The following is a 72,089-nucleotide window of genomic DNA, read 5'->3' as shown; positions in this document are numbered from 1 at the left end:
TGTAATTGGCAACTTACCAAAGCTTAAAAAGGTAATTAACAATACGACATGCTTCCTTTTCAGTGTATGCAGTTTGGATTGCTCCCTCAAACAGGGCAAGATGATGTACAAGTTGAATAGCCTCTTCTTCCAGGAGTAAATTAGTATCAGCATCTAGATTTAAAGACACACCACTCTTTCTACAAATACTAAAGTAAGATATTGTAAATCAAAACGAACATTTGTAAAAAATACACAGTAGAAATGAAATGATAAATTTGTTTAGAACCTCTTTGATTTTGTGTTAGAAGGTCTGATCATGTGACATACCTACTGATCATTAGACATAGTTACTGATCATGAGACATACATACTGATCATGAGACATAGTTACTGATCATGAGACATAGTTACTGATCATGTGACATACATACTGATCATGAGACATACATACTGATCATGAGACATATTTACTGATCATGAGACATACATACTGATCATGAGACATAGTTACTGATCATGAGACATACATACTGATCATGAGACATAGTTACTGATCATGAGACATACATACTGATCATGTGACATAGTTACTGATCATGAGACATACATACTGATCATGAGACATAGTTACTGATCATGAGACATACATACTGATCATGTGAAATACCTACACTGATCATGTGACATACCTATTGATCATCATGTGACATACCTGCTTAGTCTTGCGCGAGTATAGTGCAGAAACACCAGTGCTTGTAATGCTCTATCCCATTCAAACCTACATGCCTACTGATCATGTGACATACCTGCTTAGTCTAGCGTGAGTATACTGCAGAAACACACCAGTGTTTCCATTGTCTTGTAAGGCTCTATCCCATTCAAACCTGTAATCTGACGTCAATTTAAATTTAAAATCTTGAACTATAATAGCAGAAACGCCGAGTGTTTCAGCAACGTGTTCCTCATCAACTTCACTTTCAAATTTCTTTGTGTCTAAAATATTAAATAAATTGTTTACTAATCCTACTGTTGAGAATGATTACATGTTCAGAAAGAAAGTTCAGTACAAATTATAAACTTTTTTGTTTTGAGTAAACATTGAAAATTAATTTATAAAATGTTTCATTTCTTACTTTTAGAGGCTCTCATGTTTTGTAGCATATGTAACTTAGCCTCTTCTATAATATCTTCCAAAAAAACCACATTGCCTTTCCGAGTGCTCATGCCGAGGACGCGTCCAAATGATAGATGATGACACCTTCCAAAAGAAAAAAAAATTCTTATTGTTGTTACAGTTACTGTTCTTGTAGTCGTCTTCTACTGAAGTCACATGACCGTCATTGACGGATACTTCTCTGCTGGTGTACTCGAGATCTACCATGCTATACATATAATTTACAATTGATTTTATTGCAAATATTAAATCAGTGCTGTATTAAATACTTCAATTGGGGAGCATCTTAGAACACATGTTCAGCTTTTGTGATTACATTTTATTATATACCCTGACCAAAATCTGATACGTTACCATACCTATCTGACCAATCATGGCCAATCTTACTAAGCGTCTGGAACAACCCAGAAAAATGATCTGCCTGGCTTTTATCTACAACATAATACATGTTGTCAAACTCGTAACGCTTGAATCGCTCAATGGCTGCAGCTAGGTCACGAGTAATGTACAGAGATGTGCCATCACTACGAGCAAGGGTCACGAACTTTGACATGGATCCATCAGGTGAAAGGTCAATTATGTCGGTTCCATTTCTGTTATTAAAAGAAAGATAACTATTTGTAATTTCTTGCATTCATTTTGCAAACAAACCAACCAAACTCTGTGCTGTACTTACATAGCTTTTTGAAGTATATTTGTTTCTTTGAGTTGATTCGTAAGATCTTGAGCTGATTGTCTGTACTTAGATTCCCCAGAATATTCATCAAATTTTATTCCTAAACGCTTTAAAAGAAAAAAACAAAAACAATTATTTAATTTAAAATTCATAGAAAAAAGGTATACGGTAGTTATAAAATATTCATCATTTGTTTTCATTTTTACCTTGTATGTGTGTGAGTAATCAGAAACACTTTGATCACGAATTTCACGCCACAAACTTAATATTTCTTCATCGCCATCTTCCATTTTTCTAAAGATTTCTCTTGCTTTTATTTTGAACTGCGCATTTACTTCAGCTTCGCTGTTAGCTGCTACATAAACGTCAAATAAAGATCTTGTTGAAAAGACAGTTTGGTTTTGTTTCTTCAATCCTGCTGCTAAAATACCAAACTGGGTTCCCCAGTCACCTAGGTAATTGATACTGGTCACCTGGTGTCCAAGCAATTTATGCAAATTTGTTAAAAATTGACCTATAACTGTTGACCGCAGATGACCAGCATGAAAAGGTTTTGCAATATTTGGAGAACTGAAAGGAATAAAAAATTTCACTTAAAAATTATGTTTAATAATAAACTAAATTAGTATTCAATTGAAAGAAAATTAATAAAAGAAACGCACCAACCTGTATTCAATTATAACTTTTTTCTTTGGCTCATTTGATCTTGGAATGCCATACTGTTGGCCAGCTGAGTTTATTTCTCCTAAAACATACTAAAAACAAATAAAAAAAGAAAAAAGTAAATCATGGAATTTGTCTATTTATGAATTTCCCCGGAGTTTGCTGGGGATAATAAAGTTTTATTGAATTGAATTTATAAGTTGAGTAGTTAGGAGATGAGAAGCAAAATATAAGCTCTTTTTTTCTTACCTCAACAAATCTGGATGGTTTTATCTTAAAACTAATGTGAGTTGAGTCTATAGCAATATTCTCAATGTACTTTCCGGGATGCGTTATCTAAAAAATAAATTACAATTATTTTATCTGATTTGTTTTGGTCTTTGAAATAAAAGCAAATTCAAATTTAAGTTGTTACCTTAGCAGCAACCTTTCCAGCATATTTTATGAGTTCAGAGTCTGAGAGTACTTGACCCGGATTCTGAATATGATTTAGGGACTTGACAGACACACTTAATTCACCTCCACATCTAACAACAAAATTAAGTAAACCAAAAATGAAATTATTAATTATTTAGTATTAAAGTTACATATGCACAGTAGAACTACTATTTAGGGGATCAAGTGTCCCCTTATGAAAAGGATTTGATATTTAATTTTCAACTGATTAATGCTATTTTGTAACATTACCTTTTATTTAACATAAGTTGAGAAAAATTAATCAGTGGTAGAATTTGCTCTTCTGTCAAACCTATTGCCATAGAAACCTGCAAATACAATTTCAACATAAAATAAACAATTTAATAAAAATATAATTAATATAAAATGTTACCATTTAATCCAAATTACATATACAAAATGTATCGCAAATTAGGTACCGGTAGAATCAATTCTCCTAGGCTACCACTGGATATCCTCGCAGAGATGGTTGTAAACCGAGGAAAATATGCCTTGTACTGTGGTCAAAATATTATCACGCTTCATTGTATTGATCTTGTATTTTTAATGCACATGGGCCTAGGCCTAGCCTTTAACTTGCTTGAAAACGACTGTGTTCTTACCTGCTTTGCTACAATTTCTCGTAATTTTTTAGTCGCCATACTATAATATTTAACAATATATCGATTACTTCAAAATCAACTACAAATTATAATTTCTATCGTCATTTTATCGGAACGAAGGATTCAATCCGAGATTTCTGGAAGGAAATCTCCCTACTACTCCAATCCAGGAGTTCTTCTACGCATGTGTAGATATCTACTACGTCATCATATATATATCGTATTTTATTTGCGGTCCGGCCATGTAGTATCCTATATGAGCTATATATCCAATACCAAATTGGCGAGTAAATCATGTTTTACTTTAAATTAAATTTATACGCTCTTCCACAAGGTCAATTGTTAGTTATACATACAGACTATATTAAAACAATGATTTTGAACACGTAGGGCATTTCTTTGAATTCTTTCCTATTGTCGTTTTGTGGTAATTTACAGCTTTTTATATGTTTAACAAACGTACATAATCAATTGCGTCTGCATCATGCTAGACTACAGCTTCCGGTAGTGACGTAATCAGCATATTTTTGGTAATAAAACTTTTTCACTAAGCTAGGGAATCTTCTGATATCAATATTCATTAGACCGTACTTTAGTTAGCCAATCAAAATAAACGTATAAACAATTTTGCGGCGATGTTGTTGAGGTAAAATATACTGTGTTTTACAATAACCAATTTGGTTAGAGTAAAACACAATGATAAAGAATAGGAAACATTTAATAATATGATAAATGTCATTTACATAGCAATTTAGCACTGTGTTTTACTATAACCAATTTGGTTAAAGTAAAGCAGAATGATAAAGAATAGGAATTTAATAATATGATATATGACATTTACATAGCAATTTAGCACTGTGTTTTACTATAACCAATTTGGTTAGAGTAAAACACAATGATAAAGAATAGGAAATATTTAATAATATGATAAATGACATTTACATAGCAATTTAGCACTGTGTTTTACTATAACCAATTTGGTTAAAGTAAAGCAGAATGATAAAGAATAGGAATTTAATAATATGATATATGACATTTACATAGCAATTTAGCACTGTGTTTTACTATAACCAATTTGGTTAGAGTAAAACACAATGATAAAGAATAGGAAATATTTAATAATAATGATTATTTACATAGCAATTTAGCACTGTGTTTTACTATAACCAATTTGGTTATAGTAAAACACAATGATATAGAATAGGAAACATTTAATAATATGATAAATGACATTTACATAGCAATTTATCACTGTGTTTTACTATAACCAATTTGGTTAGAGTAAAACACAATGATAAAGAATATGAAACATTTAATAATAATGATTATTTACATAGCAATTTAGCACTGTGTTTTACTATAACCAATTTGGTTATAGTAAAACACAATGATAAAGAATAGGAAACATTTAATAATATGATATATGACATTCACATAGCAATTTAGCACTGTGTTTTACTATAACCAATTTGGTTAGAGTAAAACACAATGATATAGAATAGGAAACATTTAATAATTTGATAAATGACATTTACATAGCAATTTAGCACTGTGTTTTACTATAACCAATTTGGTTAAAGTAAAACACAATGATAAAGAATAGGAAACACTTAATAATATGATAAATGACATTTACATAGCAATTTAGCACTGTGTTTTACTATAACCAATTTGGTTAAAGTAAAGCAGAATGATAAAGAATAGGAATTTAATAATATGATATATGACATTTACATAGCAATTTAGCACTGTGTTTTACTATAACCAATTTGGTTAGAGTAAAACACAATGATAAAGAATAGGAAATATTTAATAATAATGATTATTTACATAGCAATTTAGCACTGTGATTTACTATAACCAATTTGGTTAGAGTAAAACACAATGATAAAGAATAGGAAACATTTAATAATATGATAAATGACATTTACATAGCAATTTATCACTGTGTTTTACTATAACCAATTTGGTTATGGTAAAGCACAATGATATAGAATAGGAAACATTTAATAATATGATAAATGACATTTACATAGCAATTTAGCACTGTGTTTTACTATAACCAATTTGGTTAAAGTAAAACATAATGATAAAGAATAGGAAACATTTAATAATATGATAAATGACATTTACATAGCAATTTATCACTGTGTTTTACTATAACCAATTTGGTTATGGTAAAGCACAATGATATAGAATAGGAAACATTTAATAATAATGATTATTTACATAGCAATTTAGCACCATGTTTTAATATAACCAATTTGGTTATGGTAAAGCACAATGATATAGAATAGGAAACATTTAATAATATTATAAATGTCATTACATAGCAATTTAGCACTGTGTTTTACTATAACCAATTTGGTTAGAGTAAAACACAATGACAAAGAATAGGAAACATTTAATAATAATGATTATTTACATAGCTAGCAATTTAGCACAATGTTTTACTATAACCAATTTGGTTATGGTAAAGCACAATGATATAGAATAGGAAACATTTAATAATATGATAAATGTCATTACATAGCAATTTAGCATTGTGTTTTACTATAACCAATTTGGTTAGAGTAAAACACAATGATAAAGAATAGGAAACATTTAATAACATGATAAATGACATTCACATATAAATTTAGCACTGTGTTTTACTATAACCAATTTGATTAGAGTAAAGCACAATGATAAAGAATATGAAACATTTAATAATATGATAAATGACATTTACATAGTAATTTATCACTGTGTTTTACTATAACCAATTTGGTTAGAGTAAAACATTTTAACTATGATAAATGATATTTAGCACTGTGCTGGATACAGTAAAACACAAATTAAGAATAGGAAACATATAATAATATGATACATTTACATACAAATTTAGTATTGTGTTTTACTATAGCCAATTTGGTTACAGTAAAACACAATGATAATGAAACATTTATTATATGATATTATTTACATAGCAAAATATTATATTAAACATATCTTATTATCTAAACGTTATGAAAAGAATAGGATACATATAATGTAATAATATAATAAATACAAGTTACATAGTTTATCATCTTGTTTTACAGAACCAATTTGGTGACACAGTTAAACACAGTGATAAAGAATAGATACTGTTTTAGGTTATATAACCCTAACCCTAGTTTGAAGCGACATAATAAATTCATCGCGAAAAAGTACGTATCGTATTTAGAAACTTTTGAAATTTGTTAGATATGTTTAATAGGTTCTTACGTCTATAAAACAAACAAAAAATATAAATTTCACAAAAAATTCGTGATTTTAATAATTTGCATTTCTAAAAATGTACACTTATGAAATACCACACATTTTCCAACACATTTTTACTTCATTGATGATTCCCAGAAATCAAAATAAAACAAATTATGATATTTCTTTTACATTATAGATGTAAGAACCTATATTGAACATGTACCAAATTTCAAACGTTTTTTAAGACGATACGTATTTTTATCGATGAATTAAGTATGTGATCGCTTCAAACTAGGGTTAGGGTTAAATAACCTAACAGTTCATTCTTTAACACTGTGTTTAACTTTTAACCAAATTGGGTTTAGTACAACACAATGATAAACTATGTACATTTTATTTTTCATATTACATTATAGGATGCATATAATGTAATAATAATAAATACAAGTTACATAGTTTATCATCTTGTTTTACAGAACCAATTTGGTTACACAGTTAAACACAATGATAAAGAATAGACACTGTTTTAGGTTATAATAACTCTAACCCTAGTTTGAAGCGATCACATACTTAATTCATCGCGAAAAAATACGTATCGTATTCAGAAACATTTGAAATTTGGTAAATATGTTCAATAGGTTCTTACGTCTATAAAACAAACAAAAAATAAAAGTTTCAAGACAAATTCGTGATTTTAATAATTTGCATTTCTAAACATTTACACTTATGAAAGACAATACATTTCCAACACATTTTTACTTCATTGATGATTCTCAGAAATCAAAATAAAACTATTAGGATATTTCTTTTGCATTATAGATGTAAGAACCTATATTGAACATATCTACCAAATATCAAACGTTTTTCAAGACGATACGTATTTTTAGCGATGAATATTAAATATGTGATCGCTTCAAACTAGGGTTAGGGTTAAATAAACTAAAACAGTTCTATTCTTTATCACTCACTGTGTTTAACTTTTAACCAAAATGGTTAAAGTAAAACACAATGATAAACTTATATGTCAATTTTATTTTTCATAACATAAAATGTTTGATATTCTTTATAATATTTAATATTATATTTTAGGCCTACTATTAATGACATATAAATGCACACTACATCTGAAATAACTTTCTACTTCATTGGCGATTCTTACCAAAAAAAAGAACTAATTTTGTTATGTATATAGAGCAACCTATTATAACATGTCTTGTATGATTTTTATCTCGTTTCAATGACATTTTATACTACAATTCAAATGAAAAAGCATCACAAAAAAATACGTCTGGTATTCAAAAAGTTTCTAAACTCGGTACACAGAAAAAAGGAAATGTTGAAAATGTATGGTCTTTCATAAGTGTGAATTTTTTGAAATGCAAATAATGGAAATCATCGATTTGTCTTGAAATTTATAATTTGTTTTGTCTTATTGAACATATCTATACAAAATGTCAAACGTTTCTGAATACGATACGTTTTTTTTCTCGATGAATTTATAATGTCGCTTCAAACTAGAGGGTAGGGTAGTAACCTAACAAGTATCTATTCTTTATCACTATGTTTAACTGTGTAACCATATTGGTTCTAATAAAAAACAATGATAAACTATGTAAATTGTATGTTTCATATATTACATTTTTGCCAAAAAAAATTATTGGGAATGTCAAATTTCTTTTTCATGACATATATCTACAAATTTCAGAAGCTTTTGAGTACGAGTATTTTACGCGATGTTTTTTTATCCTCATTTTAATATTTTGGTAATGTAATTCACATAAAGTTTTGTATCCAAAAATTGTTTATTCTTGGGTAGAAATGAGGAAATAAATAGTATTCCTGTATAATATAATAATCAATAATAAAGTATAAAAAAAAGTGTTGTGTAAACGAACGTTTTTTACGCTTCGAATTTTCTGTTACATTATGTTTGAATTGAAGCTACAGATATTGAATCATGGACCTATAAATTAGTAATTTATAGGTCCATGATTGAACATATCGTCACTCACCACACATTTTTTGTTTTGTATTTCGAAAGTATTTATTCTAAAGAACAATTGATGCAAACATCAACTGCGTATCTTATTTCATTAATTAATTATATTAATTATAATTTGGCGATTATTCGTCACACGAAGAGTCGAATATCGATTCGTCTCGTCATGGGAAGAAAACGTGCATTGCGCACACTGTTTACGCGCCTCAACAATAAACGGCGAATATGCGATTCGTCACTTATGGAACGCCGTTTTACACAAGTTTTTGGCGATGATAAAAATTGCGTCGATAATGAAATTGCGTCGATGAAAATTGCATCGACGCAATGTAGATTGCGTCGATGCAATGTAGATTGCGTCGAGGCAATTTACATTGCGTCGATGAAAATTGCATCGATGAAAATTGCGTCGATGAAAATTGCGTCGATGAAAACTGCATCGATGAAAATTGCGTCGATGAAAACTGCATCGATGAAAATTGATGTGATGAATTTAATTGATTATGAAAATTCCAAATGGTTTTAATTCAATCAATGATGAAAATGACTACTAGTAAAGTAAATGATGATGTTAATAATGATGTTAATAATGTTATTATGTTGCTAAAAATTGACGGTTTCTGAATATTTTGATATGATAAACATGTTTACCGCTTGCGCTAGCGCGCGTTATAGACAAGCGCACAGTGATCGCGCACTAAAACAATGTTGAAATATATGCACTGATTAACATTTTAGTGATTTATTGTCAACACATTTTAGCAATGGATCCATTATTGTCCTTTCGGACACATTATATCTTCTAGCTAATTGCTTCCGTTAATCCACCAGTTCAGTACATAAAATCCAGATGTCCAGCATCCATGACATCATATTCAAATCATACCGGCAGGGAGATCGCAATTTTCATCGATGAAAACTGCATCGATGAAAATTATTTTTTTTTTCATCGATGCAGTTTTCATCGATGCAGTTTTCATCGACGCAATTTTCATCGACGCAATTTTCATCACATTAACGCAATTTTCATTACATCGACGCAATTTTCATCGACGCAATGTTCATCACATCATTACATCAATACTATATTCATCGACACAATTTTCATCACATCGACGCAATTTTCATTGCATCATCGACGCGATTTTATCATCGCCTAAACTGGCATTCCATACTAATTGCGTGTGATCTGATTGGTGTATTATAAATAAATTCATCGCGATGAATTTTTCAGTAGATGTAATGAGACAGTTCAGTAGATGTAATGACAGTTAATTTAATTGTTCTGCTCTTTTTGTACAAATCTATATTACTTTATATTATGGATTTTGTAGTACTGTTAAAATTATTAAATCTCTGGAAGTGTGTTTTACGAGTATGTCCGCAAATTTATGCGTTTACGGTTTTAAAATGTGAGTTTTAAATAGCGAACATGATCTTGTTAGGTGCACTACGCACGCAGTATTCCAAAATGTCTTACTAATTGGGAGAAAATCATATTGTATCATATCATATTATATCCATTCTTTAAATTCATATTCTTTATCCAAAACTAAATTGGTATAGTAAAACACAGTGCTAGCAATTTATTTATCATATTATTAAATGTTTCATATTCTTTATCATTGTGTTTTACTCTAATCAAATTGGTATAGTAAAACACAGTGCTAAATTGCTATGTGAATGTCATTTATCATATTTTTAAATGTTTCCTATTCTTTATCATTGTGCTTTACCATAACCAAATTGGTTATAGTAAAACACAGTGCTAAATTGCTATGTAAATGTTATTATCATATTATTAAATTCCTATTCTTTATCATTGTGTTTTACTCTAACCAAATTGGTTATAGTAAAACACAGTGATAAATTGCTATGTAAATGTAATTTATCATATTATTAAATGTTTCCTATTCTTTATCATTGTGTTTTACTCTAACCAAATTGGTTATAGTAAAACACAGTGATAAATTGCTATGTAAATGTAATTTATCATGTTATTAAATGTTTCCTATTCTTTATCGTTGAGTTTTACTCTAATCAAATTGGTTATAGTAAAACACAGTGCTAAATTGCTATGTAAATGTTATATATCATATTATTAAATGTTTCCTATTCTTTATCATTGTGTTTTACTCTAATCTGATTGGTTATAGTAAAACACAGTGCTAAATTGCTATGTGAATGTCATTTATCATGTTATTAAATGTTTCCTATTCTTTATCATTGTGCTTTACTCTAACCAAATTGGTTATAGTAAAACACAGTGCTAAATTGCTATGTAAATGTCATTTATCATGTTATTAAATGTTTCTTATTCTTTATCATTGTGTTTTACTCTAACCAAATTGGTTATAGTAAAACACAGTGATAAATTGCTATGTAAATGTAATTTATCATGTTATTAAATGTTTCCTATTCTTTATCGTTGTGTTTTACTCTAATCAAATTGGTTATAGTAAAACACAGTGCTAAATTGCTATGTAAATGTTATATATCATATTATTAAATGTTTCCTATTCTTTATCATTGTGTTTTACTCTAATCTGATTGGTTATAGTAAAACACAGTGCTAAATTGCTATGTGAATGTCATTTATCATGTTATTAAATGTTTCCTATTCTTTATCATTGTGCTTTACTCTAACCAAATTGGTTATAGTAAAACACAGTGCTAAATTGCTAAATGTCATTTATCATGTTATTAAATGTTTCTTATTCTTTATCATTGTGTTTTACTCTAACCAAATTGTTACTCCATGGTTATAGTAAAACACAGTGCTAAATTGCTATGTAAATGTAATTTATCATATTATTAAATGTTTCCTATTCTTTATCATTGTGTTTTACTCTAACCAAATTGGTTATAATTTATTTAATTTCATTTCAAAAGACATTTACCTAAATTGCTATTTAATTATAGTAAAACACTGTGCTAAATTGCTATTGTATTAAGGACGAGTTCCGAGAAGATGTATTCAAAGCTACAACCAATCAGAACAGTGTTAATCAATATAGTCCATGGCTACAGCCAATCAGAAACGTCCAAATCGCAATAACCCCTAGGCTAATAGAAATTATTGGTCCGAGTAGCCTTTTCAACCAGACGTTGCGAGGTTTAAAAAGTAAAACATGATTTACTCGCCAGTTTGGTATAGTTTATATACCTGCCTATATTACTCGCACATCGCTATTTTATACCGTGATTACCAAAGAATTCTTTGGTATTACTTAAATATATATCGCTTTCTCATACCACAGCCATAGGCTATAATACACATGAAATGAAAGTGTACCAAACATTTGCAGCAGTTGAAAAAGATAGTACTGTATATAATCGGGTTATGTTTATGCTGTAGGAAAAAGGAGAATCATTCCATTCAACAAATAGAAAACAAATTTAATTTTAAGAAAAATGTTAAATCACATTTCTGTTCAACCAAAAATAACTTTATAAGTCAATCGTCTTTAATTTAACTTGTTGTTTATATTATTGTTTTTGTTATATTTACGTGTTTAATGCTATAGGCCTACTTTGTAATGTTTATATTTTTTATTTTAGATTGTAAAAGGATCCCAATGGAAATATAAGCTGAAGCTTTTTGGGCTATCCTGGAAAATCTTTTAAAATGTATTATTATTTGTAATGTCCGTAATTTATGTTATTGTAACGGTTGTATTTTAGTGTATCCGTTACTATACCATATAGTCTCAGTGGCAGGATTTCACACAGTCACAAAATGTACCAACAGCAAATATGGTTTATGGTCAGATACAGCTTTATTTAAATATGCAATGTAATACAGTCTGTTCTGGCTATATTACATACCTTTTCTTCTCTCTATTATAAATGTTTTATTCTACCAAGCTCTTTTCCTTCTCTCCTCTCCTCTTACCAGTACATCCATATTTTAAGGAACGGTCCTAATTAATATGCATGTACTGGGAGGGGACTATTTAGTAAAGGGAACATTCCATGATGATGAGGAAACAGTAATTGATTAAGGATGTGGGTTATAGGAGAGTGAACAAAGAGTACCTAGGGATAGGAAGAAACCACTAGGAATGTTAATAGATGGAGTAGGGAGAAATAGTGAAAAAAGGGTTGTTGACCTGATGGTCAGAGTGTTACATTATCACTTTGTATGTATTTTTTTATGATGATTTTCCAAATAAATTCAAATCAAATCAAATCAAATCAAACTAATCATGCCTACTATTCCGGAATCCACTGTATAGCCGTATACCTGCCCTGACGTATGACAAATAATAAATATATTATTCATTTTGTCATCCGTCAGGGCAGGATTGTATGATTCCACTGGACTGTAGGCTACATAGCCGTCGTATACCTGCCCTGACGTATGACAAATAATAAATATTTGTCATCCTTCAGGGCAGGTATTGTATGATTCCACCCTGTACATAGCCGTATACCTGCCCTGACGTATGACAAATAAGACTTATTATTTGTCAGCCGTCAGGGCAGGTATTGTATGATTCCACTGTACATACCGTATACCTGCCTTGACGGCTCTTTCAGGGCAGGTATTGTGTGATTCCACTGTACATAGCCATACCTGCCCTGACGGCTGACAAATAAGATATTTATTATTTGTCATCTTTCAGGGCAAGTATTGTGTGACTGTGATTCCACTGTACATAGCCATATACCTGCCCTGACGTATGACAAATAAGACATTTATTATTTGTCATCCGTCAGGGCAGGTATACGGCTATGTACAGTGGAATCGTACAATACCTGCCCTGAAGGATGACAAATATTAAATGTCTTATTTGTCAGCCATCAGGGCAGGTATACGGCTATGTACAGTGGAATCATACAATACCTGCCCTGAAGGATGACAAATAATATGTTTATTATTTGTCATCCGTCAGGGCAGGTATACGGCTATGTACAGTGGAATCATACAATACCTGCCCTGAAGGATGACAAATAATAAATATCTTATTTGTCAGCCGTCAGGGCAGGTATACGGTATGTACAGTGGAATCATACACCTGCCCTGAAGGATGACAAATAATAAATGTCTTATTTGTCAGCCGTCAGGGCAGATATAGGGCTATGTACAGTGGAATCATACACCTGCCCTGAAGGATGACAAATAATACCAGTATCGAGGGGCCATTCCTATGAAGGGACCACTTAGATCATAGAGGTATAACATTAGATTTTGTACCTCCGTGCTTGTGCTTGGATTGTGAGTGTCTCGTTAATAGAGGTTCTACAAAGATAGATGATGATGCGGCTGTTTTTTACAAAACTATAATGTGTAAATTAAGTTATTATTTTTATACCATGATGTTATATATTACATTGATTATGGGACCTTAAGTACGAAAATCTAATAGAAAGAGATAACATTATAGATTTTATTGAATCATTGAATGAGTTTGTAACTAAAGCTTTGTCTACACCATCAAACTTTATGCGACAAAAAATGTAATGTGCCCATATATGGACATGGTGATGTCATATCACTACCATATTTGTGTACATCACACTATATTTTGTGTAGTGTAGACAGAGCTTAAGATGTACAGTAATACAGTACATGATATTTATTAACAAATCAAGATATATACTTTTAGAGACTATGTATATGTTAAGGAAATGTTTACTTTAAGTTACAAACCAATGTATAAAATATTGTAATTTTTGTGTGTAGTATTGCATTGTTGTATTGAGCTGCACTAAATAAATCAATGGCTAATAATAATAATATTTATTTGTTTATATACTCTAGTAGCTAGATCAACTTTCGTATGCACTTTGAGGTCCAGAGAATTTGACTTCAGAAATTGGTTTAGGGTGGTCAAACAATCATTTTTGGCTTGGTTACACATTTTGAAAATGTGGCGAAAGGTCAAAAGGTCAGGGTCAAATGTTAGAAGATCAAACACCATTATGTCCTTAAATCTCGACAACCACTGGTCACAGCGAGGTAATTTTGGTCTCAAATTGATCAGAAGGTATACATTCATATTCAGTCTAATGAAACATTTTAGTCGAAAATGACCGGAAATGCCATTTCTGACCTTTGACCCATAAACCAGGGCATGTCTGTATCTCCGTAACTATTGGCCGTAGAGACTTTAATTTGGGCTCAAATTGTTCGAAATATACATTTAGTTATTTGTTACACATTTTGAACAATGTTACAAAAGGTCAAAAGGTCAAGGCCAGGGGTTATATGAATAAACACAAATAGGTATTTGTATCTCGGCAACCACTGGTCACAGCGAGTAAATTTTGGTCTCAAAATGTTCAGAAGCTATACATTCATATTCAGTCTAATGAAACATTTTAGTAAAAAATGAACAGAAATGACATTTCTGACCTTTGACATACATACCAGGGCATCTTTTTATCTCTGTAAGTACAGGTCGTAGAAACTTAAATTTAGTATCAAATTGTTAGAAATACACATATTTACATTCATGATGATGAAGAAATACTATTAATTACTAATCTTTTAAATGAAAAACATATCTACCCAACTTATCATTAGACAGTAATGTTATGCAATAATTGATGCTTAATGATTTCATTATACTGTAGGAATTAAAACAAATCCTTTACTGTTTGTAATAATTGTACTTTTGCTTATAATAATGCTAGAAAGTATTGTTGACCCCCGAACATTCAAACATTTTGAGAATGCTAGAAGTAATTTACTGTAGTTACCCGAATAAAAGCCTCGGGTATTTATTTATTCAGGGAAGGCGTTTATTTTGTTGGGTGTAATAATGGTAACATGTATAATCAAATATACACCCCAGATATATATATATAAAAAATTATATATATAATAAGAATAATAACGGGATTAAACCTCATTCTATCCTGGTGGAAGTACAATCATGTAATAAAAGGTATCGGAGACCACAATAATAGATCAAGTCATTGTCATTATTACGTATTACACTGTTGCATAATAGTTTTGAATGTCAACGACAAAACTTACACATATACACGTCTGTTCCCAGTGTAGATAATAAAACAATATATATTTCTGGAGATTTATTATCAATACCACTAGAAACGTTGACATGTTTTAGGTACTGAATGCATTGACAATAAAAGCATCAGAAGTTTATCATGATAAAATCATACTACCACACTGTACTACAGTACACAAGGGTGTTTTCAGGAAAGCTGGACATATTGTACAATAGTAATGAAACTATGTATTGGCATTTAAAACTATGCAAAAGATTGTTGTCAAATTGTAGTTACAAACAAATAGATGATAGAATGAAGATCCATTATGAGTGCAATCGTGTCAGGATAATGATGTGTCATTGTTTTACTGGCACCTGGAGGAGAAGATCCATTTAATGGAATCAGGGAGTTCTAATAACAACTCCCTGCGTCAACACATTTCATTAACTACCATAATCTACAATTTACCAAGCATTTTGACATAATTTTATCACTTTTTGATATTAATTGTGCAGTATTTTTTTACATCTAGGTGGTATTTATTTGATTATACATGTTACCATATTATACCCCAAATAAAGATGCCTCCTTTCCCCCTAAAAACCCTTTTGAACAATAAATGCCTGGGGCGTTTAATTGGATACATATGGCAAGTTACTTCTAGCATTCTGAAAAGAACTGTTGAGCTTAACGTTTCTATCAAAATGTCCTCGGGGACAGCAATAACTAGTACTTGAAATTAAAACAATTTAAAGTATCAGTTATTGCATAACATTACTGTCTAAGGATAAGTTGTGTAGATATGTTTTTTGTTTGAAACATTGGTAATAGTATTTCTGTTCATCTTTTAACCACATTTTCTATTACATTGAATGTAAATATGTATATTTTGAACAATTTGATACCAAATTTAAGTTTCTACGACCTGTACTTACAGAGATTAGTGTAGGCCAGTATGTAATTTCGTGTCATTTTTTTGTTAAAAGCAAAATTCCAGCTGATTTAGTGTCTTTAGGATGTAAAGTAATGAAAAAAATATGTTGCCATTTTTTTTAAAAAGCTTAAGGGTGTCAAATCCAAGATGGCCGCCAATATGTAAAATATCCAATAAATGTACCATATTGGACAAAGTAACACCCATTATGAATAATATTTTAAGTTCATATGGGTTCTCTGCTATATAAGAATTATTATAAACCTATATTCATTAGTATTCTGACATTTTGAATTTCAAAATGGCCGCCATTTTTAAAAAATTGATTAAATTTCTTATTAAAACATGTGCAAGTTATGACGTTGATTGAAATCACATAAAATGATAGGCCTATGACAACAACATTGGTGATTAACACAAAATGGCGGCCATTTTGAATTTTAAAATGGCCGCAATTTTTTTTAAATGGGTTAAATTTCTTATTAAAACTTGTATAAGTTAAATAAAATTAGATTGAAATATACAAAATGATATGCTTATGACAACAACATGGTGATTAACACAAAATGTTGACCATCAGGAGGTCTACAGTACTGACAGTACACTTCTTCATATTAAAACATCTCATAAACTTCTTCAGTTAAATGACAACTAACTCTGCCAAAGTCCTTCAATGAAATATTTCTAATCTTGGATGCGATACAGTAAGTTGACCTTCCTTCGTTCTCTACTGCTGTATCCATCAAACTTCCACAGACCTTGTTCAGAAACAAATTGGCAAAATAACTGTAAAATACCTCATTTCACCGGCAAATAATCTCTATAGGAGTCTTCTTTTACTTTGATAAGTTTGTCACCTGTATTCACCGTCATATATATTTTTTGCCAATATTCGTCGTTTTATAGACAGTTTGCCTTCTACAAGACTTTTACCAATGCCTCAAACATTTTCTGTCCAATTTCATCATGCCATGGATAACAAACACCTTTGTGCGAATTGCAGCATTCTTCATTAATCGGGATATCATCTCTCTTTAAATGTAAACTAAATTTGCCAGCTCTGATGAAATCATTAATTTGTGTTATTCCAATGATACCACGCTCAATGACCCTGATCAATTGATGTAAATCCAGCAAGTCTCACACATACATGTCCTCTCATATACATACCATACTGTATATAGGGATATAGTTTAACCACATCATTTAGATTTCGTCGACTCTCTGTATTCAAGTTAATATCTTTATGATCAGCCTCTTTCAAACAAAATGATACTTAACTTAGAATCTCTTTCTCCGTCTGCATTTGTAGAAGCAAGTTGTAGAGAGAAAGCAGAATTAGTGTTCTTTTGTCCTTTACAGATGTTTTCCATTTAAGATATTTTTGTCCCGATTTGTGTCACTAGTTGTATAGGTAATACAAGTTCAGTTTCAACAAAAGCACTTGCCTCAACACTATTTTCACAATGCTACATGTCCAACCAAAAGCCATATAGTTCACCGGGTCGACATAATAATTGCTTTTTGATGTCATCTCTGTCCACCTCCACTCATCTCGGGTAAGAGTCATCACCAGGCATTCTTGTCTTTCCCTAGTACATGGGTTTTTATACCACAACCATGTGCACTCATCAACCCAGTGTATAATGTTGGTCTGTCTGTAGGGGGTACATATCTAATGAAATTGGTTGAGATTGTAGAAGATGAGAAGTAGGAGTTCATTCATTTACAAGGTTATTTATAGGCAGAGCTTTATCTGTATTTCCTTCAAGCTTCTGCCAAAAGTTGATAGGTTGAAACTTACCAACCATACTGGTGACTATGGCTCTGAAGGTTCAGACATTGAATTACATAGCAATAACGCATTTATTATTTAACATATTTATACAGGATTTCACAATAAGGTATAAATGCACTTGTTTTATATTGTGGTCCTGTCTCCTGTCAACTGTTTCAGTTTCAGTTTCATGAAAAGAAATGAGATCTGTAATTTAGAATCTATATATAAATTATGGTTAATTCTGACATAGGCGAGCACAATGGAAAAACTTTGGAACAAATTTCTGCCTTGGATACCTACCTGAACTATCTCAGGTGTACCGCGAAATGTAAAACAGTTTTCACTATTACGATATTGTTCCATATTTCTATCTTAGGAATATATTATAAAGAGTTTTAAAACAAAATTTCTGATTCATCGGTAGATTTTCAACTCAATTTCAATTGTACGCGGTCAAAGTAATTTCCGGGTTCACGATGAGTTCACAGGTTCACCTTGCAACTACCTGGTTTCAGTAAAGTTGGTCGTTAGTGGCTATTAGCTATTTTAGTTTTTTGTTTATTTTCGGATTGAACCACGCGTGTGAAGGTACAGTAGTTAAAATATAAAATCCCGATAGCCGAGTTTTATTGAGTAAGCTGGCAGGAATAACTGTAGGCTATCTGTGTCCCATTAGGGCCCATATTGCAAGCCGTCTAAAACATCTTCCTTCTTGGGCCGAAACGGCCTACACTGTCGCGGAAGTTAGTTTCAAAAGATGTTTAAATTAAATAATGTATTATGATGGTATTTATTTGAATAAACGCCTCCCCAATAAAACACTTTGAATAATAATCGCCTACACCCCCTCCCCCCACCTACCCAACTATCTAATAAACGCCCATCCACATTAATTATACACACAATATTGTATATACTATTTATAATAGAATTCATTACACTGTTAACTATAATTTACCAAGCATTTGTTATAATTTTTTACCACTTTTCATATCTATTAGAGGATTTTATTTGATTATAAATGTTACGATATTATTAAGACTAAAAAATCCCTCGAATAAGCAACTCCCTCAAATGAACTCTGCCTCCCCACATCCCTATAAAACAATAAACACTATACTTTAAAATGTTATTAATCATCTAAGACACTGTGAAACAGAGTAGGTTTAGTTTTTCGAATGTCAAGCATTTTCAATAATGGTAACCGACAGAAAACGTACAAGGAGAACGTCCTTCTAAAACCTTTTTACCCGAGTCATTATCCTTCCGAGAACCTTAGTTTACACTTCCTAGAGGGGAGCGAGCGAACTAGATGTCTAACCCTCTAGTTAGACGTAATTGTTGTTGAATATTTGATATAAATTGTTAATTTGTTCCATACTTTTGCAACTCCAACTTTGAACGATTATTTAATTTTATAGTCATAGTGGGGTATTATATATCTGTTATAGAGGACATTGACAACTTTAGCCTTATATTTACAATTTACAATCCTGTGAGAAGTGACAATTTTAGAACATTGTGTACAAACAACAATTTATGCACACATATTTAAAAAAAATTATTTAAAGAATTTAATTTTTAGTGGCGGCCATTTTGAAATCCAAGATGGCCGACAGATTATCGCTTTACATAGTTAGGATTGTATAATGGGTACAGTAATACCATCAAAACGGACTTGTTCCACATTTATAATTTGTATTATTGATGATATTCTGATTTTTAATAGGGTTATTTGAATGTTGGCGGCCATCTTGAATTTGGTCCTTTAAATGTCTTTTGAAAAAATGGCAACATATTTTTTTTCATTCCTTATATTATCAAGATATGAAATAAAGTCAAAGTTTGCTTTTAACAAAAAATATACACGACATTCATATAAACGACATACCAGCCTATACTAGATATGAAGATGCCCTGGTATGTGGGTCAAAGGTCAGAAATGGCATTTCTGATCATTTTTGACTAAAATGCCCCATTAGATGGAATAGAAATGCATGCCTTCTGAACATTTTGAGACCAACATTGACGTGCTGCAACCAGTGGTTGCCGAGATACAAGTACCTTTTTTTATTTGTTCAAATAACCCTTGACCTTGACCCTTTGACCTTTTGTAACATTTTTCAAAATGTGTAACAAATAACAAAACATATATTTCGAACAATTTAAAACAAAAATCAAGTGTCTACGACCAGTAGTTACGGAGATACATACATGCCCTGGGTTGTGGGTCAAAGGTCATAAATGGCATTTCCGGTCATTTTCAAAATGTGTAACCAAGCCAAATATGATTGTTTGACCACCCTAAACCAATTTCTGAAGTCAAATTCTCTGGACCTCAAAGTGCATACGAAAGTTAATCTAGCTACTAGAGTAATAAGCATATTTCAATAACTATTTCCATAATTACATAGTTAAGCACTAACATCGTGTAAGTAAAATAATGTTGGTTGTTAATGGAGTTATACCTCCATGGTTGGTTGAATAAGAGATATATATTATCTATATACTGTATGTCTCTGGTTGGTTGTATGGTATATTGCTACATCTTGTTGAGTGGTTTTAAACCGAGTACTTTCATACCGGTACTAAGAATGTCCTGAGAATGGTTGAAGAGGAGCAACCTAACCTAGCCTGTAAAAGAAAATTATAGAAAAATCATGTTTATGGAAACAATGATCACGAAGTCTTTAATTTCAAAATCGTATAATATTTATTTAGGTTATTTCATAATAGAAAACATATGCTGCTGTAACACGTACAGTGTTTGCACTGTATTGTCCCTTACCTCTGCAAGGTCCTGGGGCGGATCCAGACATTTTTGAGAGGGGGGGGGGGGGGGGTCCGCCGATAAAAAGGGCACATCAGATATTGAGTATTTGAGCCACAGCCCCCCTCCCCCCATGGTGGGGGTTGTGGCGAAGCGAATTTTGTTACAGGACACACTTAGATGGCCGGAAATGGCACTCTCGCACGCAAAATCCATGATAAATGGCACCTTTTAGTCTAATATTTTTTTTAAAAGTGAATATTTTCAGTAACTAATAAATCAACTGGTTACATGCACTTTAAATTACCACCATATTCTAAACAACAAGTACGGTAGTGCCAAATTACATGTTCTAATGAATGCCTAACTACATGAAGAAGATTCCGGGTTTAAATCCTTTTCAAATATAGTTCAAATGTTAATAACCATACAATAGGCCATTATTGGACAAAATGTGTCATTGGACTCTATAGAAACATGTATGTTCTGAACAATTTGACACTAAAAATAATTTCATATGTACAATATTTTCAAAGTTATGCGATTTTATGTAGTGTAAAGTTCAAAGGTCAATAATGTTAGAATCGGCCATTTTTTGCAAAAACATGCCATTAGACTAAATATAAATGTGTAGTTTCTGAACATTTTGAGCCATATTTTGTGTCTCTCCTATTAGTGGTTGCTAAGATATGATAACTCAAGGTCAAAGGTCAATAATGTTAGAAATAGCACTTCCATTCATTTTTGGACAAACTTTTTCAATAAAGTGAATATAAAAACATATATTTTAACGATTTTGACACCATAATTAAGTATCTGTGACTAGCGGTTTCCAAGATACAGAGTACGTTATTAAAAATGGCGGCCATTTTTAATTATGCAAATTCGAAAAATGTCCTAACGTTGATAAATTTCATCAAAAAAACCTTTTCTTGCAATTTGTCTGAGAAAAGGGTAATTTTTTAGCTAAATCCCATGGACTATATCTTTGATAATACACAAAACGTTTTCCACGTGGTGTACGTGGTTGCAACTGAGCTTCGTAGCCAGATTGGTGCCGAATAATCAATGTTTTGTTGTTTTAAATTACTATTAAGCATAATCAGATAGTAATACGTTTCGAACAGCCAAGACAAGGTAATTCTCAACCCCGTACGTTTTTGAGAAAGGGTTTACTTATTAGAGTCTAAGTAAGCCTACTAGGTAGGCTCTCTATATCTAGGCCTATCTGTCTGTGTGTATGTGGATCATAGTCCATACACTGCCAGTAACAGCGTTATGAAGATTATTGGAGATAATCCTCTGGGGCCTAGCTAGGTTAGGTCATGGAGTTTTACTCCATGGTTTAGGCAGGCCTATCTCAAATCCATACCGCCGTGTAATTAAGTGTACTGTACCTACTACAGTATAATAATATAATATATTCTCTTTTAAAGTGTTTCAGAAATAATTATTAAATAATATTTAAATTAAATAGGGAACTTTTTTTACAAGAGAACTCGGAAGAAAGAAATAACTTTTCAACAATCAGAAATCTTGTACATTATGGTCTACTTCTTGTTGACTGAATTATTGTCTTATGTAGGCTTACATAAATTCATTACTACATTAGTTTAGTCTATATAGTATAATGTATGTCTACTTTCTGAATCCAAAAGTTTGGTTTAAATGCTTAGTAGGCCTAGTCTGTAAAGTATGACAATAATTGTGATGGGGTGTCACGAAACCTAAGATCATGAAAGCTAAGTAAGACCCAAGGACAAGGTTACAAATATTTATCTTTCGCACCTGCCTTGTATTTTAACTCCCAACATTTATTCTGAATACCACACCTTAGAATTGGCACTTTCATGAAAAAGAATCACATAAAAAGTAACAAATACATTTTTAAATTGATGATTTTACAGACGTTTTTCTCGCACACAAAATGACTAGCCTACAGCACACTAGAAGTAGGCTTACCCCATGTTCAATGTTTTTGTTTCTATGCGTCAAAAGAGCAAAAATTATATAGAGGGCTGAAAACTCTGTGGAGTCCATCTACAGTGTGGATGGAACAATGTAAAATTAAAATTGTAATGATAATAGTATAATCATGCAAGTACGAAGAACTAAATGCTGGCAAATAAATTTTAACTTTTTTAAAGTAAATAAATTTGTTTTGTTTCGTTTTCTTTCTGTTTTTATACTTGTACTATTATTGTTGCTCTTTTGGCGCTCCATAGAAACAAAAACATTGAGCATGGGGAGCTCGAGGAATTACATTACAGTATACAAAGAAACACGTCTTTAAAATCAGGATGGGAAAGGATTTATTTATTTGTTATTATTGTTTCTCCTTCTGAAAGTACTTATAAGTCCTAATTTTAAAGTGTGGTATTCAGGATAAAGTTAGTCAACAAATTTGGAGTCAAAATACAAGAAAGGCAGGTGCGTAAGAAAAACATCCTCTGAACCAACACATTGGAGTAAATATATACCAACAAACAACCTGTCAAGTTTGTTTGTTGTAAAGAAAAAATATACATTTACTCAACGGGCGAAAATAATGTGAGTTTATCTATGTTTTGCGGTATCCGGTAGTATTAAATTATATTTATGGTAATAAATGAAATCTACTGTGTTTAAAATTATGTATGGATAAACAAGTATTGTTTTTAAGCTGTAGTATATCTTAGAATTTGTAATCTTAGGTCTTGGGTCTTAGCTTTCGTGATCTTAGGGGGTCTTAGGTTTCGTGGTTTGTGATGTGATAGTATCCTTTTTTTTTCTCTTTTGTGGTTAACCACCACCTTTATTCATTCTTTCATACATATTTCGTTCACATTTCATTTTCATACATTAAATTTCCGTTTTCTACTTTTTTCGTTATTTTCTGATTTTTACTCTTTTAACCTTTATACATATAGTGGTTTGATTATATGCATACAAAAACTGTACATTTTAAAATACAAATATGGATGCCACTTATACGTTACAACATGATAGTATTCTTTTATTGCATTTAATAGGCCTATTGGAAAATATGATATTACCATAAAGATGGGAGACTTAAAGAAGAAAAAGAAAAGAAGCAACAATAAAACAGTAGACAATGCAGTTACAAAAGAGTATGTTGATGAAAGTGTTGAAGAAAGTAAGACTAAGGAAAAACACAAGAAAAGGTCTCCTAGTGACAGATTAGAAAATATTGATGACTTTGACTCCAATGAACTTGTTATTGACTCTCACTGTGTTTCACTCAAAAGAAAAAAGAAAAAGAAGCACAGTCACTTAGTTAATGATTCTGACCATTCCACTAATACTAAAGAAGATAGATCAAAGCAAAAGCATGCAAAAGAGACCATTAAAGATAACATTGGATCTCCAACTAATTTAGAGATGGAAAGACAAAAGGAAGAAGAGTTTTCTTTTTCACCAAAGAGAGAAAAGAAAAAGAAGAAGCACAACTTAGATGATAGATGTGAAGATTCCTTCACCTCAGTTGATGATGATTCTGACATTCATACTCAGACTGGAGTGAGTTCAAGACAGGTCCACTCTAGCAATGATACAAAAGAGATTTCTCTTTCACCAAAGAAGAAGAAAAAGAAGCACAATGATAGATGTGAAGATTCCTTGGCAGTTGATGATTCTGACATTCATACTCAGACTGGAGTGAGTTCAAGGCAGGTCCACTCTAGCAATAATACAAAAGAGATTTCTCTTTCACCAATGAAGAAGAAGCACAACTTAGATGGTAAAAGTGAAGATTCCTTGGCAGTTGATAATTCTGACAATCATACACAGACTGCAGAGAGTTCAAGGCAGGTCCACTCTAGTAATAATACAAAAGAGATTTCTCTTTCACCAAAGAAGAAGAAAAAGAAGAAGCACAACTTAGATGATAGATGTGAAGATTCTTTTACCTCAATTGATGATTCTGCCAATCATAATCAGACTGGAGAGAGTTCAAGGCAGGTCCACTCTAGCAATGATACAAAAGAGATTTCTCTTTCACCAAAGAAGAAAAAGAAGAAGCACAACTTAGATGAAAGATGTGAAGATTCCTTCACCTCATTTGATGATTCTGACAATCATAATCAGACTGGAGAGAGTTCAAGGCAGGTCCACTCTAGTAACAATACAATACAAAGAGAAGTGAAAGAAGAGATGTCTCTTTCTTCAAAGAAGAAGAAGAGAAAAAAGAAACACAGCCTAGATAAAGACGATAGACAAGAAGATTCGTTGAACCCAGTTGATGATCCTAACATTCATACTCTGTCTGACGAGGGTCATTCAAAAGAAATCTTCACAGATAGTTCAGATAAAACTTTGCCAAGGAAAAAAAGAAAGAAAAGGAAAGATGTTGAAGACATTTCGCTTTCTCAAAAGAAAAGGACAAAATTCAAGAAAGTTTCTGATAATGAACAAACAAATAATCATTCCTCAATTGGCAACTCTACTGATAATTTCACAGGTTATGCGAAATTGTCTTTGGATCTATTTCTTGAAAAAGGTTTTGAAACGTTTCCATCAGCCAAATTGCATGATTTTGGTATGACACCCACATCAAGAGAACAAGTCAACAAACTTCGAGCAATGGGTAATACATTTTGTTTATATTACCTTAATACAAATAAGAGGCATTATTAAAATTATTGCACATGTTATCAATAAGAAAACTTAATTAATAATATAAAAGAATTTAATTTAATTAAAACTAATTTATACTTATTCACTATCTGATCTTAATTGATTTTCTGATTATTACAGTACAGTATGTACAATATTTTATTTTCCACAAAAATGTCATTCTTATCATCTTATTTGTTTTGCAAAAGCTCTACACTATCAAACTAGTTTGACAAAAAATATGTGGTGTGCCCAAATATGGTAGTGATATGCTCAAATATGGTAGTGATCTGATGTCATTGTGTCCATATATGGGCACATCACATTTGTTTGATAGAGTAGGGCAGGGCTTAATACTGTTATAATATATTATTATTAATATACATTGCAGCTCTCTTTCAGATACAGAACAAAAATACATTTTAAAAAAAAACTTTATAGTCTCTATCCTATAAATTATAGACATTATTAGCAATAGGCATTTTAGTTATAATATATCAATATTAGGTATCTTGCACTATAAGAACAGTTTTATGTCTCATTTTGTTTCAAGCTGTTTGTGTTTGTCGTTTAGTAATATGGATCAAATGGTTATTCATTTCTTTTCCATTGTTTTTTTTTAACCTAGGAATGAAAGTAATGAAGGGGATGTGGAAGAAATGGGAGGATGAAATTCTTAAAATTAATATGAGCAACTTCTGTCAGGTAAAGATATCTACTGTAAGGCGTCATTCACACTCTAATGACAAATTGTAATAAAAACTACAGTGCACAGTTTTAGTGAGTGAGATTTGCTCATGAAGCTATTAACAATGCAACCAGTATTTTAACCCAATTCTCTTTTGCAGGAAGTTGAAGTTTATGATTGTGATAAATTAATATTTCCAAAGCTGTATGAAGAAGAGGGTAATTACTCGCATCTCACCAGAGAAAAAGAAATGTATCATAAATTAGGTGCGTACCTTTAAATACATTTTCCCTGCAATTTTCGACATTTTGTAAAAAATAATGCATACTTTAAAAACATTAAAGCAGGTCATTTCTTGGTATTAAAAAGAGAAAAACAATGCACTACCAAAGTAGCTAGCTTATTATTTGGACTTAGTAGGCCTACCTGGTAAACAGCGTTGTAATTTGTGCAGTAATTGTTTGCCTTTCAATTCATTTAATATTATATTGTTTTGTCTAGGTAACGGTATAGATCGGCCACTCCTAAATGTTTACTATCGTTGCAGAAAAATTTTTGATAAAAACAACTATAAGGGAAGGTAAGTAAAGGTTTTGAAGGTTATCATTTGCACATACAAAGTGGATCCCAAAATATAATTACAGTATAACAATTTCAGAAATATTCTTATTTCTCATTTGTCATGTTCAAAGCTGTCTTCCTAATGATACTATACAGCTGTAATGCACTATACGACCCCCGGCGGGAGAGGTGCGTCATTTGTCCAATGTGTGTCGTACCTTATGAATACCACTATGACACCCATTGCATAAAAAAAATTTACGAACATTTAGGTGACTATGACGCATCCATTTTGATGCACTGTGACCATGTTGTTCATGATGTGGTGGATGATAAAGTGACAAACATTGACACACCATTGTTCATTGATGTGACGCACCTCTGCATCAATAATTATTTGTATTTCATTTCTTTATTCGAATTCATGATGCACCTCGCCCAGAGGTCGTATAGTGGGTTATACAATTGACAAGTGCATAACAACTATGGGTTGAGTTGAACCAGAATACCGTGGTAACTCCCTACTCATCGTGAAAGATAACTGCATTCTTTGAAGTGCTTACAAGCCATGTGTGTACACTAGACTTCCCTTCTAAGTTGTTATCTTATCAAGACTTTACCATTATCAGAATTACTTATATTCAGGAAGAACTTAACTCATTCAGAGTCATTTACTATGAATTAAAACACACTACACTTGGCCATTTTCTTTCTCTTCAAGGTATACCAGTGAGGAAGTAAAAGCAGTTGCACGCCTACATGCCAAATATGGAAGCAAGTGGACAAAAATAGGTCGTTTGATTGACAGGGCAGAAAATTCAGTCATCAATTGCTTTCGGTTTGGCATCGCTGCTAATAAAAGTAATAAATTGAGATTTTTTAGCAATTTAAATCAAATACCATTACTACAAACAGTTGAATACATTTTCAACTAGATTATCTTTATCACCACCATCGTTGATTAACATCATGTTAACAGCGCCATCTATGTCACACTATCATTACATCGCCATTTTTTTTCCTATTATCTCAAATTTGTACATGCATTTACATATTTCAGCTCTTGGTGTCTGGACAAAAAATGAGTGTAGGCAGTTGACAGAGGCAGTTCTAGAACTTGTATCAGGGGACTTGGGGTCTGAGGCATGGTATTATAACATCCCATGGGAGAAGGTGCAGAAAAAAGTGCCGACAAGAGAGGCTAAGCAGTGTAGGCATCAATGGTGAGTTGTCATAAAAAATGATGTCCAAAAAAACATTGTAAATGAAACAACACAGGATATGAAGTTCAATATTTATTTATTTTCTATGTTTTAGGTTGGCAATCCTGAGTGGTCTAACTCATGGGGAAACAATCTTGGAAAAAGACCCCTGGACCAAGACAGATGATGTCAAATTGATTGAAAGGTAAAGCAATAGTAATGACAACAAAACTTAGTATAGTCGGCCCTGGATGAATCTAAACTTCTGGTCAGATGCAAGATAAGTCAATCTAAAAGCTACTGGACTTGTGTTTATTTACATTGTTTTGCAAGCTTGTAACCAGGATTTTTACAGAGGGTTCATTTTTTTTTTCACGTAAAGGGCAAATTTATCATTTTTTCACTACTGATCTCTAGTTTTAAAAGGGCATTTTAGTAAAAAGTAGGGTTTGTTTAAACCTTCTAACCTCCCTGGTAGTCTGGGCTCCAGACGGAGTTTTTTCTTAATATTAGTAAAAATAAAAATATTTTTGCACATATGGCGTTTCATACGTGTATTACTTGAGTTTGGATACTCCGTCTGGGGAAACACACAAAAGTCGCGTGGTTTGACACCAAGAATTCTTGGTGCATAGATTATCCGGTTGACTAGTTTCAGCTGCATACGATTGGCTACTCACTCGTACACCGTTTTAATATTCATGTTTCAGAATTTCAAAGACTCAACAATAAGAAGGTACGCATGCACTATGTTACGTTTAGACAACGTGTACTTGGGTACATTAATGAAAGTTTCTGAAGGCTAGAAATGATTTTATACCGTATGCCTAGGCTAGTAGTAGTCTGGTAAACATTTGATGGGATTTTTCCCAAGAAAGCTCGTCTTGCTTCTCCGCAAATCAAACATTGAATGGATCATTTAATATTACGTGGAGATAATTTGATTTATTTCCCACCCAGACCCTGTCCTGTATGGAACGCCTCCTCTGCCTTCAGTTCACAATGGTCATGCAGTACACACCAATCGTCATGCAGTACACACCAATGGTCATGCAGTACACACCAATGGTCATGCAGTACACACCAATGGTCATGCAGTACACACCAATCGTCATGCAGTACACACCAAACATCATGCAGTACACACCAATCGTCATGCAGTACACACCAATCGTCATGCAGTACACACCAAACATCATGCAGTACACACCAATGGTCATGCAGTACACACCAATTGTCATGCAGTACACACCAATCGTCATGCAGTACACACCAATCGTCATGCAGTGAAATATTGCGTAATTTATACCGCCACCTATCGCCAAAATCGAATATCACGTGACGTTTATTAGACGGCTGTAAAACTACTAGGCCATCGACTCTAAGATTTCTTTTATGTTTGACATACAGTTTACTGTACTTATTTTAACCGCTACACATCTCTGTGAATGCTCTGTTTTTTATATATACAATAATTTATTATGCGAGACACATTGCAATTATTGAATTCCATAAAAGAAGTTTAAATAGTCTTAGTTTTACAGCCGTCTAATAAACATCACGTGATATTCGATTTTGTCGATAGGTGGCGGTATAAATTACGCAATATTTGACTGCATGACGATTGGTGTGTACTGCATGACAATTGGTGTGTACTGCATGATGTTTGGTGTGTATTGCATGACGATTGGTGTGTACTGCATGACGATTGGTGTGTACTGCATGATAAATGTGAACGACGATTGGTGTGTACTGCATGACGATTGGTGTGTACTGCATGACGATTGGTGTGTACTGCATGACGATTGGTGTGTACTGCATGACGATTGGTGTGTACTGCATGACGTTTGGTGTGTACTGCATGACGATTGGTGTGTACTGCATGACCATTGGTGTGTACTGCATGACCATTGGTGTGTACTGCATGATAAAAGTGAACTGAAGGCAGAGGAGGCGTTCCATAGTCCTGTTCTGTGTAGTGGTGTAGCCCTGTCTGTTGTGTGTGAATCCTGTTTTGTGCCGGTGGTGGTATGTAGGCCTACCTTATTGGCGTTTTATTTGGCAGGTCATACGTGCAAGTTGAGTAGGATCTACGAAGGAGGCCTAGGCTATAAGGACTAAACAATTAATAAACAAAACAACTTGGCATTACGATTTCATATTTCAACAGTCTGGATCGTACATTCAGCACTGTACGTACTCGATCTTTTTCATTTTGAAACAAAATGGTCATTGGTTGATTCGAAATCCATATTTACATACCGCCCGCCCCATATAGCCAAATACGGTATCATAAACCTGCATCATTCTTATCGGATGTTTGCGGTCTGCAAATCGATTTCGATACGTGTTTCACAAGTTTGTATTTTCAGACAAAAATCGCGGTCGAAATAAAAACAAATAAATTTAAAAAAAAAGATAATACAGACTTGGGGCAAGTCTACCTCCCTGGCTACGAGCTTGGTTTATTTCTTGGATTAATAACAATGTACACAATAACTCTTTCAATGGACTTTAATTAGAAAAAGACTTAAACAAGTTTTTTTTATTTAAGAATGAAATTTATTTGTTGTTTCTCACAGGATTTATGAAATGAATATTCATGATGAAGAAGAAATTGATTGGTTGGCTCTTTTGCCAGAATTAAAAAAGTTAGATATTTTGTTTCTCTATTTTTTTAAATAATTTTCAATTAAACCATTGTATATTGTGAAAGTAGAAGACTAGAATTTGATGATCATAGAATTTCTTTTTTTTCCCACATCATCCAACAGCAAATACATGACTTGTCAATTAAGGTTCTATTTTGTTCAATGTGTGGAAAATAAATAAATGAAATGCAAGGGTGGAAAAATGTATAAACCAAATAAGATTGTTGCTGTATTGGAATGGCAGGCATAAAACCAAAAATCCTGGGATTGGTATGGTATATCGACCACTAAGTCACAGTGCCACTACACAATAACTTGTATCTATAATAATTGTTTACAATAATTATGTATCATTTAATTAACGATTTAATAATCTTATTTTTATTTGTTTTCAGAAAAGTTTCTCCTCAAAAACTACGATCTCGTTGGTATACTATTAAAAGCAAGCATGTTCCAAGACATCATTATAAAGATCTAGATCGTATGTTCTACTACACTTAATGTAAATCCTCGGGTATAATCCCACTTCGGGTCTAATCCCACCCCTTATTTATATTTGATTACACAGGTATATTCCCGGGTAGTCAGAGTATAATCCCACCCCTTTATTCTAGACGGGTGGGATTATACCAGAGGACAGTATATGAGACATTTTACTTGTATATAACTAATAACATTGTTTGAACGATATAGCATGTTATTTCAAATAAAAAATGGTTCATCAAATAAGATCTGATTTATTTACTAATCTTAGATATGTTGGTGTTACTTTTTATAGAAATTTTGGATTATATTGCGGATGAAGTTTTACCTATATTGAAAGAAAAAGCAAGGAAACAAGAAGAAAGGGCAAAAAAGACAGAAAAGGAAAAGGGATTAAATATAACATCTGTAGAATTTATTGAAAGTGATTCAGATACAGATGATGATTAATTCTTTTATGACAATAAATTAAAAGGGTCTGCCTTTCAAAACTTTTCTATGATAAAAAAAAATCTCAGAAAACAAATATTGAGCTTTCAACTTTAAACCAACTCTTTGAATATAATATGCTTTACAATGAGTGAACAATAATCTGTAATGTATGTAGTATAATGTAAACATGCCTCAGAAACCTTGTGATTAAATGAAATGACACTTTACACATACAGATCCTGTCAGGCAGTGACAATATATTTTAGTGATTTAAGAATGGATTAAACATTAATTTTACATTTTCTAATAATAAAATACAAATTTTGCACATCTTGTGTTTGCTTCTTATTTGTATAAAGGTTAATAAAAAAAAACACATTGAACAAAATTGATGCACAAATGACTTTTTGAAAGTCATTACATGAGGGATTTCCCCCTTCTTACATCGGAGGATTTCCCTTTCTTACATCGAAGGATTTCCCTATCTCATATCTGAGGATTTCCTCTGTTTATGTCAGGGATTTTCCACATTCATTACAGTGATTAGTGACCACAACTGAAAGTGCAATGATTGTGATATATTTGATTTTACAATGATACAGTAGAACAACAACATCTTTGGGACAAACAAAATGTCTTCTAGGGGTGTCCAATAAAAAGGGTTGACTGTATTGCTTTAAAACTGCCTTTTGTTCGTTTTACATAAAAGTGTCCCCTTAATACGAGTGTGTCTCCTAAATATGAGGGTGTATCATTAATATGAGGGTGTATCATTAATATGAGGGTGTCCCCTTAATATGAGGGTGTATCCTTAATATGAGGGTGTCTCTAATAATACGAGTGTGTCCCCTTAATATGAGGGTGTCTCTAATAATATGAGTGTGTCTCCTTAATATGAGGGTGTCCTCTTAATATGAGTGTGTCCCCTTAATATGAGGGTGTCCCAAAGGTTCTGTAGTACATTTGATATTTTAATTTCCCTTGCATACAGTAACACATGAAGTTCATATTTTAAACCATCATTTTGATGCCAATGTTCTATTTTTTACCCACCATAGCTGATCAGTTACCACATTATAAGACCGTTTTTATATAGAATCAATAAAACACAGACACATGGTTTTGTAAAAGACATTTTATATATTATTAGGTTACAGTTTACATGAATCCTGCTCCCATATCAAGTACTACTTAATACATGAATTAGTGCTGTTAACCATTCAATTATCTGTACAATGTTATTTCTTTTCTTAGTATATTATTTTATAAAAGGTAAACGACCTGTGACTATTTTGTACAGTTTCAACAACACTGCTGAAAGTGTACAGTACTTTAGGAACAGTGTGTGACGCTCAACAACACCACCTGTAATGTCATTTACCACCTGCGTAAACTTTCAAAAGCCACCTGGTACATAATTGTGGCACCTGTATGCAAAACACCAGGTTGACTGGACTCAATGTTGATTGTAACAATGTTTGTGTTCACTTCCAGTAGGCTGTTTATTCATTACGGATTCATTTTTTTCCCAAGCAATTATAATCACAATTTACTGTGGCAATGTTGTTTTACCATTGAATTTATACCTGGTTTCAAGGTGGTGGAATTATATACAGTTACATACAACATAATATTAATACCCTTAAAATAATTGATAGCTCTGCTTGTTACATACCGTATCATTCCAAAAAGGGCGTGTTTAACTTTAGCATTAATTAGATAAATAAGTAACATGTAAATGGTTAACTAGTATAAGTAACATTTAGATTCTAGAAGTACAAAAAAGCATCTTTGTATCTGTCGCCAATACTTAGAATACTTCCCAATTCTGTCTATACCAACAATACATTATTACCAAGATTTAAAATTAACGTTGTTAAAATAATATACTAATTAAAATAACAGCATATATTACAAACACCAATGTGGGTTTTAACACTATGAATAATACAGAAAAGCAAATACAAATACGCAAGCACTGATCTTGGATTATAACATCATATGTTCAATAAAATACAAACAAACTATTAAAGACAAAATAAGGCAACAATAAAACCATTGTTATGATATTTGTACAGACAATTTTTAAATACTTTATTATTCTCTTAAAATGGATGTAATACATTTGGTTGGAATATCATTTAATTACACGATCTAATTATTGTTTTTTTTTTTATTTTAAAATGCAAGACTAGCACCTTACTCTCAGTCTCTAGCTAAAGCATAATTTATAGTACAAGTAAATGAATAACAATTATTGAAACAAAAATTAAAATTGATTAAAGGGTCTTTTACACCTGTTCCGGCACGGTTCGGGTCTGGCGCAGGAAAATCAAATTTAAAAACTTTGTGGAGAATCGTGAAAAACGAAACATTGATGTTCAATTTGATTTGCAGGTGTGAGAGACCCTTAACTAAACAGCAAATTTGTAACAATTTGCTACCCAACAAGACCCACTGGGCCCATTCAGACTCCTTGGTGTCTTTATCAGACTCCCCTTACAATATAAGATTGACTTGTTCTATTTGTGGACTGTACACATTATTGTCTATTCATTTATATACACTGTATTATTTATTTGTGACAATAAACAGAATTGAAGAATCTATATTACAAACATGAAGTCTTTTTAAAATGCTTATCCTTAATTGTCTATTTTGGTGTGTACTGTACTTATCAGCAACAATCTCTGGCAAAGATCTGCAATATTTAGAAACATAAATTACATTACATATGTAACAGCACAATATTCACAAGGAACAAATCAAAAACTGATAATTTTCCATGAGAAAATAAAAAGGTTTATTCACGACAGGACATCCCAGGTCACGTCATAGGTCAGTGCTGTGTTAATCAAACAAACACAGGATTTTCATCATTTTCACAGCCTTCCTGTTTTATTGAAAGTTTATGGAAGACACAGTGACAACCCATGCTGTATAAATGCCCAATGTTACAGTTTCAATAAATAAAATGCTTTCTCTCTCATGGAACGAAGAATAGTATGATGACTACAACCATGACGATAAGTAACGTAAAAATTGCCATCCATTGTCGTCGATCTACAAAAAAAAAATTTGAATTTTAAAAAGAAAATAATTGTTTTGATGTTATATCTTGGAAAGTAATAAAGAATAAATTTAACTAATTGACATTAAAACCAATACCGATAGTCATACAAAAAAATGTAAAATGTAATATATATTTTATAATCAACTAGCAGAACTAATTTGTTGGTGGGAGTGTCTGGTTGTGTCTTTTCTCTTCTAGAAAAAAACATGGCCTATTGGTTTCATTTCATGTGTTACATATTATGTACTGAATACTGCAATGTACTGACTCTTGTTATTTATAATGACTTCTTAATGTCACTAATAAAATACAATTTGTTAAGGTTTCTGATGGTGATATACACACTGTTAGACATGCTGTAATTGTAGCAATAATGGCTAAATGTAGATATACCCGAAACCAACAATAATTCAAATACTATTACAATATAAACAATGTTTATAACGTCATTACATTATACTACTGATATATTACTATTAATAACATATTTTGGCATATGATTTCATGTGTTAAATTGTGTTTAAAAACAACAGTTAACAAAACAAAAATATTTATATTTCAAATTCTAAAAATCATGTTATTATAACGTCATTAGATTATGCTGAAACTGATACAATTCTATTAATATCATATTTTGAATTATGATACAACTATCATCATGAGAATTGGTAAGAGAGATTAAAATTTTATTATTGAGAACATGGATTGTATTTGTTGTCCAACTTGGAGTTATAATATTATAAAATATAAAAATAAAGATATTAAAATCATAACGGTATCAGTCTACTACAGTACGTCACAATTTGGTAAAATATATTTGTAGGTATAGTCCCTTTAATAGGACTGTCCCCTGAATAGAGGTTACCTGTAGTGTTAAAAAATACATTGCCATTCATTCGTTTCACAGGAAAGTGTGACAAGTGTCCCCCTTAATAGGGATGTCCCAAAGAAGTGTTCTATTGTATTATACATACCATGATATAATATTTACATTTTAGTTAACGTCATTAAAAACTATGACAAAATGTTTTTTAGTTGTAACAATGAACTTTACAAAAATTAACGATAGCGTTTCTAATTAGCTGGCTATTGTCGTGTCTCCCTAATGAGCATTTACAACCCTGAATGACAGTAATTAATGAGCTAAATGGTACAGTAGGATGTATAACAACATTCTGATTAATGCATTGATAAGATGTCGAAAAATATGTAATGTAAGATGTCAGATAAGATGTCAGAAGTTGTTAGATTTGATTATTCTGGACTCAGTCCACCTAATTAACAAACTAAACAATATGCCTTGCTACTGTAAGGTTATAAAGACTTAAACATAACATGTTACAAAACATGTAAATGTCAAAAGATATTACAGTTAATTATGCTGGACAGTTCATCTAATTGCCAAACTAAACAATGTGCCTTAGTAAGGCTGAAAACATGTTGATGTGAAGATGTTGTGTAACATGCAATGTCATCTGCAGATTGATGGAGTATAATAATTGATGGTCTGCAACCCATCCTGTAGAATTAAAGGACAGGTTACAGACTGTTTTTCACAATACAAAATGCCACTTCATTTATTCCAAAACACACATATAATGTTACAGTAGGCCTACAGTATGCCGCATGTTTTTTTAAAGCATTTTTCTGCCACACTTTTAACAATGTAATATACAGTATTACTGTTGTTTGGTCTACTGAGAATTTACTAAAGTTAAACATTTTTATAATTTTACACTGTACATATTTAATTAATTGTTAAAATTATATTGTTGTATATGCACAGCCCCAGGAAACAACGACGAGTTGATCTGCTCCTCCATGAATAAATAAAGTTGAATTGAATATCTAATATTGTATTATTTATATAATAAAACATGAAATACATATTTATTTTTTGAACATTATTATGAGGACAGTAAAATGGCTGTTTTTTTCAAACGATTTATTGGATATCATGATTAATTGATTAAAAAAAACAGACAAGATAATAGTTTCATTAGACACATGATAAGAGGTGTACAGTTTCTTAAAACTGTCTGCAAGATGGAATAAATACTTACCATTTGACATTCTAGTAACCTTCGCCATCTTTTTCATAACTGAGTCAAGTTTGGAATCTGTGTTTTCTAATTCAGCAGAAAAGTCATCCAACATACTACAAAGATCAATGATTTTGAAAATAATTTTTGTCATATTTTGTTCAATTGTTAAAATAATTATAATTTTTAATTTTAAATCAATGGAGGAGTATCATGCTAAATTTTAGTTTTAAAAAAACAGTAGAAAATATTATTAAGCTTTTATAATATGCAACAAAAAATTCATCATAAATGGAAACTGTCATGAAGGAGTGGTTAGACTATTATAAACTGAATTGAATGTAAAATAACAATGGGACAACAAATGATTAGCATGGCATGGTTGTGGGTAGACTATTGCGCCTGAAATAACAGGAAATGATCACTGAACTTTAATAACCTGTGTGAGTTAGACAGCATAGCAATTTAATGAGAAGCTTTACTAATAGTGTACTGTATTATGAAAACAGCAATATGGCATATTCTATTGCAATGTAAAGCCATAATAATAGCATAAAAAGGAAAGTTAAGCACTGTCTACACTATCAAACTAGTTTGATGTGCCCACATATGGTATTGGTATGACATCATCGTTTTCATGCGCCCAAATACTTTTTTTTGTCGTCACATAGATAGTGTAGACAGAGTTAAGAATAGGCTGAAAATTTGAGGGTGTTCTCCATGGACAAATTAGTGTATTGTACAATAACCCGTGGTTTTAAATAAACATTTCTTCATTTTTTTATACTAAAGGAGATGATTGTATTATTTTAATTTTATTTAATTGTTCCATTATCAGTTAAATCATAAAATATTGTTGAAATAAATAAATACTATAGATCCAGGTGGTACTGTACATATTTAATACAAGGATGAAAGACCCTACATCCTGCTTCCAATCGTAAAGCTCTGTCTACACTATCAAACTAGTTTGACAAAAAAAGTGTGATGTGGCTATATATGGTAGTGATATGACATCATCATGTCTATATATGGGCACATCACATTGTTTTGTCACATAAAGTTTGATACTATAGACAGAGCTTAAGAGTGGCAAATGCTCTGTCTACACTATCAAACTTCATGTGACAAAAAAATGTGATGTGCCCATATATGGACATGGTGATGTCAGGGAAAAATTTCATTTGAAAATTTTGTTTAGCAAAATTGCTAATCAAACTGATTTTTTAGTCAAGAAACATAGTTTTGTATTGTATTTTTTGCTACACAATTGTAGAAATGTGTAGCAAAAAGGTTGTTTTGTATAGCTTTTTGCTATGCTACACTGGCGAAATTATTCCCTGGATGTTATATCACTACCATATTTGTGGAATATCACTACCATATTTGGGCACATCACAATTTGTTTGATAGTGTAGACAGAGCTTATTGCAGGACATTTTAAAAACGAGAAATAATTGGCCTCATCAGCAGGCCTACTTACACTGCTTGTTCGTCTAGTTCTGTGCCTATTGCTTGTCCCATATGACGTAACACACCAACACTATCTACAACTTGGTCGAGCTGATCATTTTGGGATTCCATAATTAACTGAAAAACAAAATATAATGTATATAATATTGGCAACAAATAATTTATGAAAATGAAAAACAAGACACAGGATTATATTACAACTGGAATTTGACAAATCATAAAAACATAATTTATGTTCACAACATGACCAATTTTACTTTTTACTGTGCCAAGGTCATGACATTTTAAAGTTTGACATACTGTACCACAACAAGTCTATAAAAATGCACATAAATGCATAAGAGGATCCAAGGTGCAATGCAAAAGCTGGGAAATTAAAGTTTAAAATATGTGTATACATTTTTTACATTGTAATAATATCTAGTTTTGTTCTTTTTTACACCATATGGAGTTTTAAAGTGGCATGTAATGTACTGAAAATATCAGTAAAGCCTATATAACTTGAATAACCACCCAGTATATCACCGGGCGGTTTAGAATTAATGTTCTTTGCCTGTTGTGTTTGAATATATATTATATATATATAAATCCAAAGGCAAATTACTAAAAAAAATGACAATGCTGTGGGTATCAGTGGCTGGATCTCAATGGAGATACAAAAATAAAAAGCGAAAAGCTAAATCAAAACGATAAAGTAAACAGCCAGAAAAGTTAGCAGAGCTTTCGGGCAACACTAGCCCTTCATCAGTGCAAGTGAAGGAATTTGGATAACGTCAGAGTATAATTTATAAAGCTGGCAAGTGCTGCCTGGGTGGACAGGAATATAAACAAATCAGGCAAAGAACATTAAATATATATTATTACATACAGTAATGGTAAAGTATACAGTGTACATAATTGTGAATGACAATATAATTACTCTAACTTATAAGAAATTATTTCATAGCTTATCTTATGTGGACATACAGATACAATGCCAGCGATAGTAAATAAAAGGTCATACAAAAAAATAAAAACATTGCAAAATCACAAAACTTCCTAACATCATGTTATTTTAGGGTAACAATACACAGTAGTACACAATGTCTTTGAGAAACATAGCAAAGAAAACTAATGTATTACAGTAGCTTATTTGTACTGTATAATTCATTTCTATTTTAGGCAAACATGTTGTTACAATTCTGTCAATTGTTGTTTCTCTGAACTATGCTCCCATCTTGTAAAATGTTTCCTGTGGAATTGCTAACCAATTGGACAGGAACATTACTTGAAAGAAAGCCCCATTATAGCCTAATAGTAGGCCTACTGGGTATTTTCAATAGAACAGTCAATCTTTCAAGTCATGCAATATTCGCACCATTCAACTCTTAGGACCTGAATTTCAAGCAGAATTGTTCCAAAGTCTTGGTTGGGTTATAATTTTCATGATTTCATTACCATTTTAAATTTAGGGGCTGATCCAGGATTTTTAAAACAGGTGAATGCTAACATATAATAGACGACTCTCCAAATTACCAGTCTCTCTGAAAACCAGGAACGCCAGACTTTTTACCATTAAAAACACATTCCGAATACCAGACTTTCTGGAAAACCATTATTTAGCCAGCCCAAAGGTTTTCCGATATTGGGAGAGTTGACAGTATTACAGTAATATCCTGTTGTTAATTATAGATATCAAAATGTAGTTAATGTCATTTTATCTGTCAGTGCCAAATGGAAAAGGATGTGACGCTTCCTCCTGGATCTACTGTACTTATTAATTGATATTAATTATCTTTATTTTTTGCACAACATTACAAGCAGTGTGGAATATTAAATCCTAGTCTCTTTACTGTATTTAAAAGTATTTGATTATTCTATGTTGTGAATTATGTAAACTTACCACACAATACAATATTGGTTTTGTTCAATTTATACTCTCAATGCAATTACAATATTTGATTATTACCATATGCTGTGATGTTGCGTACTATACTGTAGACAATACTAAACTTATATCTCTCTGGCTATACCATAGATCACTACCATATTTGGGCATATCACTACCATATTTGGGCATATCACTACCATATTTGGGCATATCACTACCATATTTGGGCATATCACTACCATATTATCCTAGTGTAGACAGAGCTTTAAATGCGGCGGCATTAATAATACACATTTCTATAATATACAACAATGGTAATAATAGACTGAATGATCTATTAAGAAATGACTCATTCAGATTTTTTTCAATAAATGGTTTTAAATGGCCATTGAAAGTAGGTTGTCTAGTATTGTACATTTTATTACCCACTGTATTCATAGAATACTGTACACAGCTCATCAAGTCGACAACAGTGGGTAAGAATACTAATATAAACAGATTTACTGTTAAGTTTATTTAATAAAGCAAAAGTTTTATAGATAAGATAGAGAGCTTTACATAATTTCGACAGTAAAAACTTTATTAATTATTGGATCTACAGTACTGTACAGTACTTAAGGAGGAATTTTTCTATATAATCTTGTACTACCTGTACAGTAAACAAATAACAGTATTTTAAACTATATAATTTATTCAACCAGATTTAAGTTTTAATAATTTAATTCTAAAATATTGCTTGCTTACAGCAATTATATCTATAAATTACTTTAACACATATTATATTTTACTTGTATTTTTATAAATAAACATATTAATATTATGTATAAAGTTGTTTTGACTTACTTCTTTCAAAGTTACTGTAATTCAATTAAAAATTGTTTTTGATTATAATTTTGTGAAAAATAAAATGCTTGTTACAATACGGTAAAAGTATCATAACAAATTTTATGAAAAGTAGAAATTAAAGTTAGCAAAATAATTGAAACTTGGAAACAGGAGAATTAAAGCTGTGGTGTATGAATACTGTACATTTTGTTATTTGAGCTAAAGACTTCTCAGTGGTAGGGAAAGGGTCACCACATCTGTCATAATGTTGACCTTGTTCCTAATACTAAATTACCTTATGGATATTAATAACATATGTGCTGTGGATAATTGGCATTTTTAAGACAGAATTTTGATAACAACAAAATGGACTAGGTAGATAGTAGTAAAACCTAGTACAGTACATTTGAGTTTTTCAACAGTGTGCAGTTAGAAAGAGATGAATAATTTGGTGGGTTTACTGGATACAGTATTGAAGTTTAAAATGCCTGTTGTAAAACCAAAATGATATGTATCCAAGGTAACCCTGACAAACACAGGATAATCTCTTGATACTAATTGGAATAAATTGTAGTACTTTAAAATACCGTGTTAACAAAATAATTGTTTTGAAATAAACATTAACATATATATTACAGAGATAAATCAATGCACACATGTATCATATGTGGGAAAATTTCAAGAGGCTTATATTTTGATATCTCTTTAATCTTTATACAACTTTGTATACACATAGGATTCAAGAAGTACTTGATAGAAAGTCAAGGACAGTGCCACAATAATACAGTAATAAAAACAGTGTCTATATTGATTATGAGTATTACTGTACTGTAGTAGAAATCGTGTTATCAATAGGTATCCATAATTATTACTAGTCTATACCTGTGCATTTTTTCTTATCTCAGAAGCAGAAAAAAAAAAACTAATGATAAGGAATATCAGGAATCGTTTTATGAGCATACAGTAATCTTTTCATTACTTGATTTTGGCACATACTGTACATACAATCTTTATCTTACACTGTACATCAAATAGAGTTATATGATTGGAAGAATTGCATATCATCAATTATTCATATTATTCTTACCTCTTGTTGCTGCCTGGAATTTTCAATAAAATTTTGATTTGAGTTTTCGATTTCATTGTCTAACCGCGAGTACTTTCCTAATCCTTTGCTTGGCCCATTATTCATTAAAAACTGAAAGATATAAATAAATATAAGTTCATTTATAATATACAGTAATATATGCACTGTCTGGACAAGATACAGTAAACCTGAGAATTACAATTACAATGTTTAAATTGTGACTGGAAGTAAACAGTGCTTTGTATCAAGTCTATGCTACTGTTTAGGTCAAAGGTCATTCTTTTCTCTTCTGTAATCTTTTTTTAAGGAAGACAAATTTTAGTAAAAACTTAAATGCAATACATTTTTCATACCTGTCTTCCTCTGCTTTCTTCTTTTGATTTGGTCTTCGCACTGGACATGTGTTCTTTCATCTCTTTTACACGTTTCTTTGTATTCTCAACAAATAACCGCCGTTCATCAAGGTCTAAACTGTCAATTTTAAACTTGCGTGGGTTTGCCTCCACAATTCGTAAAACAAATATGTTAAAGAAATTTATCCATTATTTATTTTACTGACACAGTACTATGGAGGATACCTCCATTACATTACAGTACCTACTGTTTACCTGTATGTAATATATATGTAAATCAATGTAAAATTATTTTAAAGAGTATATTTTTAAATGCACACATTTTTAACACAATTTATGCTGCGGGTACAGTATTTACAAATTTATAAAAGTGAATTTAAATTCTATACTAATCACATGCTATTTATACAGTTAGACAAAGTGACACATGCCCTGCATGACCCCAATAGTTGAGAATCCTATGAACCAAAAAATGAACAATATTGAATGTAAAAGCAAGGTGATTTAGTGACGTTTAATTTAATGGTTAGCCAGGTGGAGGCACTTAACTCAAGTTATAAAAAGATCTCATGATTACTGATTAATAGAAATAAAAGCTATTCAATATCACTTGTTTTTCGATTAAAAACATTCATAAAAATGTTCAAAACAATGAAAAAACCACACAAGGCAATTTCTGAGAATTAACAAGCAATGATTATATCAAAACTTTAGGTACACTTCTTTGATTAAATGGAATTGAAAAAATTATTTTATTTAGGTGATATTATTATTAATGTAATTTTTAGGTTGGTATCTAATTTTTCTAATTAGCTTTATTTATAAATTAATAGAAAGCAAAATCCAAATATATATTTTTTTATTTTTAGACACCATCCAACAATAAGCACACATCTTTTCAATCACTTTTAGGTTGGGAAACCCATGCTTTTTGTAAACCAAGTCTTATATGAGGTTTCGCTTAAAGATGTACCCTATTGTCCCTTTGACTAATTCTCAAAAAAAATTTTTTTTTAAATTTTGAAAAAAGGGGGTCATTTTGAAGTATCATAATAGTTAATAACTTTCATGAAATCTTTGTTTACTTTCGCTTGCGACGATTTCCCAGACGAAATGTAATCTAATTAATTTACCTGTTAATTACGTAAACTTGTTGTTTTTGGCTCGATTTTTCGACTTAAAGTGAATAACTTTAATATTACTTTGATATGGCTAATTTAAATTTAGAATATATTTTTTTTTCATTTTTTGTGTTTCAAGGGACAATACATCTTTAAGTTGTTTGCTGTGAAAAAAATAAAGTAGGAGTGTTTGAGAGGGCCAAGATTCGAAACCAAAAGGACTCTTGGATTGTTACAGTAAAGAAGCATGTTAACCAGCAAACATCAGTGCCAGTATTAATCAAGGATATCAATTGTTTCTTCAAGATCTTCTAAGTCCCACTCTATACTACGTAGACTATTCCTCAACTCATTTGTTGTCCAATCATATTCCTCCTTACTAACAGATTCGGGATCTTCTAAAACTTCTGACCATCTCTGATAAAGTGTTTCTGAATTGTTTACTGCTTTTTCAACTTCTCTGTAAACAAATTAAAACTAACATTGTTTTCTCAGTGATTGACAACCTTCAATAAAGTTTTTTCAAAGAATTGAAAATCTAAAAATGCTCAAAATCAAATCCTTGGCCTTTTCCTCAATTCCCTTTAAATTAGCAATAGCAAATAATGTGTCAAAAAAAGGAAACAAACAGAAATATGCCTACTGTATTATTCATTCATTATAATTATATTCTAAAATATTAAGCTGGAACTTAAATCGAAGGCGTACCTAATGCCAGTGTTTTTCATTAAATTGTTTATAAGTCGGCCTAGCCTACTACTACTACTAGCCTAGCAGATAGGCCTATTACTAATATACTAGGCTACCGCTAGCTAGGCCTAGCTTACTACTACTAGCCTAGGCCTAGCTAGTAGTAGTAGGACTACTACTAGTACCTACTAGTGAGTGTCATTTATTAATAAATATCATAAAAGCATACTCCACTACTCTAGGCCTTGCGCAAGATCACTATGTATGAGTGAACAGAGGGCCGGGATAATTTTATCCGCCTAGAAAATAACTTCTTATTTTATGATACTCAGGCCTAGCTAACAGCCTAGCTCAAGTGACAAGAGATTGATTGAAAGAAGAGATTGATTGAAAGCTGAGACGAATTACTTACTCTTTGACAACAAAGAATGGGTCTTCAACCGACATGACTGATATAATCCACTAAAACAACTTGTGTAAATGAATCAAAAACCGTGAACAAGGTGTCCTAATATTTACAAACCATTAGCTCATGTCATATTTAAGGAAACATGAAAAAATACAGGGAAATCCGGCGAGTAATAACAGACGAAAACAAAGAAACGAAAGTCTGTTTGCTCATTAGTTGACGTATGATCCGCCGAGAAGAAAAGAAGAGTGGTGGGCGGCGTGAAAATTGCCCTCCCACTTTTTGATGGCCTTTAAAAATGAATAGATATTTTGTATAGACAATTATTATTTCATACTTGGTGGTTGTACTTTTATTTACAAAAAAAAAATTAAAAAAATCAATTAAACCTTTATTTTTGTGTATTATTAATATCAAGAATTTTGGCTATTAATTCCAATCTTTATTGGACCATTTTTTATAATCTTGTTTTAACACGCAGCACAATGTCAAAGGTTAAATTTTGATGACTCAAAAATTAAAATTGAAAATTGAACGGAAAAATCCGTACTAAACATCTGCTTTAAAATGTAAAGGTAAATTAGTTTATTGTATTATTTTGTTTTTTTTACCAGTGCAGTTCTGTTGTTATGCTAGCCTACGCCTCTATCTACTGCTAGAAATCTACTTAGCGTAGTTAGGCTAGCAAATCATGTCATGTTTTAATCATGCGAGGCCTAGCCTAGCTAGGCGCAGCCTATTTTAAAATATAATTAGAGAGGGGGTGGTGTCCCTTTCCTCCGGCTGTGGTTGCTCCTAGACTATCGTGCCTAGGCCTAATCATTTTGCACTAGGCCTACCTAGGTACAGTAGGCCCACCATTTCTAGATCTAACCTGTAAACTAAATGAACAATTTGTTCATTTATCAAATTTGTTTATCAAAAATAAATCTCAACCATTTTTTTTTGTGGGACTCTAGCCTACTAGTTAGAGGCTAGGCCTAGGCCTATCCCATTTTGAACAATGAATGTTACATGGTGGTAAAAATGGTCTATATATATAAATATTTTTACACTAGACAAATCTTTATTTAACCTTTGGACTTTTAACAAAATGCAATGTTCTGTAAAATATTAACTGTAAAAGTTTCATGCATGAACAAGCAATATGAGCCGAAAGCTGTTACCAAACCTTTACTCAGTCATAAATAATATGTTACATAGATTCAGAAAAATAATTTCATAATTTATACCATAAAATATTCACACTGCAATTTTGTATTGGTACATGTTCAGAATTGTTTTTAATCTGATAATTGTACTGTGCAGTAGTCTAGTCTACGTTAAAGTAAGTATTGTACATGATCTAGATATCTATTAAGGCATTCATTACAGTATTTAAATCATAAATTTCCATTAACATTTGCGCACTGTCTAATGCCATATTATTGAAATCTACTGCATCACTATAGATAAATAACCTTTTATGTTATCTTCCAAAATCAATATAAATGATTGGTGTTTTTTTCTTTCAGATGCTGTTTCAGTGGATTGAGTAAATACTATTTGAATTTTAACTACTGTATCCAGTTGGTTTGACCACATCTACAGACAAAATGGTTTTCACTAAGATTGCCATCAAGGAGTCTGACATTCTTAAACTCGTTCTGGACTTCCTGAGTTCCAGAGAACTGCTGATGTCCATGAGAACAGTTGAGAAAGAAAGTGGTGTTGTGAATGGACTATTTTCAGATGATGTATTGTTCCTGCGTCATCTGATCTTAGATGGTCAGTGGGATGATGTCCTGGAATTCATCCAGCCGTTAGAAGGCATCCCTACCTTTGAAGAAAACGTCTTCCGTTACAAAATATTAAAGCATAAATACTTAGAAATGCTGTGTATGCAAAGTGAAGATTTTCAAAACCAAATGGAGCTCTCGGCTGAAGAAGTTGCAAGTTGTTTGAAAGAGTTGGAACCTTACTGCCCATCGAAGGAAGATTACAATAACCTTTGTCTTTTATTGACGATACCAAGGTTGGCAGATCATGTGGATTTTAAAAACTGGAGTCCAAGTATCGCACGGATGCAGTGTTTTAATGATGTCTGTCCACTGGTCAGTAAATTCTTACCTGTTGATAAACACTCGGTGGAAGGTGATTTTAAATGCAGTTCAGATCGTTTGTGTCAACTTCTGATGAAAGGACTTTTATTTGAAGCATGTGTTGATTTCTGCCAACAGAAAGCTACATCAAGGAATGTGAAAGGCATATCACAGACATTTGATAACCTTCTGAATGGAACCAGCTGCGATGACGCAGATCTTAGTTTGTTGTCATGGCTTCAAAGTATTCCAAAGGAAACCTTTGGTTGTCCATTTGAACAACGCAGTTTAGAAATTGAATGCGACAAACTTTTAAAACCTAAGACTTCTTGGTCAGAACAAATCCTTACACCGATGACACCCACCCCGATAAGAAGAGGCTCATCTCCGTCTCCTTCCACGCCAACGCTATACCGCGGTAGACCTTGGTCGGCAGGACCTCAACGGCTTTCGCAATCTCTTACACCATCTATGGAGGCTCTAATATCACAAGCGCGCCGTGAAGAGGAGTTGCGCGGTTCTTTGAATGGCAATCCGTTGTCCCATTCCTTCAGTAATTTCCATATGGGAGGTGGAAGTGCAAGTAAGCCAACACCACTCCCGAAGGTTACTGAGACTGTCGAGAGAAGTCCTCCTGATACTACTAGGATTAGTAACAGAGCGTCTCCAATATTAAGGCAAACCCCACAGGTAAGGAATATTTAAAATTCTTAAATATGATCCAAAAGATTGTACAAACATTAATGGTTCATCATTTGAGAATCTGGTATAAAGTAAATGTTTTAAATTAAATTGAAAATTAATTTCATTAGCCAATTGTAGCGGATCCTGTTGCAAATTCCATGCATAACATGTATCAGGAACACCAAATGCAACGAGAACAGTTGCGACAACAAATGGAAGCACAAGAAAGACGACGCGAGGCTCTTCAACGAGAATTACTGGACCAAAGCAGCGCTATCGGCTCTGCCTCTGTCATCGAGGGACCACAACATGGAACGTCAACACCATATCAGTCAACAGATTCAAGACCACCCTCTACGGGAATTGTTGCGAATAATAGGATAAACAAAAATATGACACCTGTGCCAAATCAAGTAGGCTTTACTATTTTAATTATTATTTACCACTTTCTGTAATTGAAGTATAGTATCAAATTTATTTATTTTTAATTCCACCATATTTCTTTTGTCAATATTTTTACATGTGACTAAGTATTTAATATGTCACTAATTCTAGTTTATCCATGATACCTCTAGTAACTTATAAAAAAGCTGTCCACTATTTTGATATATTTGTACTGTATGTTAATTCAGATGTTTATTACTGTATACAATATTATCACAATATATTTACTCCATTGTGGTTTGTTAATCTTCATGGTGTAAACAAAAATTACTGCTTAAATATATAATTTCAGAAGCTTTGTTGGAAAGCTTATAAACATCAAACATATGAAAATTACTATAAACATAGTGTAATTACTTTTAACACTAGTTTTCACATCCAGACACTTTCAATGAAAATATTTTATTCTGTTCTGTCTGTTATAGACAGAATGTCACCTGGCAAGGAGTCTAATTATTGATTAATAATCTCAGGACACATGCTTAATATTTACTCAAAAACGCTGTATCACTTTCTCCTTTGAGGTACATGAAATATAATTGTATAGATTCAAACGATTGCCTTCAGGACATCTCATAATAAGGTTAATTAATTTATTGGGTTAATTAAAGCAATGCAATTTGTTCTTAAGAAATTTTGCACATGAATTTCTTTTATATAAAACAAGTTATAATGCCCTTGAGATTGTTGGGACAAGCAGATGTTCCATTACCTATGGTCCATTTAATATCTACACCAATGATCAATAGCCAGAATGGCCCTTCTTGAATGAATAATTAATTTTAGTAGGTTTGTTTAGCTTTAAATATACTTTGCATTTCACAATGCCATCCTAATTCAATGTCCACTAAAATCATCAATAACTGTATTGATACCTCCTATAATAATCTTCTTAAATTAATGATTAAATGATATAATAATGGATTCAGTTACTTTCAATTTTAAAATCACTATAATGGGGGGGGGGGGGGGGTTAAAGAACCCTATGCCAAACATTGATACATCAGTATTATCATACAGTATTATACATCATATTATAATAAGCAAGGACTTTTACCATCATGTCACAATGGCACTTTTGTAGTCTTAATCTTAAATATGCACAAAACTATCAACAGTATATTCTTGGGATTTCATATTGTTTTAATTATACAATTTAAAATTCCTGCAGGGTATGTTATGCACCGGCGGTTCACTGAATGCACTTTGACCTGATTATTTGTTCCATTCATTATTGTTTAATTAATCGTAAATTTAGATCGCTATCCAAGTAGTGGCAGCTGCAAACAACCATATTTGGCACCTTATACTTTACACACATTTAAATATTTGTTTTTCACTTTATATCTAATGTTAGAAAATCCAATAGTTATGCTTGCTTGTGTAGTATTGTGGCATGCTTTATTGTTTTGTAATTATTTTTCTTTTTTTAGGAACTCCCGCTTACCCCTCCACATCAAGCAACATATTCTATTACCCCACTTGGTCTCAACTCTAGTACACCTAAATGTAACAGGATGGATAAAATGGCAACCCCAGAACCTGACGCATCACCGGTTCTACCCACAGCTCCAGCATCCATTCCCCTCCTCAAGTCAGGCCGCCCTCAACACACACCACCACCGATGCAAAATCTAGATACCTCAGTTGGGGAAATCATTGGGAAAGGAGGGAATATTGTCAACCTAACGTATATAAGTCAGGGAAAAGAAACTCCCCAATTAAGCAAACTTGATACTTTATCTTTAAACCCTTCCCTGGGGTTTTCAAAATCTACAAACACAGACGTTGCCGGTGGCGACACACCTAAAATGCTTCACCTAAACTCGGAACCACTGCATGTAGAAATTGGTGGCGGTGTTGATATGCATAGTGATGTGGTTAGTGATCTCCAAATAATCTTATATATTTTTATATGCTTGGAAAATTGTAATAATATTGTTATTGTTGTTCAGTCAGCATGCAACTCAAACATATGATACTATACACTGGTATAGAGACATTTATAAAATACAATATATTTGTCTACTGTGTAGCATGCACACTTTTATGTTATCTCACTCAGTGATACAGCAAGTAGCTTTGCTTCAATATAAACAGGGATGAATATATGGAAACATATTATAGACAAAAATACAATATATTGGTAAAATAATTATGTTAGGAGTACAGTGTGAACACACATTGCTCTTAATACATTCTCAGGTGCTAAGCTAGTCCCTGCTACTGTAAGTAAACGGCACAATCTTGCTGTATGTACTGTACTATAGCTGTTGTCGTATGCCATATTATGATTTTCAAAATGTATTTAATTATAGTAGGAGAGCACCTTGGTTTTCAAAGTAGACTGTGATTATTGTCAAAATACCAAATAACTCTATTTTATACAATGCTAATTGAATAATTCTAAACAGCAGATTCCAAACAATAAATCTGAGTACATCCCCCTGACAACGCTAGAAGATGTTCAAGCTATACGTGCTATATCGTTTAACACGTCCGGATCTATGTATGCCGTCGGATCCAACTCAAAAACCCTGCGTGTGTGCGCTTATCCATCTAACATTTCAACGTAAGTAATTATCTTCACTGAAGCTCTGTCTACAAAAAATGTGCCTATATATAGACACAATGATGTCATCACTACCATATCTGGACATTTCACTATTATATTTGGGCACATCATTGGTCAAACTAGTTTTTTGTTAAACAGAGCTTAAGACGATGCAATTTTGTTTGTTCTTTGGAGGAACTATTTTTACAATAAAAATACCCTGGAAAACCTATCTAAGCATACTACTGAATAACCCAGCATACAGAAGGCACCTATAACCATCCCTACTAGGTATTTAATAATCAAATGTTGATTGTGTCATAGGTCACCACAGCCACCGAGACAACCAGAAGTATTATTCAAACGTAACCGCCATCACAAAGGGTCTATTTACTGCGTAACGTGGAATCACACTGATGACATAATCGCTACGGGATCTAATGACAAATTGATTAAATTACTGCGGTTTAATGCAGAAAAGTGTAATGCAGAAGGTACTATTTTTTTCCTTTTCCTTTTTTTGTGTATAGTAGTATTAAGAGTTATTTTTTAACCATCCAATTTGCAATGACCTACTGTATGAACACGTTGGGTCATGTTTTTTCATTGTACAGAGGTTTGGACATGCTTCATCAGTTGGGCCATGTTTTTTCATTGTACAGAGGTTTGGACATGCTTCATCACTATTCTTCGACACAGTTTAAGTGGTTTCCATGTCCAGTCCAAATCATGAGCTTGCTATTACCGTATTAAAGGTTTTTATTCAATTACCAGTTTTGTAAAATAGATACTGTAAATATACAAGCTTTTTCTTTTATATATTGTTAATTAGGTCCTGATACAGAGTTATCAATGCATGATGGGACGATTCGTGATCTGACATTCCAACCGAATAGTCCACATGGAACGGTGTTGCTGAGTGGAGGAGCTGGTAACTGTAGTATTTACGTAACAGAGTGCAATAAAGGCCGATCACTTCATTCCCTTAGTGGTCACACAGGTTGGTTGACCAACAATTTCACATATTTAACAGAAACTACAATGCTTTCATAAACACTGATACTTTCAGGACCCAACAAAGTATCCCCTTATTATGAATATGGATTGGCCAGTAGTGTTAAACCTAAATCCCTTCCTTAATGGAAGTTCCCAAACGAATTCTAATGTATTTATCCACCAACATGGGAATTCTGATCAATTTTTACTTTCTACTGTAGTAGGACCAAAATCTACCATAAGGATGTATAAACAAATAATTATAGCTCTGCTGAATACCAATTTGTATGTTCATTGTTTTTCCACAGGTCATGTTCTATCATTGTTTGGCTGGTCAGGCCATCTTTTGGCTTCAGGTTCTGAGGACAAGACAGTGAGGTTCTGGGATCTACGAGTGCCAAAATGTATCAACATTATTGGTAGTCCTGGATCAGACAAAGGCCAGGGTATGTACTGTATACACATCATGAATACAGTGGACAAGTTAAAGGGAATAATATGCCCCACCAATAACCAATGAAAATAATGATAAATAACCTATTCATGCGTTTAACACTAAACTTTTATAATGTACCATTACAGGCAGTTCAGTCGCATCTGTCTGCATTGATCCATCTGGCCGTTTGTTGGCATCTGGCCAAGAGAATGCCACAACAATGTTGTATGACATACGCGGTGGGCGTGTACTTCAAACCTACCAAGCTCATACTGATCAAATACGTACTGTAAGGTTCTCTCCAAATGCATACTACCTTCTCAGCGGGTCCTATGATAGTAAAGTTGTACTTTGTGATTTACAAGGTAAGTTTTGAGGATGTGGTTAATTACATCATTTAATGTTACAGTAGAACCCCCTTCTTTTGGACTATTCATGTGACACCCCTATTCAGGTGACACCCCTATTCAGGTGACACCCCTATTCAGGTGACACCCCTATTCAGGTGACACCCCTATTCAGGTGACACCCCTATTCAAGTGACACCCCTATTCAGGTGACACCCCTATTCAGGTGACACCCCTATTCAGGTGACACCCCTATTCAGGTGACACCCCTATTCAGGTGACACCCCTATTCAGGTGACACCCCTATTCAAGTGACACCCCTATTCAGGTGACACCCCTATTCAGGTGACACCCCTATTCAGGTGACACCCCTATTCAAGTGACACCCCTATTCAGGTGACACCCCTATTCAGGTGACACCCCTATTCAAGTGACATCCCTATTCAGGTGACATCCCTATTCAGGTGACACCCCTATTCAGGTGACACCCCTATTCAGGTGACACCCCTATTCAGGTGACACCCCTATTCAGGTGACACCCCTATTCAAGTGACACCCCTATTCAAGTGACACCCCTATTCAGGTGACACCCCTATTCAGGTGACACCCCTATTCAGGTGACACCCCTATTCAGGTGACACCCCTATTCAGGTGACACCCCTATTCAGGTGACACCCCTATTCAGGTGACACCCCTATTCAGGTGACACCCCTATTCAGGTGACACCCCTATTCAAGTGACACCCCTATTCAGGTGACACCCCTATTCAGGTGACACCCCTATTCAGGTGACACCCCTATTCAGGTGACACCCCTATTCATGGGACACCCCTATTCAGGTGACACCCCTATTCAGGTGACACCCCTATTCAGGTGACACCCCTATTCAGGTGACACCCCTATTCAGGTGACACCCCTATTCAGGTGACACCCCTATTCAGGTGACACCCCTATTCAGGTGACACCCCTATTCAGGTGACACCCCTATTCATGTGACACCCCTATTCAGGTGACACCCCTATTCAGGTGACACCCCTATTCAAGTGACACCCCTATTCAAGTGACACCCCTATTCAGGTGACACCCCTATTCAGGTGACACCCCTATTCAGGTGACACCCCTATTCAGGTGACACCCCTATTAAGGTGACATCCCTATTCAGGTGACATCCCTATTCAGGTGACATCCCTATTCAGGTGACATCCCTATTCAGGTGACACCCCTATTCAAGTGACATCCCTATTCAGGTGACATCCCTATTCAGGTGACACCCTATTCAGGTGACACCCCTATTCAAGTGAGACCCCTATTCAAGTGACACCCCTATTCAGGTGACACCCCTATTCAGGTGACACCCCTATTCAGGTGACACCCCTATTCAGGTGGCACCCCTATTCAGGTGACACCCCTATTCAGGTGACACCCCTATTCAGGTGACACCCCTATTAAGGTGACACCCCTATTCAGGTGACACCCCTATTCAGGTGACACCCCTATTCAGGTGACACCCCTATTCAAGTGACACCCCTATTCAAGTGACACCCCTATTCAAGTGACACCCCTATTCAGGTGACACCCCTATTCAGGTGACACCCCTATTCAGGTGACACCCCTATTCAGGTGACATCCCTATTCAAGTGACACCCCTATTCAAGTGACACCCCTATTCAGGTGACACCCCTATTCAGGTGACACCCCTATTCAAGTGACACCCCTATTCAGGTGACACCCCTATTCAGGTGACACCCCTATTCAGGTGACATCCCTATTAAGGTGACATCCCTATTAAGGTGACATCCTATTAAGGTGACACCCCTATTCAAGTGACACCCCTATTCAGGTGACATCCCTATTCAGGTGACACCCCTATTCAGGTGACACCCCTATTCAGGTGACACCCCTATTCAAGTGGCACCCCTATTCAAGTGGCACCCCTATTCAGGTGACACCCCTATTCAGGTGACACCCCTATTCAGGTGGCACCCCTATTCAGGTGGCACCCCTATTCAAGTGACACCCCTATTCAAGTGACACCCCTATTCAAGTGACACCCCTATTCAAGTGACACCCCTATTCAAGTGACACCCCTATTCAAGTGACACCCCTATTCAGGTGACACCCCTATTCAGGTGACACCCCTATTCAGGTGACACCCCTATTCAGGTGACATCCCTATTCAGGTGACATCCCTATTCAAGTGACACCCCTATTCAAGTGACACCCCTATTCAGGTGACACCCCTATTCAGGTGACACCCCTATTCAGGTGACACCCCTATTCAGGTGACACCCCTATTCAGGTGACACCCCTATTAAGGTGACACCCCTATTCAGGTGGCACCCCTATTCAGGTGACACCCCTATTCAGGTGACACCCCTATTCAAGTGACACCCCTATTCAAGTGACACCCCTATTCAGGTGACACCCCTATTCAGGTGACACCCCTATTCAGGTGACACCCCTATTCAGGTGACACCCCTATTCAGGTGACACCCCTATTCAGGTGACACCCCTATTCAGGTGACACCCCTATTCAAGTGACACCCCTATTCAAGTGACACCCCTATTCAAGTGACACCCCTATTCAGGTGACACCCCTATTCAGGTGACACCCCTATTCAGGTGACACCCCTATTCAGGTGACACCCCTATTCAGGTGACACCCCTATTCAGGTGACACCCCTATTCAGGTGGCACCCCTATTCAGGTGACACCCCTATTCAGGTGACACCCCTATTCAAGTGACACCCCTATTAAAGGGGTACTTTTTCTTGGATCAACCAAGGACATTATATGTTTTAACACTATGACCAACCCCTATTCAGGAAGGAACCCCTATTAAAGGAACAGTTTGTTACTTCCTGATAGGGGCCCCTTTAATAGGATTTCTACTGCATTTAAACATCCAATTTTCTTTGATTTTTTATGTGTAAATCTAAGATGACTTGTTCAGCTCATACCCAATAGACATTTAACTCCCCATCAGCGCCATGAGCAATGAATGTTGGAATGGCGCTATATAAATCGAACGATTGATTGATTTACAAAGCATGACAAATTAAAACTATAGTATGCTTATAAACTATTCTAAGATGGGAAGGCAAGTACTGTATGTTAACCACTATGTTACAGGCTATATTTCCTTATGAGTTCTACAACAATGTCAATTTTTCTACAATAGGTGACCTGACTAAACCACTGCCAAGTGCCGTCGCAGCCACCCATCAAGACAAGATAATTCAATGTCGATGGCATCCAAACCATTTCACATTCTTAACATCCAGCGCTGATAGAACTGCCACACTCTGGAATCATTGTAATTCTTAAGGATGCCTCCTGAATTCTAAAGACACATTCTAATGAAATGTATTCATTGAATCTTTCAATAATTGTCTATGCGAACTAACTAACATTCTAGGCCTAATTCTGCTGCATCCATCATTTCTTTATATTACAGGGTTTATGCAATTTTTTTTTCTATTTAATGGAAACATTGTTTTAAAAGTAACTTGGCACTAAAACAGTTATAAATATAATAATTGTTAAATAACGACGTGCACTTGTGTTGCTGCAAGGCCATGAGGTTGAAGTATGTTACTGCCAAAGAGTTACTGTATGATGAAAGTCTTTTTATATCTTTTACATTTCTTCTGGGTATTACGGTATTATTATAATTCTTCTGATGCAAGCTTTGTCATTATCAATGCTGCATCTTACTACTGTATATGTAATTCATTGTTTTTTTAACTATACAAATATGTCCGTAGTTTGAGCACCTTCATTCAAAATTATAAGCTTTTCCTATAGGGGTAGTGTTAGTAATATTGTTTTCTCTTTGTTTTGCTACTAGTAATATAATGTGTCCCCAGAAACTGTAGTACTCTATTCTAACTATAGGCCTATAATTAATCAATAATTCTTGTGCGCTCATGGTTGAACTTCTAAAATTTGAGAATAATTCATTAACAAATGTTAGCACTACAGTATAAATACAATAGTAAAGTTATGTATACATATTATTTAATACATACAGCATACCATATATGTAGCATGTTATTTTAATTTTCTTGGCCACTCTTTGTGGGTGTGTAACCTATTATACTTGTCACTTGTTTGCATAGCTACCCCAATTATTGGGGACATTTTGCTGTCATTGACATTATGTTGACATAGCAAAACAATGAGAGACATTAATTTTGATGAGAAGGTCATTATAGTAATTTTTGGATGTCCCACCTTCTGTATTTATGCTACAAATGTATCAATTTAATCTTTGTTGCCCATGTATTCAAGTCAGTGATAAAGTACTCTACTATGAGGGTATCCACAGATGCCAGTGGCACTGGTAATGATATGCGCCCTCGAAAATGCATTACAAGATATAAATTTGTACTGCAAGACGCATACTTGTGCAATATTAAGAGACACACGTGACGTGTTCTCTTGTAAAATGTTTTGTATATATTGCAAGTATTTTATGCTATATAGTTTCTGTTGATATTGAGAAAGTTATCAATCAAATTGTTAATAGATATTAAAAGAAGATAAAATGTTATTTATTTATAGCTATGTAGAGCTATGTTGGGTGTGCTTGAGTAGGTTTTTAGTTAAGATTCTTAAGATAAAATCACTGCATTGAATAAAATAATAGACTAAAGAAATTGCTTCAGTTTGTTTTTTTTTGTTTTTGGAAAACTCATGGATATCATTGATCAACATAATGCCATGGTTGATAAGTGTGTTCAGTTGTATTTGGCAGATATAGAAAAAAATACAGTAAACATAAAACATACAATAATACTGTTGTTTTATAAAGAAATGTAAATGTAAATAAATAATGGAAAGAGGATTAAATGGTATATACATATTTTCCAAAATTTCTTTCTAAATCCAGTAATGTAATGTAATTTTTTTGGAAAATTATTGCTGCTCTATCTGTAAAAAAGCATTGCTGTTTTATTTTGAGACTGTGATCAATCAATAGAGAAATATATACCAACTAAAAATAGAGGGCGCTATATTAAAAATCTAGCACATCAGGCTGCAGAGCTGGCTAAGAATAACGTTTACAAAACTTATTGTTTGTTTGTCCTACTGATAAAATAATATTCTATATATTAAATGTACATAGAGGTCTGTGTAAATGCAAGAAGTATTGATTATCATACATTTGACAGAATCAGAATGAAGGCGTTCATTATAAAATGTATGATCATAATTATACATATAATTATCCGAGGAGGTCTACCTGCATGGGATCCCCCTGCATGATGCACGATGACCTCATGTCCCATCCATTAATCTAGCAATCAATCAACTTGATATACCCTAGGCCTAGCTAGCTTTATAAACATACCTTCTGATCCAGGTTTTGGCGGTGATGGTCGGTAGTGTGTGCCTACGCTTTTAGTTATCTACTCTGGTCACTTCACAGTCCATATAACAATAATTTTCATCAAATTAATAATCAAATAAATATCTCAGTGTATCTGCTGAGTGAGTAGCTGAGCCTTCACACTTCCATTCTTATCGTCTGCTTAACACAATTTTGACAAAATCTCTGTGTTCTGATTGGTTGAATCTTTAGAAGTCAACAGATACGTTGCAGAGAATGTGACGTGAATTTAGTGCCGTCATATAGTAGGCGCGTTGCCTTTATATTATTTTAAATATTATGCATACATAAATATTTATTGGAAAAAATATTTTGCAGTACTGTACTTTGCTAATTTCATTTTACAATACTTGATTTACTAAATAATATTCGTGTTTTTTTATTGGGAGTTTAAAGCACTATTTACTGTAAAATGGCCCATATAACAACAAAAAGCAGAATGTAAATAATGGCTTAAAAGTAAAGTATAAAGTATAGCACAAATTATACATCCTAAAGTGAGCACAGTGTATTAACATACGAAAAGATATTAAAATTCAGTGACTTATTTCTATTTTATATCACTGTGCTCCCCTGGCTCCAAATTGGGTCCACTTGAGCACAGTGTATTAACATACAAAAAGATATTAAAATTCAGTGACTTTTTTCCATTTTATATCACTGTGCTCCACTGCTGGCGCCAAATTAGGTCCACTTGAGCACAGTGTATTAACATACGAAAATATATTAACATTCAGTGACTTATTTCTATTTTATATCACTGTGCTCCCCTGGCTCCAAATTGGGTCCACTTGAGCACAGTGTATTAACATACGAAAAGATATTAACATTCAGTGACTTATTTCCATTTTATATCACTGTGCTCCACTGGCTCCAAATTGGGTCCACTGGAGCAGTTTACCGTAGTACTATTTCTAATTCGGAAGTAAATAAAGGCATAAATGGCGCTCCGTAGAAGTAGAGAATGCTCGATCGTCGAAATGACGCTCTGAATATACCTCGCATGTGACGTGAATTTAGTGACGTCATATAGTAGGCGCGTTGCCTTTATATTATTTTAAATATTATGCATACATAAATATTTATTTGTAAACAATATTTCGCAGTACTGTACTTGCCTAATTTCATGTTACAATACTTGATTTACTAAATAATATTCATGTTTTTTTATTGGGAATTTAAAGCACTATTTACTGTACAATATAGAATATAACAACAAAGAGCAGAGTAAATAATGGCCTAAAAGTGAAGTATAAAGTATAGCACTAATTATACATCCTAAAGTCTGCTTTCCTTGCTTCACAATGAATTGCCTTTATTATCATTATACTGAGAGTATTTGACAAAAGTACTACAATGTTTTTTAACCTAGATTGAACTAAGTCTTTTCCAGGGAATATTCTGTAGAGGTGTGGTAACACATTTTTACAGTACTGTATTTTCAACCTGTTGACAAAAGAATTAACAAAACCTCTGCTTTTCACACTCAACGTGGTGCCACGGTAAAACAATTGATTGTCATTTATTAAACTATGCACTGTACTTTTATTCATTTTCTACCATGGTGAATCCGTCCGTCTTCTTTTAAACGTTCTTTCTGCTTCTCTTTCTCTATAGCGGCTTTCATCGTCTCTTCTTTCGTTTTTCCTTCTGTCTCTATTCCTTCCTTCTCTTCTATCGTTCCTCATTTTGTCTTTAATCCTTCCTTGTGATGTTTCTTGCCTTTCATTTTGATCTGGATGAACCTTCCCCAGAAGATGTTTCTGATGCTGAAGTTGTGGAAAGTCATCTAAAAAAAGAAAGAGAAATCATCACTTATAATTTAAGTTTATTGTAAAAAAAAATACAATCTTATTATATTGATTGATTGATGTTTGGTCTATTATTTCAGTTGTCTGCTAAGTTAATAGCCTATAGATAAATATTATAAGTTTGTATACTACAAACAAGATGAATTAACTATGTATGTGTATTGTGCCTTTTTTTGTAACAAAATACTTTTAAAAATCTCAACTTACAAGTTTCCAGGGCATTTTTTGCAGCAGCCATCTGTGCATCTTGAACACTAATAATAACAATAAATGTCGATATAAGTTTGTAGTACAACACCACATATATTAGTTCTGAAAAGACGTTTCAATCAATATGCTTTGATGGTCCTCAGGAGTGAGAATGCAGAAAGTCCAGGAAACTTGGAATATAAGTGGAAAGGGTGGGACTGGTGTGAAAGCCAGAAACAATGGCAAGTTCACACAGTGGGAGGGATTGAAACTAGCTGTAGAAGAGCATTGTTTATGAGTTTATGAATTGTTTTTTTAGCAATGTTATAATTAATACCGGTACATACAATTAGGGATCACGCTACTGCAGTTACTCCAGTAATTACATTGTGTTTACTCTTTAACTTTTCAATTATTTAGCAATATTTTTTGTGTAATCATCTAAACTGTCTTTAAAGTTAAATGCTTACTTTGATGCTGTTCCTGTTCCAATTCGTTTGTTTCTAAAATATACAGCAACAGTATATTGCCTAGTGTTTGTTGGACCAGTCTGTTGAATAACCCTGTCACATGAAAACAACAATGTTATATTGATACAATGTAATATATAATAATGTTATACAGTATATAATCCCAGAAAGAAAAATTTAAACAAAGCGCAGATACTGTATGTAGGCCTAGCATAACATCAAAGCGAGTGAGGACTAAAAACTGCTATTTCAAAACATATATATATATCAAAATTGACCTGCCATTTCTCCCTAACATCACAAATAGCATACATTATTACTGTTTATAAACTAATGAATTAATGTCTAGTTTCTCTATAATGTTATACAGTATGTAATGTTATATTGTACAAAACATGTAGACTCACTTATAGGTAGGTAATTCCGGTTCTTTGTTTTCTTGTCTTAATGTCAAACAACATTGTTGAAGTTGTGACTTTGAATCGTTCCAATCCTGACTTCTGATAAATTCCTAGTTGATGATAAAAATAAATATATGACATATACAATATAAATCAAGTCACATGTTTAATGGCAATCTTATAAAAGTTATCTTAAGCTCTGTCTACACTATCAAACTAGTTGGACAAAAAAAGTGCCCAATTATGGTAGTGATATGCCCATATATAGTAGTGCTGACATCATCATGTCCATATATGGGCACATCACATTATTTGTCTATAAAGTTTGTTAGTGTAGACAGAACTTAAAGTATACCTATCACATTCTTATTGCCAGCCTAAAAAAACTTGATTTGTTGGCCAAGCAAAACTTGGAGGCCAGGTTGGCCGATTCCGATTATCAATTATGTATTATGTTTATTGAGCACACAATGTTATTAGGCCATGTTCAGATTAAAATATGACTATTTTTCAAACAATACCAAAATAAATTAATCATGGCAATGTATTGCATATCTGCAGTTAGTCTATTGTTTACTTCTTTTCAGCATGCAACTTACACTTAGTCTTGGGAAGAAACAGACATCACAAAAAACTTGGACAAATTCCAGTCCACGGTCAACATACAGAGCACCAAGAAAAGCTGTTTAAATAAAATGATTAGGTATAAATTAATGAAAGAAATTCTGATCCATTTTATGAATTCTTTTATTGTAATGTTGTAAATATAATTCACAATTCAACCACTGGATGCTATGTTTTATACATTTTTTTTACTTTACTTTATTGCCAACAAAAACAACATAAACATAAAGAATCATTATTATTATTATTATTATTTTTATTGCCAAAAACCAGTTACAAACAAACAAAAACACAGAAACTAAGGGAGTAGGCAGGAACCTAAAAGTGAACCTAATCACTATAACAAGAGTTCAGGTTCCGTACTCCCAAAGTAACAACAATGATATATAATAAACTATATAAAAATATTTAAATAACAAATAGACAAATCAACAGTGTCAATATAAAATAAACGGATAAAATACATTATAGTTGATTCAACTCAATATAAAACATCATCATGGACAAACGGTGATAAGATACCAATGGTTTATCCATGTACCGTTTTTTTTATTTATTTTTTTAAATATTTTATTTAACTTTAGGCAAATTGCCAAGGATAACCACAAGTGAACTCAATCACTGTCCTTCTCTCAAAGGTGGCTCTCCTGTTCACACAACAAACATACAAAAGATGCTCTACATAAACAAAGACTTATTACAAGTGTGAAATTGCAAATTTTCATGAGAAAAAACCATGACATAGGACAGGACTTGGACCCAGGACCCTTAGATTGGTAGTCAAGCATCATAACCACCAATCCACATACCGTTTCATACATACCTTCCAGTAAATCAGCTATTGTCTTCGTAGGCTGCGGTCCAGGTTTTTTACTACGAGTATCAACATCAATTATGTAATTATCTAGGCCTAGCTCTCGTGCAACTGTTGCTTGTGTTCGGTTGTTTACTAGAGAACTTCGAAGAAGCTTAAAATGAAAAAGGTTTAATATATTAATAATCAAAATATATTTACTAAAGGCATATTTTAAAATGCTATTGATTCCAGCAACAACTTCTATTATTATAATTGTGCTGTTTGTAATGAAATAATTTAACTGGTAGATACACCATACTTCAATAAATAATTTCTTTGTAATCCTGTTATATTTTTTTTTGTAGCTACTAGAGAAATTATTATAATTTTGTTGTTGTAATAAAATAATTTGAATGGTAGATACACATCATACTTCAGCTTTTAAATAATGTCTATCGTTGTAATGCTGTTATATTTTTTATTTATAAAATGTCAATACCAACTTACCGATAAGTGTCCTTCATGATGGTCTGGGAAATGCCTGTACAGGTAACATGACGTGATAATTTGTAAGACTGAATCACCAAGAAACTCCATGCGTTGATTATGGCCTCTGTAATATGAATGTATTAAAATATTTAGTAATAACTACTACTGATAATTAAAACAATTGATGATGAACTAAAACAATAAAACTGTTTTTATGAAGAGTGTGGTTCATTATCTTTATAGATGGACTGTTATTGTAGGTGGTCATCTGTGGACTATACCATTCTGAAATGGGGTGTTCTAAAATAATTTTTGTTTGTCAAGATACTTAACTACAGTATAATATACTGTATATAAAGAACTACCGGACATACTTATTAAGGTTGTTGTATCCCACAGTTCTTTGCGTAAATGCTTGAGCCAGAAGACGAATATTCTTGAAATAAATACCAGTTGAATCTTCTGACTGGTTTAATTTCTGAAACAAATGGAAATTTGGGTCATTCATTCAAATATTTAAAAGGTATCATAATTATTCTAATCATTAAAACCAACAGACTCCACCGGTTGATTTGACTGTCGGCTTGTTGTAAACATTATTATTGGCAAGTCTAATATTGTTTATATTTACCTGAAGGACTGGATATGATTCTATCATGTGACAGTCACCATCAGCACATTCAATCTACAAATAAACCAAATCTAAGTTAAATTTAATATAGTACTATGTAACACTAGAACCTGTATTAAGTGGACACCTTCAGGACCCAACCAAGTGTTGGTCGTAGTGTTAAAACCTATATTTCACTTTTGTGTTAAAACATATTTTGATGGGAAAGTGTCCCCTTAATGGGGGTATTCCACGAGTAAAGGTATCTCAAAAGAGGAGCTGTGCTCTAATAACCTTAACTGTTAACTGCTAATTTCATGTAGCTTTATTTAAATGTAGTGTATTATTTAATTTTATAGTTAGTAAGTGTATCCTTGTTTCATTTTATTTCATTGTAATTGTTTTATTATCTGCTTTTGGTTTTTGCTTCTGTAATTGTTTTATTATTTGATTTGATATCTGCTTTTTACATTTATTTTTGTTGGTGTTTTCCTTTGAGCACGGTCTTACTGAAAAACAACTTTTAGTTGAGTTAAGTATCCGTGATTAAATAAAGCTTATTATTATTATTATTATTAAAATCATACTGTATGCATGGTTAGATCTCACCTGCAGAGGATGTCTAGGGCATCCATTCCAGATATCTCTCAGCACTTGTTTATTGAAGAGAACACTTGAGAACGTTTTATTGACATATTCAAGGCCCGATTCAAGATACATAGCACCCATCAACGCTTGAAAGCAGTTAGCCATGGCGTGTCGAAGGTCAGATTTACGGCAAAGATCAGGTCCATGTGCGTAAAGTAGGTAGTGGTCCAACTTCAATTTCTGCAATAATAATTAAAAATGTAATTTTTCTTATGCCATTACCTTGATGAATGACAACTTACATAAGACACATGTATTAACAATTTATTTATAAATCAATGTAGATTTTATAAAACATCTAAAATGTATGAAGTATTTGTTAGAAAGCATCTTTAGGTTTATCTGTTGAAGGGATGCAATAATTATTCTAACAACAGACTCCACCTGTTGATTTGACTGTCGGCTTGTTGTAAACATTATTATTGGCAAGTCTAATATTGTTTATATTTACCTGAAGGACTGGATATGATTCTATCATGTGACGGTCACCATCAGGACATTCAATCTACAAATAAACCAAATCTAAGTTAAATTTAATATAGTACTATGTAACAATAGAACCTGTATTAAGTGGACACCTTCAGGATCCAACCAAGTGTTGGCCGTAAGTGTTAAAACCTATATTTCACTTTTGTGTTAAAACATATTTTGATGGGAAAGTGTCCCCTTAATGGGGGTATTCCCCGAGTAAAGGTATCTCAAAAGAGGGGCTGTGCCATACACTTTTCCAATAACCTTAAAATCATACTGTATGCACGGCTAGATCTCACCTGCAGAGGATGTCTAGGGCATCCATTCCAGATATCTCTTAGCACTTGTTTATTGAAGAGAACACTTGAGAACGTTTTATTGACATATTCAAGGCCCGATTCAAGATACATAGCACCCATCAACGCTTCAAAGCAGTTAGCCATGGCGTGTCGAAGGTCAGATTTACGGCAAAGATCAGGTCCATGTGCATAGAGTAAGTAGTGGTCTAACTTCAATTTCTGAAAAAAAACAATGTATTAATTTAATTATAAATCAAAAAAAAAAAAAGCTCATGTTTGGACCACATTGTTACTAATGTACAAAATAATGTGAAGCAATCTGGAGTAATTAATATTGGCCTTAGTGACCATTTTCTTTTATTGCGCTAAAAGAATACCTCTCATGTTCATAAAAATGAACACAACTCCGCTAAATTACGATCTTTAAAAAACTATAATGTAAATAACTATCTTGAAACACTTAATGATATCGATTGGTCTGTTGTCACTAATAATGACGATGTAAATATCGCGTGGTTAACTCTTAAAGATATCATCATTAAGGTGATCGACTCAATAGCGCCAAAAATAAAAAAAAGTTAGACTTAAACAAAACATAGCACCCTGGTTTACCTCCGAAATTGCTAATGAAATCAAAGTAAGAGACACACTTTTAAAAAAATTCAAGAAAGATAAAACTAATCTAGATATATACAAATATTATTGTGCCTCTAGGAACAAAGCTCAGCGGCTGATCAAAAAAGCTAAATCTAATTTTTTTCTCAATAAGATTGATGAAAATAAAGACAACCCTAAAAAATTATGGAAAACCCTCAAACAGCTCGGATACGAGAAGAAATGTAAAACAAACACTAAAATCGTTCTCGATGACAATGGTAAACAAACTTTCTGTCCAAAAGGCGTTGCCTCTCGTTTTAATGAGTTTTTCACGAATGTTGCGTCAACACTCGTCAAAACTCGTCAAAAAACTCCCAAAATGCATAGGTTTTTTCACCATGTCCAGTAACGATCTTCATAAATACTACGTTAAATTAAAAGGAAACATGTTTAAGCTGGAGCCTGTTACCATAGAATTTGTTAAAACTCAACTCGAAAGCCTAAATGTAAACAAAAGCGTCGGTCTAGATAATATTCCCACAAGATTTTTACGTGACGGTGCGATAATCTTGGCTGAACCGATAGCTCATATCATTAACCTTTCGTTTAAAACTAATTGTTTTCCTCATGATCTTAAAACTGCTATAAGTTACCCCACTATTTAAGAAAAATACTAGAACAAGTGTTGAGAATTATCGGCCGATTAGTATTCTGCCTACGGTATCTAAGATTCTTGAAAAATCTGTAGCTATACAAGTTGAAAGGTATCTTTCCAAAAATAATATACTTTATGCCTATCAATCCGGTTTTCGGCAGGCCCATTCAACTGAAAGCAACCTCATAAATCTCATCGACGGTTTAAAAAACAATAAGTCCAAAGGCCTTCTTACTGGAATGGTTCTAATTGACTTACAAAAAGCTTTCGATAAGTGTACTGACTGGTTTCAATCTGATCTCGCTAACCGCACACAAGTTGTCAGTGTGAATGGTACCTGCTCTGAACCTCTTATAGTTACTCAAGGTGTACCGCAAGGTAGCATCTTGGGCCCTATTCTTTTTCTAAGTTATTTAAATGATATTGCTTCTTGTATTGATTCTGATGTTCAATTTTTTTATTTTTATTTTTTATTTTATTCAATCAAAACCAACAGCGATAAATACCGCCACTAACAGGTTTGAAACATAAAACAATACAACATCAAAAACGGTTAACAATAAAATACAGATAAAATATATATATATATATATATAAAACATAGATTGGCATGCCATAAACAATTTCAATTAAAACAGGTTATGCAGGCTGTTCAAGAAGTGAACACATCATCGTCCTCTTAAAATAACCAAGTCTATCATTAAAAATATCGATATGATTGCTATTTAGATTATTAAATGTATAAGGTAGTCTATGAAAAAGTCCCCTCTTAGTACAGTCGACACGGCTAAAAGGAATATGCAATAAATGTCTATTTCGTGTACGACCAGGAACATTTAAAGATGTATTGTCCCTTTGACTAATCCCCAAAAAATAAAAAATAAAAGATTTCGAAAAAAGGTGGGTCATTTTGAAGTATCATAATAGTTATTAACTATCACCAAAAATTTGTCGAAAAAAAAATCATTTAACTAAAATACAGACGTTTTTTTGTTTAAAAAATAACTTTGACTTCCAGTCAAAGTTTTCCATCAAAACATATCCCATAATGAAACGCGCTTGTTTCGCTACTCTGTATGCATATTTCATAAAACTTCTTTACGATCTGTGTGAAAATACCTTCTCAACTGTGACGAGTTGTAAATAATCCTAATTAGCATATACAATATGCATACTCGTGGTTTGAAATCTTTGTTTACTTTCGCTCGCGACAATTTTCCAGACGAAATGTTGTCAAACTAATTTACCTGTTATTTACGTAAACTTGTTGTTTTGGCTCGAATTTTCGACTTAAAGTGAATAACTTTAATATTACTTTGATATGGCCAATTTAAATTTAGAATATTTTGACCATCATTTTTTTGTGTTTCAAGGGACAATACATCTTTAAACTAAATAGTGAAATTAATGAACAGTCATATTTAGAATTTAAAATATTATATAAAAAAACCATATCAGATATCGTTCGACGATTGCTGACAGAATCAATGGAAAAGGCAAAATTAACACAGTTATAAGACAGGAATCGAACAAACTTCCGTTGAACAGTGTCGATTCGACGGGCCTGACATGGAGAAATTGAATTGAAAATTGCGGAACAATATTCAAGGTGAGGACGTATAATAGATTTGTATAAAGATAAAAGTGCCCTGCCGTCGTTCATAAACCTACAATTTCTCCATATTAAGCCCATCATTCTATTAGCTTTTGACAACACATGATTAATATGTGAACAAAAATTTAATTTACTATCAATAAAAATACCTAAATCTTTCCATACATAAACCATCTCAAGATCATGTCCACTCAGATTATAATTGAAGAGCACAGGCCTTTTTTTAAGTGTTATAGATAAATATTTGCATTTATTAGCATTAAGTTTTATCCCCCACTTCTCCGTCCATTCCACGAGACCATCCAGATCCTCCTGAAGTGAAAAAGCATCCTGTGGAGTGGTAATCACTTTAAACAATTTCAGATCGTCAGCAAATAAAAGAGACTCGGAATGATTAAATTTTAAAGGAAGATCGTTGATAAATAAATTAAACAAAAGCGGGCCCAGGATCGAGCCCTGCGGAACGCCCGATAACACAGGGAGCCAATCAGATGTCTCTCCCCCAATGACAACACGCTGTTGTCTATTAGTTAAATAGCTTTTAAACCAACTTAACAGTGAACCGGATAAACCAAATTTTGAAAGTTTAAAAATAAGCAAATCATGGGAAACGGAATCAAAAGCCTTAGAGAAATCAGTGTAAATCACATCGCACTGCTTCTTGCTGTTAATTGCATCGTATGATGTAGCAAGAAGCAGTGCGAGGTTGGTTTGACATGATCTCCCAGAGACAAAACCATGCTGCCTAGGACTTACTGTAAAGCATTAGCAACATGTGATGACAAACCATCATGCACAATGCGCTGAAAAATCTTTATGCTGATTATTCTACGATTCTGTATTCTCATCACGATGCCACCAAAATCGCTCATAAATTAAGTACTGTCCTAGCTAAGTGCCAGGACTGGTTAACTGAAAACAAATTATCTTTACATGTTGGCAAAACCGAAAGTATTATCTTTGGTACCGTAGTAGGCTAGTCAATCTAGCATTTTGAGTGAAACAAATTGCAAACAGAGATTTTTTTTTTTTAAATGGTTACATATGATAAGGTAATTATTTTTTGAGCATCACACCTCTGACACTCATCCCGAAGGTATGCAAATTAGCTTAAATATGCAAATTAGGGTGAAATTACAGGGTTACCATATCTTAAAAACTACTAATCGTAGAGAGTTCATTTTTGCACAGTCTGGTTCAGAATATATATATTTATATTTGCGCTAATGAGACATTTTACATAAAAATGTCCGGAAGTACCAAATTTTGACCCTTGACCCCATTTCTCAATATTTACATAAATATGTGATTAAAATGTCTGTAGAGACTTTATTTTGGACTCAATGACTTGGATATTGTTTTTCAATACCAACCATAGAACTGTATTATAATTCCTAAAATCACAACTTCGTCACGCACCTCGAAAGTATGCAAATTAGTAGTACAAGTAATATTAAATATGCAAATTAGGGAGTGAAATTACACCGTTGCCATATCTCGAAAACCGCTAATGCTAAAGTGTTGATTTTTTCACTAAAATATTTAAAATGTATATATTTATATTTGCTGTAATGAGACATTTTACAAAAAAATGCCCGGAACTATAACATTTGACCCTCGACCCCATTTCTCAATATTGCATATATAATGAAAACTAAAATGTCTGTAGAGACTTTGTATTGCCGTCAAATGACTCGGATACAGGTTTCTAATAGCCAACATAGGAATGTTTAGTAAATCTCAAAATCACACCTGTATCACTCACCTTCAAAGTATGCAAATTATTAGTACAAGTTACATGAAATATGCAAATTAGGGGTGAAATTACAGGTTCGGAGTCCTATATGTATCGAAAACCGCTAAGGTAGAGAGTTGATTTTTTCAAAAACTTGTTCAGAATGTACATATTTATATTTGCTCTAATGAAACATTTTACGAAAAAATGACTGGAAATACAACAATTGACCCTTGACCCTATTTATCAATGTTTGCATACATAATGCGACTAAAATGTCTGTAGATAATTTTTTTGGACTCAAATGACTCGGATACAGTTTTCCTATTGTCAGCATAGGACCTCTTTGTAATTCCCAAAATCACATCTTTTTCACATACCTTGAAAGTATGCAAATTATTAGTACAAGTTACATGAAATATGCAAATTAGGGGTGAAATTACAGTCTTCCCATATCTCGAAAACCATTAATGCTAGAGAGTTGATTTGAATTCAGAGTTGATTCAGAATGTACATATTTATATTCGCTGTAATGAAACATTTTATGCAAAAATTGTCTTGATTGAATTATGACATTTGACCCTTGACCCTATTTCTCAATATTTTCATATAATTCAACTAAAATATCTGTACAGACTGTTTTGGCCTCAAATGACTCAGATACAGGTTTTCTATAGCCAGCATAGAACTGTAGTAATTCTCAAAATCACACCTTTGTTACTTCCCTAGAAAATATGAAAATTAGTAGTACAAGAGGTGAAAGTTGCCATATCTAATCGGTCATTAGCGTTTTTCGAGATACATAAGGCTGTAATTTGCATATTTCATATAACTTGTACTAATAATTTGCATACTTTCGAGTTGCTTGACTTTTGGAATTACTAAACGATCCTATACTGGCTATATAAAACCTGTATCCAAGTCATTTGAGGCCAAAACAAAGTATGTACATACATTTTAGTTGCATTATATGCAAATATTGAGAAATAGGTTCGAGGGTCAAATGTCATACTTTCGATAAATTTTTTTTTCAATAATGACCCAGATACAGGTTTTCTATAGCCAGCATAGAACTGTTTAGTAATTCTCAAAATCACACCTCTGTTACTTCGCTTGAAAGTATGCAAATCAGTAGTACAAGAAAGTTGCCATATCTCTCTCTCTCGGTCATTAGCGTTTTCGAGATACATAAGGCAATTCACTGTAATTTGCATATTTCATATAGCTTGTACTACTAATTTGCATACTTTCGAGGTGCTTGACTTATACTGGCTATAAAAAAACCTGTATCCGAGTCATTTGAGGCTATTACTGTCGAGGGTCCAGAGAAATATATGAGTCGAGAATCGAAATATCACACGGTTATATGCTTCCTTTAAGTCTTTATTTACCAATACCGTGATAGAGTTGATTAACTATAAACATAAAAAATGACATAATAGTATGGTTAACTATTAATTATAATGTTCTTGGTTCTAATTTAAACTGGTTTAACATGACCTATTTAAACAATTGACAGAATGATAATATTAACATTGATCCATCAGCAACAACTGCAATTAATACAGTCTTCTATAATAATGCATAATTGTTGTCCAGTATTACTATTACTATTATAATATGAGCATAAATATTAGCTATTCAAACAACAATTTAACCAAAAAACAAGCATATAAACTGTTATGCTTTCATAGAAGCAACAGGTATCTCACTTATGAGATGGTCCCTGAAAGTTAAAACAAAGTTATCTAGGCCTAGCCTACCGAAAGTACCAGCCATAAATAACATCTCAAATAACACAACAAAATGACTATATTCGATAAGAGAATTGAGCTTACCGAATTCTGTAAACTTTCCCTGGCTTATGGTTCAGTAATTTATACAAAAACTTTCTAAAATCTCTCTCTATTTATCTCTTATAATCTCCAACTAACTTCTTAAATCCTGTCTTCTTTCCTTTTCACACAAAAAAAAAGGCATGTTACCATGCAACCTCCTCATATGCAATAGGTTGCCACAGAAAACCAAATATTTTGCCCAATATTAATTAAACTAGAAGCAATGGCTTCTACAGAGGCCAAAACAAAGTCTGTACATACATTTTAGTTGCATTATATGCAAATATTGAGAAATAATAATAACTAGATTTAATTCGTCACTGAATTATAGGTTATATGCATTGATTTAAATAAAGATAATTGATTTTTAAAAGATATATTGATTGATTGATTTTCTCAGAATCTTTAATTATTTATAATATATGATAGGACCTTGCTAACGCGAACACCATAGCCGGTATCACAATCCGATCAAAGATCCATATGCGTATAATGTCATAAACCACATTTGTTGTTACATAATAATAAAGACATAAGTTAATTTTTATCTAGATTTCATTATAAATTATAATATAATCTATACACTAAGAAATAAATTTGAACAAACAATACGGATAATAAAAAAAAAATCTTATTTCGTTTCCCAAGGTGAAACTCGATCTCGGTACCTTGAATGCCATAGACACGAGCACAGACCACCGAGCCGTACACAACTGACTAAAAGTTGTAGAAAAATTCCTCCGTGTATTTACTATGCAGTAACCACTTTGATGCAAATAGATTATTACATACCGAAATGAATTATAATTTTTTACTATGATGACATCTTTAAAATGTATACAAATGATGCACTGTCAAACTACATAATTTTAACTTTAATATATGAATTTTTGAAGGAAGAAAGTTAATGTTAAGTTTGTTATTTTGGCCTAAGAAAATGTCATAATTTGTTTGATTGTCGAAATTATTTTTTTTAAATGTAATATGCAATTAATGATGACTTAATCAACTTTTGTTCTCTTTATTTGATAATAAATCATGCATATGATACATACACTTCAAGAAAATGAAATAAAAAATAGGTGTTCCCCTGCATTCTGA

At 32.8% G+C, this 72,089-nt stretch overlaps 5 protein-coding genes across 13 annotated transcripts in view; 2 read left to right on the top strand and 3 right to left on the bottom strand.

Annotated features, from left to right (window-relative positions):
- Positions 1 to 3,704, bottom strand: part of LOC140047317 (probable arginine--tRNA ligase, mitochondrial) — a 4,144-nt gene extending 440 nt beyond the window's left edge. The window contains exons 1-11 of one of the 2 annotated variants that reach the window (XM_072092261.1): positions 3,554 to 3,704; positions 3,183 to 3,259; positions 2,911 to 3,022; positions 2,745 to 2,831; positions 2,499 to 2,587; positions 2,039 to 2,402; positions 1,833 to 1,939; positions 1,516 to 1,749; positions 1,116 to 1,240; positions 789 to 975; positions 18 to 188 (exon numbers count right to left, since the gene is read on the bottom strand). In XM_072092261.1, the coding sequence (XP_071948362.1) occupies positions 18 to 188; positions 789 to 975; positions 1,116 to 1,240; positions 1,516 to 1,749; positions 1,833 to 1,939; positions 2,039 to 2,402; positions 2,499 to 2,587; positions 2,745 to 2,831; positions 2,911 to 3,022; positions 3,183 to 3,259; positions 3,554 to 3,592 (1,592 nt within the window). In that variant the 5' untranslated portion in view covers positions 3,593 to 3,704. Of the gene's footprint in view, positions 1 to 17; positions 189 to 694; positions 976 to 1,115; positions 1,241 to 1,515; positions 1,750 to 1,832; positions 1,940 to 2,038; positions 2,403 to 2,498; positions 2,588 to 2,744; positions 2,832 to 2,910; positions 3,023 to 3,182; positions 3,260 to 3,553 lie in introns of those variants that run through there. The other variant, XR_011844928.1, reaches the window with a different exon arrangement.
- Positions 3,705 to 22,162: 18,458 nt separating this feature from the next.
- LOC140047315 (uncharacterized) lies at positions 22,163 to 32,189 on the top strand. Of its 5 annotated transcripts, none has more exons than XR_011844927.1 (11): positions 22,163 to 22,367; positions 24,242 to 25,815; positions 26,473 to 26,549; positions 26,693 to 26,798; positions 27,034 to 27,112; positions 27,815 to 27,954; positions 28,154 to 28,316; positions 28,411 to 28,500; positions 29,256 to 29,593; positions 30,878 to 30,946; positions 31,342 to 31,427. XR_011844927.1 is itself a non-coding variant. In XM_072092256.1 (11 exons), the coding sequence occupies exons 2-11, from the start codon at positions 24,273 to 24,275 to the stop codon at positions 31,877 to 31,879; spliced, it is 2,508 nt and encodes an 835-aa protein (XP_071948357.1). In that variant the 5' UTR covers positions 22,163 to 22,367; positions 24,242 to 24,272; the 3' UTR covers positions 31,880 to 32,189. The 5 variants fall into 5 exon arrangements, 4 of the variants coding, with proteins under 4 accessions (XP_071948357.1, XP_071948360.1, XP_071948358.1 ...); XM_072092256.1 differs by lacking the exon at positions 29,256 to 29,593 and adding an exon at positions 31,725 to 32,189; XM_072092259.1 differs by lacking the exons at positions 29,256 to 29,593; positions 31,342 to 31,427 and adding an exon at positions 29,006 to 29,031 and having other exon boundaries at positions 30,878 to 30,935.
- A 597-nt stretch (positions 32,190 to 32,786) lies between these two features.
- Positions 32,787 to 45,070, bottom strand: LOC140047316 (syntaxin-6-like). The gene is made up of 7 exons (XM_072092260.1): positions 44,808 to 45,070; positions 43,996 to 44,165; positions 42,585 to 42,742; positions 42,232 to 42,342; positions 38,460 to 38,566; positions 36,998 to 37,092; positions 32,787 to 34,924 (listed from the first exon to the last, which is right to left on the bottom strand). Exons 1-7 carry the CDS (start codon positions 44,840 to 44,842, stop codon positions 34,848 to 34,850), a joined length of 753 nt encoding a protein of 250 aa, XP_071948361.1. The 5' UTR covers positions 44,843 to 45,070; the 3' UTR covers positions 32,787 to 34,847.
- A 269-nt stretch (positions 45,071 to 45,339) lies between these two features.
- Positions 45,340 to 57,012, top strand: LOC140047314 (WD repeat-containing protein 47-like). Of its 4 annotated transcripts, none has more exons than XM_072092252.1 (10): positions 45,340 to 45,379; positions 46,319 to 47,575; positions 47,698 to 47,982; positions 49,447 to 49,893; positions 50,431 to 50,585; positions 50,892 to 51,061; positions 51,400 to 51,567; positions 51,872 to 52,009; positions 52,146 to 52,364; positions 55,527 to 57,012. In XM_072092252.1, the coding sequence occupies exons 2-10, from the start codon at positions 46,400 to 46,402 to the stop codon at positions 55,670 to 55,672; spliced, it is 2,904 nt and encodes a 967-aa protein (XP_071948353.1). In that variant the 5' UTR covers positions 45,340 to 45,379; positions 46,319 to 46,399; the 3' UTR covers positions 55,673 to 57,012. The 4 variants fall into 4 exon arrangements, with proteins under 4 accessions (XP_071948353.1, XP_071948352.1, XP_071948355.1 ...); XM_072092251.1 differs by having other exon boundaries at positions 50,428 to 50,585; XM_072092254.1 differs by lacking the exon at positions 49,447 to 49,893.
- An 852-nt stretch (positions 57,013 to 57,864) lies between these two features.
- Positions 57,865 to 71,154, bottom strand: LOC140047312 (ribonuclease 3-like). Its single transcript, XM_072092250.1, has 13 exons — positions 70,989 to 71,154; positions 64,549 to 64,767; positions 64,230 to 64,283; positions 63,740 to 63,958; positions 63,152 to 63,205; positions 62,895 to 62,998; positions 62,539 to 62,644; positions 62,059 to 62,203; positions 61,211 to 61,293; positions 60,618 to 60,721; positions 60,211 to 60,303; positions 59,759 to 59,805; positions 57,865 to 59,529 (listed from the first exon to the last, which is right to left on the bottom strand). The coding sequence occupies exons 2-13, from the start codon at positions 64,690 to 64,692 to the stop codon at positions 59,297 to 59,299; spliced, it is 1,386 nt and encodes a 461-aa protein (XP_071948351.1). The 5' UTR covers positions 64,693 to 64,767; positions 70,989 to 71,154; the 3' UTR covers positions 57,865 to 59,296.
- Between the last annotated feature and the right edge of the window lie 935 nt (positions 71,155 to 72,089).

This window comes from Antedon mediterranea, chromosome 4, assembly GCF_964355755.1.
Source record: "Antedon mediterranea chromosome 4, ecAntMedi1.1, whole genome shotgun sequence".
NCBI classification, from domain to species: domain Eukaryota; kingdom Metazoa; phylum Echinodermata; class Crinoidea; order Comatulida; family Antedonidae; genus Antedon; species Antedon mediterranea.
This window is presented reverse-complemented; position numbering and strand designations above follow the sequence as displayed.

Coding starts and splice junctions, on each gene's coding strand:
- LOC140047315 (XM_072092256.1), top strand. CDS start 24,273: ATGGGAGACTTAAAGAAGAAAAAGAAAAGAAGCAACAATAAAACAGTA. Junction 26,550..26,692: donor ATATGAGCAACTTCTGTCAG/GTAAAGATATCT, acceptor TCTCTTTTGCAG/GAAGTTGAAGTTTATGATTG. Junction 28,317..28,410: donor AAGCAGTGTAGGCATCAATG/GTGAGTTGTCAT, acceptor TCTATGTTTTAG/GTTGGCAATCCTGAGTGGTC.
- LOC140047316 (XM_072092260.1), bottom strand. CDS start 44,842: ATGTCGGTTGAAGACCCATTCTTTGTTGTCAAAGA. Junction 42,343..42,584: donor AAGAAAGCAGAGGAAGACAG/GTATGAAAAATG, acceptor TATATCTTTCAG/TTTTTAATGAATAATGGGCC. Junction 37,093..38,459: donor GAACTAGACGAACAAGCAGT/GTAAGTAGGCCT, acceptor TGATCTTTGTAG/TATGTTGGATGACTTTTCTG.
- LOC140047314 (XM_072092251.1), top strand. CDS start 46,400: ATGGTTTTCACTAAGATTGCCATCAAGGAGTCTGACATTCTTAAACTC. Junction 51,062..51,399: donor AGAAAAGTGTAATGCAGAAG/GTACTATTTTTT, acceptor ATTGTTAATTAG/GTCCTGATACAGAGTTATCA. Junction 51,568..51,871: donor TTCCCTTAGTGGTCACACAG/GTTGGTTGACCA, acceptor GTTTTTCCACAG/GTCATGTTCTATCATTGTTT.
- LOC140047312 (XM_072092250.1), bottom strand. CDS start 64,692: ATGGCTAACTGCTTTGAAGCGTTGATGGGTGCTATGTATCTTGAATCG. Junction 63,959..64,229: donor AATCATATCCAGTCCTTCAG/GTAAATATAAAC, acceptor TTATTATTGCAG/AAATTGAAGTTGGACCACTA. Junction 63,206..63,739: donor GCCCTAGACATCCTCTGCAG/GTGAGATCTAAC, acceptor GTTTATTTGTAG/ATTGAATGTGCTGATGGTGA.